This window comes from Gobius niger, assembly GCF_951799975.1.
Source record: "Gobius niger genome assembly, chromosome: 13".
NCBI lineage: Eukaryota > Metazoa > Chordata > Actinopteri > Gobiiformes > Gobiidae > Gobius > Gobius niger.
The window spans coordinates 4,509,345-4,581,433 of NC_136864.1; the positions used below are offsets into that span (position 1 = coordinate 4,509,345).

Consider the following 72,089-nt stretch of genomic DNA (forward strand, 5'->3'; position numbering starts at 1 on the left):
CCAGAGCCGAGCGTGCACAGAGCGCGCAGAGCCATGTGCGCCAACACACACTGAGCGCGCTGCGTAACAGCGCTTCAAAGTCTTTTCTCAAACCTTCCACAATCAGAATAGTTTTTGTTGCCATTGTTTGAGAACAGATTCACAAACTAGACATGTTTATGCAGCGCTTAAAACATATGGTTTATCAAAAATAAAACAAAACACTAGTTCAGTGTTGTAAGAGAGAGAGCAAATATAATGCATATAATGTCATGTGACTTGTATTTACTGTGTGTTTTTATGGGAAGCGCTTTGTGACCTTGGTCTGTGAAAGTCACTATATGAATACATTTGACTTACTTAACCCCCTATCTCCCGCCTGAACCGAGCACATTTTCTCCAGTTTGGCTTTACCCCAATCCAAAAGCTTCAGGAAAAAAGCTGTAAAAATAGCAACAAAACTGAGACGTAAACAATGATGGAAATGTGACAAAAAAGTGACGAAAACATTGACAAAAAATTGATGAAAAAGTGGCAAAAATGTCACAAAAATGTCACAAGAAATTGACAAAAAATTGAAGAAAAAAATGACAAAAATGTGACCAAAAAATGACCAAAAAAATGATTAAAAAAATGACAAAAAAATGACAAAAATGTGACAAAAAATGAAAAAAAAAATTATTAAAAAATGACAAAAAATGACAAAAATGTGACCAAAAAAAGACAAAAAATTGATAAAAAATTGACAAAAAAATGACAAAAATGTGACAAAAAAATGACAAAAATGTGACCAAAAAAAAGACAAAAAAATGGAAAAACATGACAAAAATGTGACAAAAAATGACAAAAAATGTGACAAAAAATCACAAAAATTTGATAAAACATTGACGAAAAAATGACAAAAATGTGACAAAAATGTGAAAAAAAAGCCCAAAAAATGACTAAAAAGTTACAAAAATGAGTTGAACACCGCATAAAAAAATGATGGAAAAAAAATCTGATGACGTGGAGGAAAAAGATCCTCTCGGTTCAGGCGGGAGTTAAGAGATTAAACATGGCTCTTTTTTTGCAGGTTAATATCGAGTTGGCGACACACACCTAGGACAGTTTACCAGAGTGGAGTTCTGATGCTGGTTTCTCTTTTTCCTCTGCTTCTCTCGTGACTCCCAACAAACTTTACTGCAGTCTCCCTGATTGTCCATAGACTCACCTTCGCCACTGAAGGTTAAAGGGCCGGTGTGCGTTGGCTTTCATGGCTTTTATCCAGAGCGCAGCGCACGGACAAAGGGAGGTTTAATAAGACAAGCATGAAGCAAGTTTAGACAAGTATTTCTTTCACCTGCGCCAGGAGGAATGCAGTTCAGCTGTAAGTATAGGTTGGTCAGTGCGGAGCAAAAACAGCCAGTGAAGATGCAAAACAAATTTAATCATGAAGTCAATCTTGTCTCGAAAGCGAGACAAGCCCCTCTCAAGAATCCTGCCTCCACTAGTCCCCATGTCCCACCTCCCTCCTCCCTCTGCTCCTTCCTTTTCTTAGTTTCGTTTTGAACGCGCTGCTCCAACTGCTCCATACTCCAACCACTAGTACAGAAGACGACTCAAATACCTTCATTGAAGTTAGCCACAAAGAAGAGTTAAGGTACATGTGTTTTTGATGTACAGTATAGTTTCCAATGAAAGTGATGCAACACGTGTTCTTATCATTGGGCCCTGCAGATGTTTAACCTTTCTCATTTCCTGGTTTGTTTCAGTTTGAGAAAAGATCACACACTAAACACAAAGGTAAGAAAGACTTTTGGAATACAATGCTTTTCAACAGGAGTGCTGTGGATAAAGTACTTCTTTATGTTTAGTGGTGAATATCAGTCAGACACAAGTGCTCAGGAAGGTGATGCCATGAAGTTTATGTTGATCTTTAGGGAAGGTGCTTTGTGGTGTTTGGGGAACAGAAACTTAACCCCTTAAAGGAATAGGCCACCGTTTTTATATACTAAGATATGTTCTTACCTCACTTTAGTCGAGTTAATATATCCCCGTCTGGTCATTGTCCGCGCGCTCTGTCACGCAAACGGAGCACATACGGAGCCTCTCCCATATGTGACATAGCTCCGAAAAAGCTCACGATAGAAGCTACCAAGCTCTTCCACGTGTTCCCTATTTAAATAAAGTTACGTGAAGTGTTTTCATGCGAAGTATATTTACACAGAAATGTAACGTGTCGATTTTATAAGCAAATAAAAAGGGGGACTATATTGTGAGGCGTAATGATACGAGGAGCACAGCGTCCGCGTAGTAACTCCTAAAGACTTCCCCCGCTCACTTCCGTCAATAACCTTTAGGAGTTACTGCGCGGACGTTTTACTCCTCGTATCATTACGCCTCACAATATAGTCCCCCTTTTTATTTGCTTATAAAATCGACACGTTACATTTCTGTGTAAATATACTTCGCATGAAAACACTTCACGTAACTTTATTTAAATAGGGAACACGTGGAAGAGCTTGGTAGCTTCTATCGTGAGCTTTTTCGGAGCTATGTCACATATGGGAGAGGCTGCGTATGTGCTCCGTTTGCGTGACAGAGCGCGCGGACAATGACCAGACGGGGATATATTAACTCGACTAAAGTGAGCTAAGAACATATCTTAGTATATAAAAACGGTGGCCTATTCCTTTAACTCCCACCTGAACCGAGAGGATTCTTTTCCTCACATCATCAGATTTTTTTCCATCATTTTTTTGTTTGGGATTCAACTCATTTTTGTAACTTTTTTTTGGTCACATTTTTGTCCTTTTTTTGTCCTTTTTTGTCGTTTTTTGTCACATTTTTGTCATTTTTTGTCATTTTTTGTCATTTTTTGTCATATTTTAGTCATTTTTTGTCACATTTTAGTCATTTTTTGTCACATTTTAGTCATTTTTTGGTCATTTTTTCATAAATTTTTTGTCATTTTTTGTCACATTTTAGTCATTTTTTGGTCATTTTTTCATAAATTTTTTGTCACATTTTTGTCATTTTTTTTTGTCATTTTTTGTCACATTTTTGTCATTTTTTGGGTCATTTTTTGTCACATTTTTATCATTTTTTTGGTCATTTTCTGTCACATTTTTGTAATTTTTTCGTCTTTTCTAAATCAAATTTTTGTCATTTTTTGTCAAATTTTTGTCATTTTTTTGTCTCCCCAAAGTAGAGACCTCTTTTCCTGCCAGAACAATAGACTTCCCTTCCTGCGTGATAAGATGTCATTCAACATAAACCTTAAGCATCTGTTGTACTGTGCACATTCACCAAAAACAAGTAGCTTCTTGTGTCTAAATTTAAACTTGCAGAACTTTTTTAGATTTAACTTTTAACTGCTCCCAGTATCTATTCCATTTCTTGGTCTTGTTTTGCATTGATGCGATAATGTCATTTTTTCATCAATTTTTTGTCATTTTTTGTCACATTTTTGTCATTTTTTGTCACATTTTTGTCATTTTTTGTCAATTTTTTATCATATTTTTGTCATTTTTTGTCACATTTTTATCACATTTTTGTCACATTTTTGTCTTTTTTTTGTCACATATTTGTAATTTTTTGTCAATTTTTTATCATATTTTTGTCATTTTTTTGGTCACATTTTTGTCATTTTTTTGTCACATTTTTGTCATTTTTTTGTCATTTTTTGTCACATTTTTGTCATTTTTTGGTCAAATTTTATCACATTTTTGTCACATTTTTATCACATTTTTGTCATTTTTCGTCACATTTTTATCACATTTTTGTCACATTTTTGTCTTTTTTTGGTCACATATTTGTAATTTTTCCGTCAATTTCTTGTCAATTTCTTGTGACATTATTGTGACATTTTTGCCACTTTTTCATCCATTTTTCGTCACTTTTTTTGTCAATGTTTTCTCACTTTTTTGTCACATTTCCATCATTGTTTTCGTCTCAGTTTTGTTGCTATTTTCACAGCTTTTTTCCAGAAGCTTTTGGACTGGGGTAAAGCCAAACTGGAGAAAATGTGCTCGGTTCAGGTGGGAGTTATGAGGTTAAGAGATAAACCAAGGCTCTCCTCCCACATCATGATTCTCTGTTTACATTTTCTAAAAAGCCTTTATTGTGCCGGGATAATAGAGGCAGTGGGAGGATAAAGTGAGTTCATCGTTTGGAATTTCTCCTGTTCCTACGTAAATTGTTTATGAAAATCATAATTATGACTAAACAGTGTCTGATTAAACTAATACCACCCGAACATTTACATTTTATCATATTCTTATTGACAATAACATGTAAACATTGACGAAAACAATGATGGAAAAGTGGCAAAAATGTCACAAGAAATTGACAAAAAATTGACGAAAAATGTGATAAAAAATTGACCAAAAAGCTTCAAGACAAACACACTGATCCTTACAAACGTCTCGTCTATGGAAATATTTCTACCAGAAACTCACTGGTCTAAGCTAATCTTAATGGAAATGAATACGAACAGGAAGTACTAGCGCCCACAGCTTCGGCTCAGAGGAACTAGCGTAGCCACATTGTGCAACAAGCCAATACACACCGTGCCTGTGCATGAGATCCGTTCATTAGAAATATGCAGTAGCAAAAAAAATCTCCACTGCGAAAGCGAAAGCTTCCTCTAGTTTCGTTTTGAACGCGCTGCTCCAACTGCTCCATACTCCAACGCTAGTACAGAAGACGACTCAAATACCTTCATTGAAGTTAGCCACAAAGAAGAGTCAAGGTACATGTGTTTTTGATGTACAGTATAGTTTCCAATGAAAGTGATGCAACATGTGTTCTTATCATTGGGCACTGCAGATGCTTAACCTTTCTCATTTCCTGGTTTGTTTCAGTTTGAGAAAAGATCACCCACTAAACACAAAGGTAAGAAAGACTTTTGGAATACAATGTTTTTCAACAGGAGTGCTGTGGATAAAGTACTTCTTTATGTTTAGTGGTGAATATCAGTTAGACACAAGTGCTCTGGAAGGTGATACCATGAAGTTTATTGATCTTTAGGGAAGGTGCTTTGTGGTGTTTGGGGAACAGAAACTTAACCCCTTAACTCCCACCTGAACCGAGAGGATTCTTTTCCTCACGTCATCAGATTTTTTTTCCATCATTTTTTTGTTGGGGATTCCACTCATTTTTGTAACTTTTTTGTCATTTTTTTGTCATTTTTTTGTCATTTTTTTTGTCATTTTTTAATCAAATTTTTGTCACATTTTTGTCACATTTTGTCATATTTTTGTCATTTTTTTGTCACATTTTTGTCATTTTTTTAATCAAATTTTTGTCATTTTTGTCGCATTTTGTCATATTTTTGTCATTTTTTTGTCACATTTTTGTCATTTTTTTATCACATTTTTATCACATATTTGTCACATTTTTGTCATTTCTTCGTCAATTTCTTGTGACATTTTGTGACATTTTTGCCACTTTTTCATCAATTTTTCGTCACTTTTTTGCCAATGTTTTCTCACTTTTTTTTGTCACATTTCCATCATTGTTTTTGTCTCAGTTTTGTTGCTTTTTTCCAGAAGCTTTTGGACTGGGGTAAAGCCAAACTGGAGAAAATGTGCTCGGTTCAGGTGGGAGTTATGAGGTTAAGAGATAAACCAAGGCTCTCCTCCCACATCATGATTCTCTGTTTACATTTTCTAAAAAGCCTTTATTGTGCCGGGCTAATAGAGGCAGTGGGAGGATAAAGTGAGTTCACCGTTTGGAATTTCTCCTGTTCCTACGTAAATTCTGCTTTTCTGAAATTCTGAAACTCTGCTTTTCCAAATTGTGAATTCATGTCCAGAATGATGAATAATCATTTTATATTAGCAATGAAGAATCACATTTATAACATTTTTGCTTGAAATGTGCATAGCACCATGTGGAGATTGCTCCAACATCTGAGAGAGGGACACATTCTACGATCTAAAGATAATATTTAAAGAATATCTGAACCCTATGTGTTTTCACAGGTTCAAATGTCTGATCCGGACAAAGACGAGGCCTCCATGTCCAAAACAGGTTTGGGTTCAGCCTCCAGATCTTTGCTATCTGTGTAAGTTTCATTCTATTTGAAGAAAAAAGTACAAGTAATAAGTACTTTTCATTCACAACATTTTAGAGCAGGCATCTGTACTTTCTACTCCACTTGTTTCCATTCCATTACCTCCTCCTTCAGCATAGGGACCTCTGGTGGTTCCTCACCGGCGATTAGGGGCGATGTGCCATCCCATAAGCCACCGCTCCGCCAATCCCCCCCTCGGCTCCACCCTCGAGTGATTCATGCAACCACTGCTGATTCACAGGCGCACATTTAATAACAATTAGTAAAAAAGATTCTACACAAGCCAAACTGTATAAAAGTGACAAAATATGAGTTAGGGTCACCACAGCTCAGTCACATGTCACTGTTTTAAAGAGCCGCCTCAGTAAAAGGCTTAAATAAATTTAGAAGAAACTTAAAGACCTTACTGTGCGTCAATGCAGTTGCTTCTCTCTGACAATGAACCGAAGGACACGATTTGGTGGAATGTTTGACCTAATGAGGCTGTTGCCGTGGACGGTGAATCTGAAACAGCTTTTCATCATTGTTTGTTTTCTGTGCGGCTTCATATCATTATTGTGGTTCATGTTTGAGTGTTTTGTTGTCCAATACAATGTGGGTGATGCAGTTTTTATGGAACAGCTGTTGGCGAGGTCACTTCCCCTGTTGGCTCTGCTGCTGGGTGAGAACGGTCGGATTGGGCAAACACAGCTGAAGCTCTAGTTCCTGACTGCGTAGGGATCTTTCAGTTGACCATATCACGTGACGAGGGGGGTAGCTAGGATCAGGACATAGGAGCTACGTATTTGAGGAAGTTGGATGGAGCCTTGGTTTAGGATCTGATGGTTTTGCCCATAGACCCATGATGTTCTTTTGATGTTTTCAGAATTTAACACAAAATAAACAAACTAAAAAATCTTCCCCATGTCATTCACAAAAGTGGCTGGATTTTGGCTTGGATTGTCTGATGAAGAGAGTGTGGTTCAGAGAAGAAAAGAACATGATGTGGTTTTAAAGATTTGAAGAATACACACAGAACAGATGTCTTACTTTGTTCACTTAAGCCGTTCTTAATATTTCATAATTTCAAATTGGACATTTTTTTCATTCTCCAGCAATGATCCACTAACACCATCACAGAAGCAAAGGTCCAAGGAATACCTTAAGGATTTTGGACTGACCGGCTCACCAGAAGGAGTGCTTCACATCGCCTACTGCAAATGGTGGGTCACGAGACCATTTTCAGTGGGTCGATCCCATCACAAAAACTGACCATCTATTGCTGGGTTGCAGGTTCTAGAATGTGATGATGTCATCGGGCCCAGCGGGGGGCAGGAGCCCGTTTTTCCTATTAACAGCATTACACTTTCACAAGTCGTAGCTCAAAAGAAAATATATGAATTAGAAAAATGATCATTAATATCAGTCACTGGGTCCATGATCTCTCTGTACAAGACCGAAAATTTCCTCAAAGACAAAATAATTTTTCCTCCATACAATAGCATTGGCCTTTAGAATGCTGTGATGTCACCTGCAACCCAGCAATTGTGTTGATAATTCACTCTATGATCAATGCAAGTATGCTAAAACAGGACCCACTGCTTAATCCAACAGCTGACTGGAAAAAAACATGTCCACCTAGACTTAACTAACTTAATGGATTTCTTCTTCCTGATGACACGGGCATATTCCAAGATGACGATGCCAGGATTCATTGGCTCACATGGTGAAAGAGTGGATCAGGGAGCGTTAGATGGATTTGCCTCCACAGAGTCCAGATCTGAACCTGATTGAGAATCTTTAGGATGTGCTGGAGAAGGCTTTGTACAGTGGTCACACTCCCCCATCATCATTACAAGATCTTAGTGAAAAATGAATGACACTGACATTGCAGAAGCTTCTTGAAACAAAACCAGAGCAAATGCTGTTGTAAACAAAGCCCTGTAAGGGAACGTAGTTTTTTGGTTGGACAGTTTATTTGTAGTATAGGTTTAAGTTAATATTTTTTATTTGGGTCACAGCTTCTTGTGATATATTGAAAGCGGGTCCAGAACTTTCATAGTATTTGAATTGTGGAAACAGCACTTTACCATCTGACACAACTTGTACAATGTATTTCTTTGTTCAGCCGGCTCTCCTTGGATGAAGTATGGAGGCTCTCATGCAAATCCTCGGATGAAGAAGAGGGGGGACTGAGTGAGGAGCCGAGAGTGACCTCTCCTCCTCCTGCTGCCTCCAGAGAACATGTGGTTTCACAGTAAGTTCACAGAAGTAGATCCTAAAATCCAGCTGAGCTGTGAGCACCAGGTGTAAATGTGTGAAGATCATGACAAGTTCAAAGTATCACCTGGAGTTCCTCTGCTGTTTCCAGGACTGAAGCAGAAACATCTGAAGCTGATCCAAAGTTAGAGACGGGACACTTAGAGGATTCTCCGTAAGTCTGACCCACACAGACACTTTATTTATTTATTTATTACATAAGGACAAAGCAATAACATTGTTTTATAGCATGAATGATCATTTTAACACTTGTCCTCAGGGGCTTTTAGGAAACAACAGGTAAAACAGAACAAGGCACATTTTACACATGGGAACAACTCTGGCCTGATGTTTGAGCTCTTTGTTAAAGATGTTGATACTGTATTACTCATCTGCAGTTTTAGTCCACAGTGTAGCAGACTGACTCCCAAAAGTGAAAATGGACATAGTAATGCGCTTACATTGTAAACATTCACAATACAGCGTGGAATATGTAAGTGAACGCTTGTATGCAATAACTGGTTGACCTTTGGCAGCAATAACTTCACATTTCCTGTAGTTCCAGATTAGACGTGCACAGCAATCAGGATGAATCCTGGACCATTCCTCTTAGCAAAACTGTTGTAGTTCAGTGAGGTTCCAGGGACGTCTGGTGTCAATGTCTTTCTCGAGGTCAGGCCACGGCATCTCAATAGGGTTTAGTTAAAGAACACATATTTTATTCTTCCGAAACTATTCAGAAGTGGATTTGCTTTTGTGCTTTGGGTCATTGTCTCTCTTGAGCTTCAGCTTTTGGACAGATGTCCTCAAGTTTTTTCTGCAAAGTATCTTGTTTAACACAACGTCATGTGTGAAGGAAAAATGGAACAGCACCAACATCAAAACCCTCTCCTCACTGTGAATAACATAACATCCTCTCTGCCAAATCATCTGTGTCGTAGTAATCTGTGTAGCAAGCAAAAATAATCTGATTATAAATGATAAATCTGAGGCAAATCCCCTCCTGGAACCGCCACCTTAATGTGGTGGAGGGGTTTGAGCTCCTGAATGATTCTAGGAGCTCTGTCGGGGGCTTCGTGTCCCTGGTAGGGTCTCCCATGGCAAACAGGTCCTCGGTGACGAGTCAGACGAAGAGCGGTTCAGAAGCCCCTTATGAGAGACCAACAGGCCGGTTAGAACCATGAGACCGTCCTTCTGTGGACCCACCACCTGCAGGAGGAGCCATAAGGGGCTGGTGCAATGTGATATGGGCAACTCCAACAGCTGCCCCCAAGACCCGGCAATGGACAAGTGCAAGAAAATGGATGGATGGATGGAAGTCTGAGGCAAATGTATTTATCTGCGCTTTTTCACAAGTTTTTTCGATATTTTTTTCACTTTCTTCAGTCTGTGAAATCCCGCCCCCAGATCAGTTTAAACAGCAGCATCACCAACACAACGATTTTTCAACAACAGATATTTTGTCACAGTTCGGAATTTCTGTGTTGCCAAAGCTTTATATTTTGTATAATCTTTTCCAGCATCTCTCCAAAGACAGTGGAATATCAAAATCAAACTTCACCGCCTTCACTTAAGAGGCAAGACGAGGTTTCAGAGTAAGTTTCTTTTCTCTCTCTTCTCCTGTCGGCTCCTCCAGCCTCTTCAGCTCTGTTTATAATGACTCTGTTTTTTTTTTTTTTTTTTTTTTTTAGCGAGCCTGACTGCAGACCGAGAAATTGTTGTAACCTTCAGTGAGTCGGCCTGGTAAAGAAGTAGTTTAGTATTAGAAAATGACAGTCCAAACACTTTTACTACAAATTCAGTTAAATGTCTTGAATGTTTGAATTAGCAAACCCTCAGTCACAAAGGTTTTCTAAAGACAGACACAGAGGGTAAAGTCTCTGACCGGGGGGACAAGTGTCAAAGCCTCTTGGAGAAACATGTCATTGTTCTGTGCATTGTTTTGTTTCTCAGGCTCAGGACTCACTTTTACATATCATCATACGCCTCAATGCAATTTTTATAATTATTATTATCCCAGCTCCCAAGACACTTCACCCACCTCTCCTCCAGTGTCTGCGTACACTGGTGTGTGACTGAGAGAGTGAATGGGTGACTGGTTCCTTTCCTGTAAAGCGCTTTGGGCCTGATAAAGGTAGAAAAGCGCTATATAAGTTGAGACAATTTACCTTGGACTGCAGACTCCATTTCCCGAGCATTACCAGTAATAAGAGTCGTTAATTTACTGTTTGTCAATGAGTAGATGATTCTATTTGTTTTCTTGTATTTATGCAACTGTGAAGCACTTTGAATTGCCTTGTGTATGAATTGTGCTCTACAAATAAACTTGCCCTGCCTTGCCATGCCTAGATTTGAGCAGGACCAAAGAATACGAGCCTCTGGACTCCACAAACCCAACTCTGTATTGTATTGTCTTTATGTTTGCACATCCTCAGTCATTTCTTATTGAACCACAAGATGGCAGCATGACCCTATTTTGTACAGCTATGGTTATGTGTACTTGTACTATGTACTTGGTTATGAAATAATTTCGTTTAGGCTATTTGTACCTCTTTGACATCATTAACCCCTTAACTCCCACCTGAACCAAGCACATTTTCTCCAGTTTGGCTTTACCCCAGTCCAAAAGCTTCTGGAAAAAAAGGTGTGAAAATAGCAACAAAACTGAGACGAAAACAATGATGGAAATGTGACAAAAAAGTGACGAAAACTTGATGAGAAAGTGGAAAAAATGTCACAAGAAATTGACAAAAAATTGACAAAAAAATGACAAAAAATTGATTAAAAAAAAATGTACGAAAAAAATGTACTCCCACAGCAGTGTTTCTCCTGAGGCAGCTTTACTTCAGGCTGTGGGTCAGAGCTTTACCGAACTGACCTGATCATAAGCTCATTCTCAGAGGTACGTTTTGAGCCTAGTCTTAAATGTAGGGACTGTGTCTGCTTCTTTAATGTGGGCTGGGACTTTATTCCATAAAACCGGAGCTTGGAGCTAAAGGCTCGGCCTCCTACAGTAATTTTGGAGACTCGAGGAATCACTAGTTGCCCTGAGTTTTGAGAGCGGAGTCTCTGGTTGGCTGATATGGAATGACAGCGTCTTGGAGATAAAGCGGAGCTAAACCCTTTATGGATTTAAATGTGAGGAGCAGGATTTTAAATTTTATTCTAAACTCAACAGGAAGCCAGTGGAGAGACTTTAGCACAGGTGTAATGTGTTCTCTTCTCTTTGTCCGCGTTAACAATCTTTCAGCTGCATTTTGAACTAATTGAAAACTTTTCAGGGAGCTTTTGGATTTAGGTAAAGCTGAACTGGAGAAAATGCACTTTGTTAAGGTGGGGGGTAAGAGGTTAAAATATGTCTTTTTAGTGCATTTAGAAGTGCGTATTTATGCAAATTTAGGCCAGGCTGGTCAGAGTCCAGGGCCGTTTTTCAGTCCCAGTCCGCCCCTGTAACATATAAGTGCTCCAGATACTGGAGGAGAGAAGCTACAAATACATCAAAATATTACTTTGAAATGTTATTTAACAAACATAACTTGTTTAACCTCTTAACTCCCGCCTGAACCGCATTTTCTCCAGTTCAGCTTTACCCAAATCCTGTAGGCCAGTGTAACGCCTCATTTGAAAGCTAAGATCTACAAAACTCATCTAAATGGATCTTTTTCCTCACGTCATCAAATTATTTTCCATCTTTTTTTTTGGGGGGGGGGGGTATTCAACTCATTTTGTAACTTTTTTGTCATTTTTTTTTATCATCAATTTTTTGTCATTTTTTAAAAACTTTTTTGTCACATTTTTTGTCATTTTTTTTGTCATTAAAAAAATAAAATAAAGAAAAGTCACATTTTTGTCATTTTTTTGTCACTTTTTTGTCAAAGTTTTCTCATTTTTTTGTCACATCTTCATCATTGTTTTCGTCTCAGTTCTGTCGCTATTTTCACTGCTTTTTTCCAGAAGCTTTTGGACTGGGGTAAAGCCAAACTGGAGAAAATGTGCTCGGTTCAGGTGGGAGTTAAGGGGTTAAACACATAGTTATCAACTCAAAAACATGAATGCCATCAGTTTTGAAAGAACTTTTTGAAAATATATTTTTAGACCTCCTTATAAAGCTACGTCATTGACCCAAATACAGTTTAACACTTCAAACTTGCTAAATAAATAAAATACAATAAATCCTCTTTCAGACATTAGTGTTGAATAAAGTAGTCTGCCCTGGATCCGGATCCTCTTCAGCCGGACTCTTTCAGTTTCGTTTTGACTGCGCAGCAACCGAGGTAAGATATTTTTAGCGCAGAACTTTATACTTGAACATTTAGCTCGGCTGAGGTTTGTGCGGGTGTTCAAACTCTGTCAGAGCATGGGGGGGTTAGTTTAACATGACCTTTTGATGACACTTAGGCTGCGGACTGACGTAAAAATGACGTTTTTTGTCCACATCCTGTATTGTGTAGCTCTGGATGCTAACGTAGCCTCGGGGCTCGGGGTGCATAAAAAAAAAGAGTCCAATTAAATGTGTTTTTGATGTAATTTGTTGCCAATAAAGGTGATGCGACACTTTTTCTACGGAAGCTGAAATGTTCTCGTTGGGCACTGTAGATGTTTAACCTCTAAAATTATTGCCATACTATGTAAAATTAAAACCTCTGTGAATCAAAATGCATTATATATACTGTACAATTCCCTCATCCTTCCATACCTTAGCTATTGTGTGGAAATATGGGGGAATACCTATAAAACTAACATACAACCTATCTTTTTATTGCAAAAGAAAGCAGTTAGAGTGATCAGCCATGCAGAATACTTGGCTCCAACAAATCACCTTTTTATCAGACTAAATATCTTAAAATTGCATGATCTTGTTGATGTTTACACAGCAGTTGTGATGTACAAAGCTCACAATCTCATGCTCCCTCAGTGTTTACAGGAGATGTTTCAAACTAGAGAATCCATAAACAACCTTAGAGGAACTGATCTGCTACAGAAACCTCTGGCGCTCAGTAATACTAAGAGGAGGTGTTTATCAGTTAAAGGCGTTGATCTATGGAACGGTTTATCTATTCAACTTAAGGGCTCCAAAACTATTAAAGCATTTAAGAAAATGTATAAGTCAAACATGATAGAGAAGTATAGAACACTTGAATGAAGACCATTAGAAGAGAAGTCGATCGAGGAAACATAGCATAATTTTTGAAGTTTAAGTTTTGTGCTTAAGTGTTACCATCGTTGGTATTAAAGAAAGTGTATAATGTGTCATCTTTGGACACAGAGTCACAGTTGTAAAAGGGGTTAGGCAAAATAAGTCTTGGCTTCAGCCTAAACCCCTTCGGTCAGGCATCATGTAGATTTAATTCTTAATGTATGTGTTTTCTTATTGTATAATGTCTTAGATCTTTGGAAAACATGTGACATGTGATTTAAATGTTCATAATGACCGAAGAAAATAAATTAACTAACTAACTAACCTTCATCTCATATGGTTTGTTTCAGTTTGAGATAAGATCACCCACTGAACATAAAGGTAAGAAATTGGCAGCAGATTTTTGTAATACGATGGATCAAAGTAATGGACTTCTTTTACGTTTAGTGGTGAATATCAATTACACATTTTAAGTTTGTTGATCTTTGGGGAAGGTGCTATTGAGACATGAACCAGGGCACTCCTCCCACGTCATCATTCTCTATTTACATTTTCTACAAAGCCTTTATAGTGCTGGGCTAATGGCTATTACAGTCTTTTAAAACATATTGCTGTTTTTTTTCCATGCGTGTCATGAAGTAACAAAGGCTTTTCTTGTGTCTTTGTAAGTATTGTTAGTGATTTTGTGATTGTCTTTTAACCCCTTAACTCCTACCTGAACCGAGGACATTTTCTCCAGTTTGGCTTTACCCCAGTCCAAAAGCTTCTGGAAAAAAGGCGTGAAAATAGCAACAAAACTGAGACGAAAACAATGATGGAAATGTGAGAAAAAAGTGAGAAAACATTGACAAAAAAGTGATGAAAAATTGATGAGAAAGTGGCAAAAATGTCACAAGAAATTGACAAAAATGTGACAAAAATGTAATAAAAATGTGACAAAAAAATTACAAAAATGTGACAAAAAAAATTGACAAAAAATACAAAAATGTGACAAAAATGTGACAAAAATGTGACAAACATTGACAAAAAAGTGACGAAAAATTGATGAAAAAGTGGCAAAAATGTCACAAGAAATTGACAAAACATTTGACCAAAAAATGACAAAAATGTGACAAAATGTGACAAAAAATTACAAAAATGTGATAAAAAATTGACGAAAAAATGTGACAAAAAACATACAAAAGTGTGACAAAAAATTACAAAAATGTGATAAAAATTTGTAAAAAAAATTACAAACATGTGATAAAAAATTGACGAAAAAATGTGACAAAAAATATGACAAAAAATTACAAAAAATGACGAAAAAATTACAAAAAAATTACAAAAATGTGACAAAAAATTCCCCAAAAAATGACAGACATGTGATAAAAAATTGACGAAAAAAATGACGAAAAAATGTGACAAAAAATGACAAAAAAATGACAAAAAATAACAAAAAAACAAAACAAAAATGTGACAAAAAATGACGAAAAAATTACAAAAATGTGACAAAAAATGACAAAAAAGTTACAAAAATGAGTTGAACACCCAACAAATAATTTGGAAAAAAAATCTGATGACGTGAGGAAAAAGATCCTCTCGGTTCAGGCGGGAGTTAAGCGGTTAAGGGAAGTTGTTGGTTCAATTCCCAGTCTATTCACCCTGATGTTCATCATTGTCTCATTCCGTTGCTATGAAAAAGTAGTCTATGCAGTACACTACACAGCGCTTATTCATCTGACTGGCTTTAACGCTCAGATGTATGCATGCATGAGAATTATTGAGGCATTACAGAAATCTGTTCATCTCAGCCCTGCCCAGATGAAGAGGAAACATGTCCGGTTCAGCAGAAGACAAAGAGCTCCCTTCAACCTCGGAGCAACCCGGATCCGACGCCCCAGCTCTGTCTGCGATCTCCCAAGAACCGGTTAAAGCAGAGGACTCTGTGATTTCATGCCAACACCCTCATAAAGGGTAAAGCTCTTTTACTTTCATTTATACTGAACACGCTATACTGTACTATACTCTTTAGTACATTTTGTTTCCTTGCTAATTGACTGTAACATTTGATTTTGCTTTTCAGGATCTCTATACTTATATAGAGGAAGCACTTTATATGTCTTCTATTTTATAAGCCTTGACACTGACCTCAATATAGGCTCTATTATTTCATACCATAATCACAGGGCAGGTCGAGCACACAGCCAAAACTCAGTGGAATAAGGAACAGCATTTTGGTTTTGGGCTGTAATTCTGGACAATATTTGAAGAAAGAGAAGAAAACTTGCACAGGGCAACTGCGACATGAGGTGCCAAACAGACTTTTTACTTTCTCTTTCAACAAGCAGCCATTTACCGGCCCCTTCCTCTGATTGTAGTTTCCAGCACTCTCATTCAGCCGTTCAGTGCTTATATCTTCTCGCTTCTGTACGACCTGCAGAAGCACATTTGTGATTCTGCGGCAGATGCCAGTGTAAATAATGGCACATCGTTCTCCTCCTGTTAGAAGGCCCTTACGCGAATCATTTATGGTCATGAACTAATTAGCTGTTGCTCCATGACTGTTTTGTTTATTAACACACCATAGGCACCGATCCCATGGGTGCTGCGGAGCTCGAGCACCCACTCAAATCTTTGGGCACCCCTGGCGAATTTGTCCTAATTACAAAATGATTCAATAGATATAACTTGTCAATCACGGGCCATCACTTCTGGTCCATTACAGGTCCATTACTAATTATTATTATATTATTTGAGATTTGAGATCTACAAACATCTTCTTCTGAGACACTGAACAGTGAAGAGGCACCAAGAGCCCCCACACCTGCAGCACAGAGGAGGCGTCACAAGAGGAGCTACAGGAAACAACAAGGAGATGGTGATAGACTGTGGAGGGAGCTGTGCAGGAGGAAGAGGAAGGACGAGGTGGAGCTGACCAGTGCAGGACACCACGCTCTGAGACAGGGACAAGCCCAGGAGGCGGTGCACCGTTTCAGATGATCAGAGGAGACAGAGGGCAGCTACAGTTTCTCCATCCTCCAAGGTCATGCGGGTGGAGTGGCTGAAGGACAACGAGATCATCGACCCGGCCGAGGACAGGAACTTCTACATCACCGTGGACCACAACCTGATCATCAAGCAGGCGCGTCTGTCCGACACGGCCAACTACACCTGTGTGGCCAAGAACATCGTGGCCAAGCACAAGAGCTCCACCGCCGTGGTCATCGTCTACGGATTTCCCATCAACCAGTGCTCCTCCTGTGACCAAAACAGTGAAGATGGCGGCCGCGACACAACGATCTTTCACCAAAGAAAGAAAAAAAGAGTGGTGCGCACTGAATGGGTGCTGCTGCCGGATGCTCTCTCATCGAATGCAATTTCTCCATCTGTGAGATCAATAAAGTATCACCTTATCTTATCTTATCTATTAATTATAGGTAGAGCGTCCATGAGTTGGTGAGATCAATTCTGGCCTTGTCATTTTTTTTACTTAGAGCAGCACTTCCAGAGCTGTTGTGTAGCCACGAATTACATTTAAATTGCGTTTTCACTGGGATATTTACTGAAAGAAGAAGTTGTTGAATCCATATTTGATCGGCACATTTTTCACTGATCGGACAAACTTTCCAGATCAAGTCAGGGCTCCACACTTACACTATTTAAAGCACATGCACCCAAAAGTTCCATGGGGCCAACTAAATATTGTTCATTGGTTTCACCGTTGCAACTACCCTGATCCTTGTCATTAAAGCAGTAGCGTAGGCCCCGACCGATATATCGGCCGGCCGATATTGTGACCGTTCGATTGGTGAACCCAAATAATAATCATATTTGTCTCATCAAGCCTCTGTAGAAATGAAAAAGTCTTTGCTAAGGAGCTTGGTAAATGCTGGAGAGCTTACAGTCGGAGAGCCCTGCTTTATGCTTTAAGATATTGAATGATTTCTTTCTGTAATCTTGTCACTTTCAGAATGGAATCAGACATTTCTGGTCCAACCGCAGTTTCTTTGAAGAGTGACTTCTCGAAGGACGTCCCCCTGCATTTTAAACAACAGTAAGTTTTGTTAAGAGTTCACTTAGATTTAGCCAAATGAATGTGCTTTGTTTCATTTGGCTTTTCTAGTTGTGAATGTGTTTTTGTAAATACATACATGGGGACACTGCACACACAAGTCCAGCATCCCAGATACATACCAAATCAAATCAAAACAACTTTATTCATCCCAATGGGCAATTCTGTTCACTGCTCTCTGGTCATAAAAACAGTAAATGGAGACACATACAACCATATACAGACGTCATGAACTTACAGCGTACTTAAAAATTTTCAGTCCCCCACCACATTAAACATGGCTCTTTTAAATGTCCGCTCTCTGCTGAACAAGTCTTTTATTGTGAATGATTTGATTTTAGACAAGAAGCTTGATTGTTTGTTTTTGACTGAGACCTGGCTGGGTGCAGCTGCGAACACTGTTCTCACGGAGGCCTCTCCACCTAATTTTAGCAGTGCATTTTCAGATAGACATGGTAAAAGGGGAGGTGGCACTGCATCAATAACTTCTAATACTCTTGCCACCAAACCTGTTTTATTTGAGCATTTTAACACTTTTGAATACCATGCTGTCGTTTTTAGTAATCCTCCAATTTTAGCCGTCACTATTTATAGACCACCAAAGAAATGCACAGCTTTTAACACTGAATTTGCAGTTTTTATCTATTATTCATAACTCATACGAGATGATTATTTTAACTGGTGATTTTAATCTACACATAGATAATCTTTTAGATCCGGTGGCAACCGAGTTTTTAAATGTTCTTAACTATATGGATTTTACCCAACACGTCACGCAGCCAACTCACGACAGAGGACACAGTCTGGACCTGGTCATCACGTATGGCCTGTCCACGGCTGTGTCCTCTGTCGTCGACTTGGCTGTCTCTGACCACTACTGTGTGTTTTTTAATGTCACCGGTTTTATTCAACGGGAGACCTCGGTGAGAACTGTCAGGAAACGTTATCTTACCCCTGAAGTGGCTGCAAATTTTATTGATGTTTTAGAGAAATGTCCTCCTCTTGTTTTACCTGCTCCCCCTGATTTTATTGTTGAAAATTTTAACAGCAAATTACAGTTCGCCCTGGACACAGTTGCTCCACTTAAAACAAAACACATTAACATAAAACACATTCCTCCATGGAGAAATGAAGAACTTAAAAAACTTAAACGTAAATGCAGGGTGGCGGAGAGGAGATGGAGGAAGGACAAAATAACTATACATTTTCAAATATTCTCTGAGCATCAAAAAATATACAACAACGCAATAAGAAACGCACGCAATAACTACTTTTCAAACCTAATCAGTATCCATAAAAATAACCCCAAAATTTTATTTTCCACCATCAACCATTTATTCAACCCGGAATTTAACAAAACCCATTTTAAAGTGTCTGACTCCCTTTGCGACGCGTTTGCAGACCACTTCGTGGGGAAGGTGGACACTATCAGATGTAATATTTTATCCTCCCAAAATAACATGGTTTTAATTGCATCTGGGTGTCTGCCTTCAGAGGAAACACTGGACAGTTTTGTCCTGGTTAATGCTGAGATGCTTGATAAAGTTTTCTCCTCAGTGAGGCCCACCACATGTCTTTTAGACCCGGTCCCAACGCCGTTTTTTAAAACATTTTATGGATCTTTTAGAGACGAGCTTTTAAACATGATGAATTGCTCTCTTCAGACAGGGGTCTTCCCTGCTGCCTTTAAAGGGGCGGTGGTGAGGCCCCTGCTGAAGAAGAGCAATTTGGATTTTAATGACCTGAACAATTTCAGGCCGGTATCCAACTTACCATTTTTAAGCAAAATTTTAGAAAAACTTGTTTTTAATCAACTTCGTGATTTTATTACCGCACAAAATGTCCTTGAAAAATTTCAGTCTGGCTTTAGGGTAAACCACAGCACCGAGACGGCCCTTTTAAAGATTTTAAACGATTTTAGATTAAATTATGATTCTAAAAAGTTGACCGTGCTGGTTCTTCTGGATTTGAGCGCTGCTTTTGATACAGTCGACCACACTATTCTTTTAACTCGTTTAAAACACATGGGCCTCTCCGGTGCTGTACACAAATGGTTTACTTCCTACCTCACAGACAGGACATTCATGGTAAGTGTGGATACCTGCTCCTCTAAAGTCCATAAAATCACATGTGGTGTGCCCCAGGGTTCGATTTTAGGCCCAGTGCTTTTTAACCTGTATATGCTCCCTCTTGGTGATGTCATCAGGAGACATGGAGTCAACTTTCACAGTTATGCTGATGATACACAGTTATACATCTCCATGTCTCCTGATGACACCAGGCCAATGGATGCACTTTTTAACTGCATTTTAGATATCAAATCCTGGATGGCAGAAAACTTTCTCCAGCTTAACCAGGACAAGACTGAAGTTTTAGTCATCGGTCCTGAGGCCCAGAGAGAGAAACTTTTACCCAAACTGCAGTCATTGTCTTTTAATCCTTCCTCACAGGTGAAAAACCTGGGCGTGATCTGACTTTTATTCCACACATTAAGAATATCACAAAGATAGGTTTTTACCATCTAAAGAACATAGCCAGAGTCCGCCCCATTCTCTCTCGGGCCAACACGGAGACGCTAATGCATGCTTTTATCACCAGTCGTATCGACTACTGTAATGCCCTGCTTTCTGGTCTTCCCAAAAAGAGTATCTCAGGTTTGCAACTTTTGCAAAACTCAGCAGCTCGTGTCCTGACGAAGACCAGGAGGCGGGACCACATTACACCGGTTTTAGAATCGCTGCATTGGCTCCCCGTGTGTTTCAGGATCGATTTTAAAATTCTTTTAATGGTTTTTAAATGTCTTAATGGTCTTGGTCCTTCTTATCTCTCAGAACTGCTTTTACCTTATGAACCTTCACGGCCCCTTCGCTCCTCTGGCAGAGGTCTCCTTGTTATTCCTAAAGTCAACAAAAAGACTTATGGCGAGGCGTCTTTCCAGTATTACGGCCCTCGCCTCTGGAATGACCTGCCGGAGGAGCTCAGGGCTGTAGAGAACGTTCATGTTATTAAGAGCAGGCTCAAGACCCACCTTTTTAGCTTAGCTTTTAGCTGATTTCTACTTACTTATTTTTTCAGTTATTTTTATTATTATTTATGTTTATAATTATCTTATTATACTAGTTTTTAGTTAGTTTTATATATATGTTTATTTTATTTTATTTATTATTATTATTATTTTTATTTATTTTATGTATATATTTGTATATTGCATTTTTGCATTTTTAGAATTTCCAGTGTTTCCTCTGAGGGAGCCCTCTGCCCCGGGAGCGGTGGTCGGCTGTGGCTGTGTGGGCACTGTCCTCTGGGTGCCCGGATGGAGGTGTGGTGCTTCTGCTGCACCTCCGCGGGGTGTCCAGTGGTGGTGCCCTGTGGCTGTGGCTGATGTACCGCTCCCGGTGCAGACGGCTCCTCTGATGGCATTTCCTTACCTGGTTCATCTGTACCCAGACTCAGCATTACGTCCATTATCTCATCGTGTATGTGTGTGTGTGTGGCTGCGTGTGTGCGTGTGGCTGTGTGTGTGTGCCTGCGTGTGTGTATGTGGCTATGGGGAGGGGGGTGGGGTGAGCAGTGTTGTTGTCTGTTTGGAAGAGTGGGTGGTTGGGTGGGCGGGAACTGCTTTTAATCTGTAAAGCACTTTGTGTTACAACTCTGTATGAAAAGCGCTTTATAAATAAAGTTTTGATTGATTGATTGATTGAAAAAGAACAATATACCAAAATATACTAATCTTTTAATGCTGTGATTTTCAGTATTGATGCTGACAGCTCCGATCCATCCTGTGTTTCGTTGAAGAGTGACTTCTCTAAAGACGTTCCTTTGCATTTCAAACAGCAGGATTTAATTTCAGAGTAAGTCTCCTGTTTGTCTTTGTGAGTCTGTCTCTTAAGGCTATTACAGAAATAAAAGCGAAAACAACTTTTCAGATCAGGGCTCCACACTTACACCCTAGAAGTACGTGCACCCAAAGGTTCGATGGGACCAAAAAGTAATTTTTCATTGGTTTCACCGGTGAAACTTCCTCGTCATTGAAGTAGTTCATAGCTTATTGTTCTTTTTGTATCTATGGAGAAGTCTTAAGACCAGCAAGTGTATTTGCCTAAAATATTTAACTTTCCAAGTACTACTAGGGTTAGACTAGAGTAAGCCATGTCTTAACGACTAACTTGTTTAGAACTGGTTTTCTGCTTCGTTTTATGATTATATGGTTCATTTCTACTTTAGTTTTTGATCTTGTTTTTCCTGGTTATGTGTACTTTAGCACATGTTATTGGTTTTACCACAAGGGTGCTTAACAAGGAACAAATACCAGGAAATGTATTGTTTTTTGGAAGGAACTTGGTTGACAGATGTTAGTAAAGTAAACTCTGTGAGGATTTATTAGGTAAAGTTTGTCTCCATAACCGGTTTGTATTCGTCACAGTGAACAGATGCCAAATGTACCGAATGACAATCAAACGGAAATGAAGTCTGTTTTTGAGGTAAGCATGTGATCACTTTCCCAACTATTCACCATGTGTGTCCTATCCAATCTATCCAGTCTATCCAATCTGTCCAATCTAAATGTAAGTCTTGTTTCAGGCTGTTGAGAAGTCCATTTTTGAGTTGGTGCACTCGGAGCTGCACAGGTTCTTGGCGGTTGTGAGCGCAGACTGTATGGAGTGTTTTAAGGCAAAAAATCAGGAACAGGATGAGTGGAGGAAGGCCAGAGAAGCTGTTCTCGACCTGACTCTAGAAGTCCTCAAAGACATGAAGAAAGACAGCATGGCAGACATTCTCAAAAACAGTAAGTCATGTTTATTGCTTTTGCAACTAGAGAAATATTTACGGGTCACTGTGATCATTTTAAAGAGACTCTTGTAGAAGTAATTGCTCAGCTGTAGAGCCAAGTACACAAATGTAAAATAACCAAAGCTACCTTTGCTATTTATTTTTAGGGTCTTGTACCTTATTTTTGCAACTGTGACAAAGATAAACTAGATACATTTGAAATAATAATCCAAATTAATGATTGGTTCATCACAGGAATGAGTATCTACCCAAATGAGCAAATTACAGCTGCACCACCACATTAATTCTTAAGAACTAGCCTGCTAACAGTGCAGCTTTGTTACTTTCAGGTTTGGGATCTATAAAAATAGTTCACAATATAATACTGACAGTACTCTGCAACGATTTATGATAGAAGACAAAGTTCAATCTACACATCAATAAACATTTGCAGTGCAGTCCGCAAGTTTATGTGTGGACATTCTTCATGTTGATAAAGTTGTTATGATGTGACTTTGTCTCCATTTAGGGCTGCTAGCTCCTGTGTGCCAATGTCAACTTAGGTCCACTTTCAAGTTGAAGTTTCAGAGCGTATTTGAGGGACTTCAAGAAACAGGAAAAACAACCCCATTGAATGAAATCTACACAGAGCTTTATGTCATTGAAGAAGGAGCAGGTGGGACTAAAGAGCATGAAGTTACACAAATTCAAATGAGGCCATCCAGAGCAATTACAACTGTGAAAAGCACAGATGTCTTCAGCCTTCCTGGGACACAGCAGAAGGTTCGAACTGTGCTGACGAAGGGTGTAGCTGGTATCGGGAAAACTCTCCTGACACAGAAGTTCAGTTTGGACTGGGCTGAAGGCATCACCAACCAGAACATCCACTTCATCTTCCCCTTCACCTTCAGAGAGCTTAACCTACTGCGAGGAGACTCCTTCAGTCTGTATGGACTCATTGGACACTTCTTCACAGAAACTAATGAAGGCATCTGCAGATTCGAAGAGTTTAAATGCTTGTTCATCTTTGACGGTTTAGACGAGTGTCGCCTTGAACTGGATTTCTCCAAAATTCATTCTGTCACAGACGTGAGGGAGAAGACCTCTGTGGAGGTTCTCCTGGTGAACATCATTAGAGGAACACTGCTGCCTTCTGCTCTTATATGGATAACCTCCCGCCCCGCAGCAGCCAATCAGATTCCAGCAAACTGTGTTGACATGGTAACAGAGGTGCGAGGGTTCACCGATCCACAGAAAGAGATTTACTTCAGGAAAAAGTTCAGAGATGAAGAGCAAGCCTCAAAGGTCCTTGCTCACGTCAGAGCTTCACCAAGCGTCTACAACATGTGCTCCATCCCAGCCTTCTGCTGGATCACAGCCAAAGTCATGGACAACGTCCTCCAAACTGAAGAGGGCAAGGTAAGAACGGTTTCATAATTCTGAGTGATTCATTATTATGTATGGAGACACTGGAGAGAGAAAAGATTTAGGGCTCCACTGTTTAATATTCACAGAAATAAAAACGGTAACATCCAGAAAGTTTCTTTTATACCGAGAACTGCAAGAACAAAAGTAATTTTTGTCTTGTGACCGAAGATATTTCCATGGTTTCACTCTGGAAGAAGCGAGCTACTGATAAGGCCAGACAAATCATGAGCCAACCAGAGCACTTTCTGTCCTCTGAGCTTCTGTTGATGGCCTCTCGGTGGCGCTATAGTGTGCCGTGAGCATCTGTTGTATTTTAAGTATTTTATCTGCACTCTTGCCTTTTACTGTAATTGATTAATTTTATATTGATGTCCAGAGGAGAAGGAGCGACAAAAACAGAGGTTAGGTAACTTACTTTTGAACGAGCAAGAAAAATAGTGCTCAAGACAGAGCGAAATAGTGCTCAAGACAGAGCGAAATAGTGCTCAAGACAGAGCGAGTCAAAACAAGACTTAAAAATGGTGCTCAAGACAGAGCGAGTCACACAAGAATTAAAAATAGAGCTCAAGACAGAGCGAAATAGTGCTCAAGACAGAGCGAGTCAAAACAAGACTTAAAAATAGTGCTCAAGACAGAGCGAAATAGTGCTCAAGACAGAGCGAGTCAAAACAAGACTTAAAAATAGTGCTCAAGACAGAGCGAATCAAAACAAGACTTAAAAATGCATATAACTGAAAGTATTTTATCTACACTCTTGCCTCTTACTGTAATTGATTAATTCTATGTTGATGTTTTATTGATTGTATTTGTTTTATGCAACTGTGAAGCACTTTGAATTGCCTTGTGTATAATTTGTGCTCTACAAATAAACTTGCCTTGCCTTGCCTTGCCTTGTTGTCTGAGGAATTCTCACCAGAACGTCCCTTTGGTCCTCATGGCACTGACATTGCTGATTGATCACCTCCTGATGGCCAGGGGCAACTCCAAAATAAATGTTTAAAAATAGATTCCAATGGAACCCCATGAACTGCTACCTTAACGTGGTGGGGTTGTTTGAGTGCCCGAATGATCCGAGGAGCTATGTTGTCTGGGGCTTTATGCCCCTGGTAGGGTCTCCCATGGCAAACAGGTCCGAGGTGACGGGTCAGACGAAGAGCAGTTCAGAAGATCTCTATGGGCGTACAATATTCAAGGACCGTGACGTCGCCCGGCATGGCGCAGCCGGGGCCCCACCCTGGAGCCAGACCTGGGGTTGGGGCCCGAACGCGAGCGTCTGGTGGCCGGGTCTCTGCCCACGGGGCCCGGCCGGGCCCAGCCCGAAGGGACGACGTGGGCCCGCCCTCCTGTGGACCCACCACCCGCAGAGGGATCCGTAGGGGTCGGGTGCGGAGAGGACTGGGTGGCAGTCAGAGGCAGGTGCCTCGACGACCTGGTCCGCATGCACAGCTTCTGGCGTTCGGGACATGGACCGTCACCTCACTGGGGGGGAAGGAGCCTGAGCTTGTGCGGGAGGTTGAGAGATACCGACTAGATATAGTCGGGCTCACCTCCACGCACAGCTTGGGTTCCGGATCCCAACTCCTGGAGAGAGGCTGGACTCTCCATTTTTCTGGAGTTGCCCGTGGGGAGAGGCGGCGGGCTGGGGTGGGTTTGCTCATATCCCCCCAGCTCAGCCGCCACGTGTTGGAGTTCACCCCGGTGGACGAGAGGGTCGCGTCCCTACGCCTTCGGGTCGGGGACAGGTCTCTCACCGTTGTTTCGGCCTACGGGCCCAACATCGGTGCAGAGTACCCGGCCTTCTTGGAGTCCCTGGGAGGGGTACTAGATGGTGCTCCGACTGGGGACTCCATTGTTCTGCTGGGGGACTTCAACGCCCACGTGGGTAACGACAGTGAGACCTGGGAGGGGGTGATTGGGAAGAACGGCCTCCCCGATCTGAACCCGAGTGGTGTTCTGTTATTGGACTTCTGTGCTAGTCACAGTTTGTCCATAACGAACACCATGTTCGAGCACAAGGGTGTCCATAAGTGCACGTGGCACCAGGACACCCTAGGCAGGAGGTCGATGATCGACTTTGTAGTTGTGTCGTCTGACCTCCGGCCGCGTGTCTCGGACACTCGGGTGAAGAGAGGGGCGGAGCTGTCAATTGATCACCACCTGGTGGTGAGCTGGATCCGCTGGCAGGGGAGGAAGCCGGTCAGACCTGGCAGGCCCAAGCGTGTTGTGAGGGTCTGCTGGGAACGTCTGGCGGATCCCTCTGTCAGTGGGGTCTTCAACTCCCACCTCCGGAAAAGCTTCACCCAGATTCCGGGGGAGGCGGGGGACATGGAGTCAGAGTGGACTCTGTTCTCCTCCTCCATTGTCGATGCGGCTGCTCGTAGTTGTGGCCGTAAGGTCTCTGGTGCCTGTCGCGGCGGCAATCCCCGAACCCGGTGGTGGCGCCCGGAAGTAAGGGATGCCGTCAAGCTGAAGAAGGAGTCCTACCTGGCCTTGTTGGCTTGTGGGACTCCTGAGGCAGCTGAGAGGTACCGGCAGGCCAAGCGTGCTGCAGCTCGTGCGGTCGCGGAGGCTAAAACTCGGGTCTGGGAGGAGTTCGGGGAGGCCATGGAGGAAGACTATCGGTCGCCCTCGAAGAGATTCTGGCAAACCATCCGGCGCCTCAGGACGGGGAAGCAGTGCTTCACCAGCACTGTGTACAGTGCGGGTGGGGGGCTGCTGACCTCGACTGGGGATGTCGTCGGGCGGTGGAAGGAGTACTTCGAGGACCTCCTCAATCCCGTCGTCACGTCTTCCAATGAGGAAGCAGAGGCTGAGGACCCGGAGGTGGGCTCGCCCATCACCGGGGCTGAAGTCACCAAGGTGGTGAGAAAGCTCCTTGGTGGCAAGGCTCCGGGGGTGGATGAGATTCGCCCTGAGTACCTTAAGTCTCTGGATGTTGTAGGACTGTCTTGGCTGACACGTCTCTGCAACATCGCGTGGCGGTCGGGGACAGTGCCCCTGGATTGGCAGACCGGGGTGGTGGTCCCTCTCTTTAAAAAGGGAGATCGGAGGGTGTGTTCCAATTACAGAGGAATCACCCTCCTTAGCCTCCCCGGTAAGGTCTATTCCGGGGTGCTGGAGAGGAGGATCCGGCCGATAGTTGAACCTCGGATCCAGGAGGAACAATGCGGTTTTCGTCCTGGTCGTGGCACACTGGACCAACTCTATACCCTTCATCGGGTACTCGAGGGTTCGTGGGAGTTCGCCCAACCAGTCCACATGTGTTTTGTGGATCTGGAGAAAGCGTTCGACCGCGTCCCTCGTGGTGCCCTGTGGGGGGTGCTCCGGGAGTATGGGGTCCGGGGCCCTCTGCTAAGGGCTGTCCGTTCCCTGTATGACCGCAGCAGGAGCTTGGTTCGCATTGCTGGCAGTAAGTCAGACCTGTTCCCGGTGCGTGTTGGTCTCCGCCAGGGCTGCCCTTTGTCACCGGTTCTGTTCATTACTTTTATGGACAGAATTTCTAGGCGCAGCCAGGGGCCGGAGGGTGTCCGGTTTGGGAGCCTCAGAGTCTCATCTCTACTGTTTGCGGACGATGTTGTTCTGATGGCTTCAACGAACCAGGACCTTCAGCACGCACTGGGGCGGTTTGCAGCCGAGTGTGTAGCGGCCGGGATGAGGATCAGCACCTCCAAATCCGAGGCCATGGTTCTCCACCGGAAAAAGGTGGTTTCCCCTCTCCAGGTCGGTGGGGAGTCCTTACCTCAAGTGGAGGAGTTCAAGTATCTCGGGGTCTTGTTCACGAGTGGGGGACGGATGGAGCGTGAGATCGATAGACGGATCGGTGCGGCGTCAGCAGTGATGTGGTCGCTGTATCGGTCTGTCGTGGTGAAGAGGGAACTGAGTCGGAGGGCAAAGCTCTCGATTTACCGATCGATCTACGTTCCCACCCTCACCTATGGTCATGAGATTTGGGTCATGACCGAAAGGACAAGATCGCGAATACAAGCGGCCGAAATGAGTTTCCTTCGCAGGATGGCTGGGCGCACCCTCCGAGACCGGGTGAGGAGCTCAGTTACCCGGGAGGAGCTCGGAGTAGAGTCGCTGCTCCTTCACGTCGAAAGGAGCCAGCTGAGGTGGCTCGGGCATCTGTTTCGGATGCCTCCTGGTCGCCTCCCGCGGGAGGTGTTCCAGGCATGTCCTAGTGGGACAAGGCCTCGTGGAAGGCCCAGGACACGGTGGTGGGACTATGTGTCCGAGCTGGCCTGGTGTCGCCTCGGGGTCCCCCCAGAACAGCTGGAGGAGGTGTGTGTGGATCGGGAAGTTTGGGCATCTCTGCTGAGACTGCTGCCCCCGCGACCCGGCCCCGGATAAAGCGGAAGAAAATGGATGGATGGATGGATAGATTCCAATGGAGACTTTACACCTCCCAAACACAGCTTAAAAGCCTGTTGTTTGTTTTTTCCGAAAATTTGCTGTGACCCACGTGTCAATGCAGGGAATCATATTTTTAACCACGCTGGTTTTTGTTCTGTGGAATTAAAAAGTTCAGCCTGAGGTTTTGATCGACTCACCCTGGAGGACTGTGGAGGCTTGTTGCTGCTCAGCCCACCTCGGGGGGTAGAATATCCAGCTTTTTGTCCTGTTTTGGAACATGATCTGTAGGAGACTGGGCTGCCATAATGGATTCTCTCTCTAATGGAATATTGTAAATTAATGTAAATTGGGAGGAGTGAGCAATGCTGAGTCTACTAACATAAGTCTATGACTGCGTGACAGCAGTTGCGAATTACATATTTGTTTTTGTCTAATGACTGAGCTGTATCTACGTCGGTTTTGTGCATGCGTTACAAAGACACACATTTCTAATATCAACATTCTTTGCCACAGCTGCCCCAGACTCTGACGGAGCTGTACATCCACTTCCTAGTTATCCAAGCCAAGGTGACTAATGTAAAATACAAAGGTAAACCTGGATCAGGCCTTCACTGGAGCACTGAGGGAAGGACCACCATCACTTTATTATCCAAACTGGCCTTTGAGGAGCTGCTGAAAGGAAACTTCATTTTCTATGAAACTGATTTAACTGACCATGACATCAACATTACAGAGGCTTCTGTTCAGTCTGGACTCTTCTCTCAGATGTTTAAAGAAGAGAGAGGTCTGTACCAGGACAAGGTCTTCTCCTTCGTCCATCTGAGCGTGCAGGAGTTTCTGGCAGCTCTTCATGTTCATGTCACTTTTATGGACTCTGGAGTCAACCTGCTCTCAGAGAAACAGTCTCTCTGGTATAAACTATTCGGCGACAGATCATCAGTAATCCAGTTTTATAAAACAGCAGTGGACAAAGCTTTAGAAAGTCAGAATGGACATCTGGACCTCTTCCTCAGATTTCTTCTTGGTCTGTCTCTTGAGTGTAACCAGAGTCTGCTCCGAGGGTTGGTGAGACAGACAGGAAGTCCACAGATAAACAAACAAACAAGTGAATATTTGAAGACCATGCTAGACTCAGGTCTGTCTGTAGAGAGGAACCTCACGCTGCTGCAGTGTCTGAATGAGCTGAAGGACAGTGGTCTCTGCGAGGAGGTCCAGACCTGGCTCAACTCTGAGAAGATCCCCTCAGACCTGTCTCCTGCTCAGTGGTCTGCACTGGTCTCCATCTTACTGTCATTAGAAGAGCCAGAGTTTGATCTGACCAAATACCAGCCCTCAGAGACTGCTCTGCTGATGCTGATGCCAGTCGTCAAACAATCCTCCAAAGCTCTGTAAGTTTATTTTCATAATCAGATTTGTATTGTTGTTGAGTCTACTGAAGACAAAAACAGTTCTTACAGTGTTTCTTGTGCTCTTCAGACTGAGTGGCTGTGGTCTTTCAGACAAAGCCTGTGAAGCTCTGTCCTTAGAACTCAGTTCTCGGTCCAGTCTTAAGGACTTGGACGTCAGCAACAACATCTTGAAGGACTCCGGTCTCCAACTGATCTGTGAGGGACTAAAGAGCTCCAGTTGTGCACTGCACACACTCAGGTCTGTAATAATGTTACATACCTATTGATATATTGACCAATATTAAACTTAACATGAGTCTGAAAGCTTGGATTCTCCACAATTTAGTGATCTTAGTTTTTGTAATTCTCAGTCTGAGGCAGTGCGGTCTCTCCTCTACATCCTGTGAAGCTCTGGTCTCAGTTCTGGTTTCAGACTCCAACAGTCTGACAGAGCTGGACCTCAGCAACAATAACCTGCTGGACTCCGGAGTCAAGATTCTGTGCAATGCTCTCAAGAACCCCCTCTGTAAACTGGAGACACTCAGGTCAGAGCTTCTTCACCTACTGAGTTAACACTTAACCTACTGAGATAATTCATCTACGTACATCCATGCTTCTATGTGTCTTCACCCTGATGGTGTTCTACAATCCGCAGGCTGTCTGGTTGTCAGGTGTCGAAGAGCGGCTGTGCGTTTCTGGTCTCTGCACTGAGCTCAGGAGCTTCATGTTTAACAGAGCTTGACCTCAGCTATAACCATCCAGGAGAAACTGAAGCTAAACAGCTGACTGCTCTGTTTCAGGATCCTCAGAAAAAACTCAGGTTTTTAGGTTTCTTGATTGTTTATTGCTAACCTGAGCCTTTCTTTTGAAATCATGCAACATAACTCAAAACTTGCCTCACCTTTTATCAATGTGTTTTCTTTATAATCTATTGATTCTTTCTTTTTTATTTATCTTGCATTACCTTTCTTCTGTGTCAGTATTCACCTTTTGCCTTATGCATTTGGGGATTGGCCATGTTTGCAGGCTGAATGGAGGAGCTACATAGCTCTTGGGCATTTTGTAATAATTGTTTTTATTTTACCATAGCTTGGAGCACGGGGGAGTGGAGCGATTAAGAGGTGGCTTCAACAAATGTAAGTGCTGAATGTAAGTTCAAGTTTAAGATCCATTGACAGTAGTACAATTCATGGATTATTGTCTTCTGCAGATGCATGTCATCTCACATTTGACCTAAACTCGGCAAACAAGAAAATCAAACTGTCTGATAACAACAGAAGGATCACAGTGGAGCAAGAGAAGCAGACGCACCCCGATCACTCTGAGCGGTTTGACTACTGGAAACAGGTCCTGTGCTCTGAGGGTCTGACAGGGAGGAAGTACTGGGAGGTGGAGGTTAAGGGCAATGTTTACATCGCCGTGACCTACAAAAGCATCAAACGCAGAGGAAAAGGAGAAGAGAGCTGCTTTGGGAAAAACGCTCAGTCCTGGAGTCTGGGCTCTTCTGCAGATCAGATGTTATCTGTGCTGCACCAGAACAGAAGGAGGTCTTTAAGAAAGAAAGAGTCTGATCGAATTGGAGTTTATCTGGATTGGGACAATGGGCTCCTCTCCTTTTATGAGGTTTCTTCCAAGCAGAAGACCCACCTGCACACGTTAAAGACCAGGTTCACTGAAGAGGTCTACCCTGCCTTTAGGATCAAGACCAAACCCGTCAACTCCTCTGTCACTCTGTGTAAAGTGTAATCTAGACAAGTGGCCACTTTATTATTAAACAAAGGGTTTAAATTGTACTTTTTTTTTTTTTAAACCATGTTATAATATCCTCATCAAGAACATGGTGTACGTAGTGTTTGTTTCAGTAATCCTGCACAATCTCTTGCAGAAATGCATGTGACAGATGTTGATCCTTTTGTCCATGGCTTCTCAATATGTACCTGCTAACTTGGGCCCAATCAATTGGAACTGGATACCAACAACCATAACAATCGCCAACTGGAGGGAACAAGGAAAGCGCAGCCTTTCATACTCCATAGTAAATAAACTGAAAACCTTTGACAGAAGATCATGCTAAACACACAAAGGGAGGAGAGGGGCATAAAGTGTCACAGATTTCAATCAGAATAAACACGAAGAAAGACTTGACACTTTATTGTCCCAAGAGGGAAATCCTTTTTACACAGTGCACGTTTGACAAAAGGGCTTACAAATGTTGAGAAATGTGATGGCTGAGGGGATCAGGCTTCTTATAAGACGAGCCTTCCCGGATTTGAGCGTCCTGTATCTCCGTCTTGAGGGCAGAGGGGATGAGGTGAACATGCAAGGGGTCTGTGGAGTCCTGTGCAATGTGTCCAAAGGCCCGATTGTGTAGATCTTTGTGGTTTGGTGTGGGGTGTCTTCTGATTTTTGCTGCAGTGTTTGTTACCTTGGTGAGTTTGGTTTGGTTCTTGACAGGTTGAATAATGGACTGATATAACCGTAGCAGCGGAGACGGGCTGACATAAAGTCCTTTTGACGGCGGTTGTCGACTTTTTTTCTGAATGTCCATGATGTGTTGATTGAATGCGAGTGCGTCGTCTACTGTTAGTCTAAGATATTTCAAGTTGTTCCCTGTTTCTACTTTTTGGTTTCTAATGACAGTGAGTGGTTGTGGTGATGTGGCGTTGTTTTATTGACATTGAGGTGCAGATGATTCTCTTCTCATCATTTGGTGAAGTGTGTAACAGTGTGTTATAGTCCAGGTCCATATTAGGGTTGCTATCTGTGAGGAGACCAGGAATGGCGGCATCATCTGAGTATAAGGAATCTGAAGTGTGGTGAGGGACTGATGCTGTCACTTGTGTACAGTGTGTAAAGGAAAGGACTGAGGACACACCCCTGTGGTGCCTCAGTGTTTATGGTAGATCCCAGCTGTACGACCTCTTGCCTGTTGCTCAGGAAGTTGTGGAGGAGCTGAATCATCTTGTTGGAGATGTTGAGGTGTTTCAACTTCCGGATCATCAGGTGCCTCTGAAAAGCAAAAGCTCACAGCGATTAGGAGGAGACCGAAAGACTTCCCCATGATTTGAATTTCCTCACTTCACGTTGAGGTAAGAACTACTACTACTACTACTCCACATGCACAGACACAAAAAAGTTGCTACCTTCCAGTGACTTTGTGTCTACTAGCACGCATAGATGCTGAACAAGTGGGCCACACTGAGAACAGTCCAGCCATGGATACCTGTTTTTTAAAACAAGCGCAACAGGTTTTTGTCCAAATTATGGGGATGGTTTAGCTTATTCAAGCAAAAGAAGCATAGAACTGGGGGACAGAGGTGTGGATGACACAGTTCCTAAGTTGGCTGGACCTGTCCCACAGACACCGTAGTCGTTGTGGTGCACGTGATGCAGGGAGGTATTCTGGCCCTTCTCAGTTTGCATTGAAAGTAGACCTGCTGTTGAAGTGTTTGTGAACCAGGATAGGTTCTGTGATGGAACTTTGGTTCTGGTGACCCTTTCCTCGCGCAGCAGCAGCGTTGATTGTCAGAGGAACATCATCTTCTTTTGTCATCCCCACATTTATAGAGAGGTTGTCCTGTGTTTATCAGGATGCTCAACTGCTTGAACAGAGAATTAAGAAGAAAGGAACTTGAATTTGATTAAGTTGTTGGGGCGGTGTATTAGCATGGATTACACCCATGTAATAATAATAATAATAATGAATTTTATTTATAATGCACTTAATATTTGGTGAACAAATCTCAAAGTGCTATATTAAACTGGCAGTAAAAGCCGTGAAAAAGGAATAAAAGCAGCCTATGGTTACAAAGTCAGCAATAAGATGGACTAACTAAAAACGTTTAAAGTTGTTTTTTTAAAAAGAGTCTAAAGACTGTGGTGCCCTCAGATGTTCTGGAAGGGCATTTCGGAGCCGCAGGGCTGTAGCCTGAAAGGTTGGTTTTAGGTGGGCGGAGGTGGTGACAACCAGTGCTGCGGAGTATTCTGGTGGTGGTGTGGGGGGTCAGAAGTTTGGTGAGATATGATGGTGCAGTTCCATGGAGGCATTGGTGGGTAAAGAGAAAGATTTTGAACAATATTCTATGCTGGATGGGGAGCCAGTGTGGTTGATGTGCTCATACTTATGCACCCTCATCAGGACCCTGGCAGTGCTGTTCTAAACTCTTAACAGGGATTGCGAAGTGATCCCTGGTAAGAGTAGTCTAACCTGGAGGAAACAAAGGCGTGGACCAGCTTTTCAGCGTCTGCAAGAGGAAGGGATGAACGGAGTTTCGAAATGTTGCGTAGATGAAAAAAATTAGATCTTACAGCTGTGTTGGACGTGGGCTTCAAATAGGTGGGGGTCAAATTTCACTCTGAAATGTGTAACAGTGGATGAGAGCTTTGTAGATTGACCAAGGAACGAAATGCTGGAAATGGTGGAGGTGCGAATTCGATTTTGAGTGCTAATAAGAATGGCCTCAGTTTTAGAGCTGTTTCGCTGGAGAAAGTTCTCAGTCATCCACACCTTTATCTCCTCCAGGCAGAGTGTGAGGGAGGGACGTCTTGCAGTGGGGGAGGTGGGGTCAGTCCGGATGTATAGTTGTGTGTCATCAGCGTTACTGTGGAAGGAGATGCCATGTTGTTCGGTGATGATTTCGCCAAACAAGGACGTAAATGCAAAACAGGGTCGGGCCAAGCACAGACCCTTGGGGCACTCCACAGGTGATTTGATGTTCTCGAGACCTGCAATGACTGAGGGCAACAAACTCAGTCCTGCCAGACAGATAGGAGTGAAACCACTTGAGATTGATTCCAGAAGAAGGAGGATGTGATGGTCAATGGTGTCAAATGCGGCTGTAAGATCCAATAGGATGAGCAGTGATGGAGAGCCCTGGTCAGAGGCCATCAGGAGGTCTTTGGTGACCCTGTAGACATTAATATGATCCAGTAGTTGAGCAGCAACAGCTTTCTCTACTTTAGAGAGGAACGGAAGATTTGAGATTGGCCTGTAGCTAGATGGCGTCTCAGGGTCCAACGTGGCTTTTTTCAGAATAGAATAGGTTTTGCGGACTGTTGCGTGGGTCATCCGTGAACCATGGGGCTGACCGTTTGAAGGTAACTGTCCTTGTTCTACGCGGGGCAGGTTCAGGATGTGGTTCAGGTTGTTATCGTAGTGATTAACAAGCAGATCAACTGAGGAGGAAGATGGAGGAACAGGAATGATCTTAATGGATGCACAAAGATTGTCTGAGTTTGTTTTCGGGTTCCTGAAGCAGATTTGCCGCTGTTTTGTCTCTGTGTGAAACTGTTTGCTGTGTGCATTATTATTTTGTTTCCTTTTTTGACACCTGCTTTGTTTAATATGTATTCATGATCAGCCATTCCCATAGTCAAGGATTTCTTCTCTAACAGTAGATTAGTCTGACAGTTATTTTACCTAATCCAATCCACTTTATCACATTTCATATACACTATCATAGCGATTCACAATATTGTTAATCATTCAAAAACAATAAAGCAAATGTTTGTCGATTGAGCTCCACCAAAATAAATAAGAAACACACACCTATATATGTGGCACCAAAACTTCCAAAGTAATAGAAAAATAAAAAAAATATATAAGTGAATAATTAGCAAAATATCACTGCAAATGCTGAAATAAAAAAGATTATATTTGGACTCAACATGCTATTTTTGGGTTAACATTAACAAATAAAGTCCTATAATTATTTTTTTGTTTGCCTAAATGCTGAAGTAAACGTACTAAGAGATCCACCAACACTCTCCTGATCATTTAACCATCATTTAAAGCGGCATAATCACTTCAGGCCTGCTTTATACACTAATATTAATGTAACTGTTACTTATAGTTGTTGTAGAGCTGTGTAGCGAGTAGAGATGCACAATTAATCAACCAAATCGTAATTAAGGAAATCTCATAGACCTCAGTTATGACAGTACTTTAGCCTTTGGTGCAAAATCATGCAGCCAAGTGAAGATTTTGTTATAAAATAAAACAATCATCTTGATAATCCGATTGTTGAAATCTGAAATTTTGATTTGTATGAGATTAGCCTTTTTATGCACTCCGCAGGTGTGAGTAGATATAAATCTTGTGTCACTGTCTTTTCTTGTGTATTGAAATAAACGTTGTAACCCTATCCAACTGCCTGCGTCGTGTTTCTAGATAAACACAAGTCAAACCTGTTTTTCAAGTGCAGTAATACGGGTCTCACGTGGACAAAGGTCCTTCAAATGGAAAATATTTGTTTAAAAAATAATGGTTACATAATTGACTTTGTGAGAAGTGCTTGAACTGAATCATCCTCTGATAGAAAGTAGTTTGCCTTTCCGAGTATATCAGCACTATTGGATCACTTAAGGAAAAGTAAAACTGATCTAATCTAAGACTAGGCCATGACCAAACTGGATCTAAACCAACTCCAAAGAGAGAAAGGAGCCCAATGTCCAGTACGTCGTGTGACCTGCAGAGGGCGACACAGACCACATCAAGGCAGTGTTTCTTATCGTGTTCAAGGCGCTATTCTACTGGTTCTTTTCTTTGGCTCAATTGAATTACCAGATTAAACGTGGTGAGAATTACACTTAAAATCAGAAAAGCTTCTTTTTTTTCTTCACATTTCAATGTTCCCCATCAGCAAATTAACGCACAAAAATAAAAATCATAATATATATTTTTTCTTTCCATTCACACAATCGGTGGAGCAGGCGCATGATCGGATTCTGGGGGGTTCAAATCCTGACTCCTGCAGGTGCGCTCTGTCGTTGTGTCCTTGGTCAAGACACTTTGCCTTCAGTGTTTGCATACATTGGTTTATGAATGAGCGAGTGATGGGTCAGTGGTTCCATGATATACAGCACTTTGGATAAAAGTGCTGTATAAATTGAGAACATTTACCATCTTCAGATTATGCAGTTTTGTCAAAAAAAAAACCCACATAAAACAAATAAACTAATGAAGTTTAGGCATAAATTCAACCCGGAAGACTAATTTTAGTGTCACCTACCTCCAGCTAATGACCGCATCACACCTCCACCTGTCAGCTCAGAGCCACACCCACATCACCCTCGGTCCTGTGTTTAAGGCTCGTCCTCCAGCCCTTCACCGCCTCTTCTACCCATGGCTTCACCCTGTTTTACAATGGCCGCTGGCTGCTCTGCTTTATGCCCACGACACTAGAGGTCGCCATTGCTCCGCCATTGCTGTAGTACCTCCATATCGCCGCTAGTTCCCCATTGAAAAGCATTGGAGTTTAAGTCTATGGTTACATCCCTCACCTGTATCCCATACCACCACCAGTGTCCGGGCTCCGGGGGAGACTTCGCTATCACTTACCTACACATCCATATAACCTTAATCCATACATCGACGTCTACTGCCGCCAATAAATCTTTCTAATCGTTGTTTGTTTGAACACACACCTCACACACACCTCCTCCAGCTGGCCTGGTGTCGTCTCGGCCCCGGATAAAGCGGAAGAAAATGGATGGATGGATGGATGTTTGAGTCTACACAGGTTGTAATTAAGTGTAATATTCAATTTATATTTGCTTGTCTTTGCCAAACCACCAAAAAGCAATCATTTTCTGTAGTTTGTGATTCATACAGTAGTTTCTTGTGGACCAGAGGCGGCTCATTTAAGGGAAAATAAGAGACAATCTGTATTTTTCTGCTTTCATACCTAACAAAATGGTCCTACATTTGAGATGTGATCTATCGCACATGTAAATTCAAATGTTTTATTTCCAAAATATAATGGTTGGGTTCGACTTCCCCCACTCACTCTCCCCTATGGATTATCGCCATTTCCCCCTCACACATCCAATGGAATAAAACATGAAACATTGTTTCTAATGCCTCTGTCAAATATTGTTCAAGACCAGATGTAATGTGTCTGTTGTTTAAATATGGTTATTGGGTTTAGATTGTGTTTGCCAGGAAATGTGGGCAGTGAGAGTCTGATCCAATATCCGCTGCAGAAAGTGGAGGCACATAAACCTGTAATAAAGTCAGCTGCTCAGTGGGACAGCGGCTCGTAAATGTCATTATGGAGCGGAGAGAAACCGTCAGGCTTTTCAAACTGGAGATGTGTAAAATGAACCTATGGGCTGGAGATTCAGGACTGACCCGGGCTCACACTCTAATCTCGGAGTATGGCTTTGCTGTATGTTCAAGGTGGTCTTGAGTCCATAAAACGGAAAGTTAAACAGATTTGAGGAGGGTCTGTTAATGTCTAACTGCAGCACAAATACGGGCCTCACAGACCATAATGCCCTCTCTGTGAAACACACTGTGTCGTACATAAGGGCCAGTGTTGGGGAGAACACTTAGAAATGCTATTTAGGTACAAAATACTGAATATGTGCTTTAAAATGTAGGGGCTGTTTGTCACACGGGTTGGTTGTCACAGTGCCCTTTATAGCCCCACTAGAGGGCGCTGTTGTTCTTGAACATCAAGCTGAACATCCTGATTCTGTGCTGTATGTTTTCATTCACTCAAAAAATATTGAAATGAGGAGAGGACTTGTCTTTTTGTGGGTTTTGCCAATTTTTCAACTGTCTGATGTTTTTTTTTGTTTTAATGCTTGAGGTGATTCTGAAAAATCTTGTACTTAAAGCAGGGGTGTCCAACTTTTTTCATGGGGGGCCGCATATTGAAGCGTACACGGGGTGAAGGGCCGTAAACCAGTAGTTAGTGCCGCAAAACCTTCGACTAGCAGAGGTTTAAACTGTGCCCCATACCTCTATTTAAGCCAGGGGTGCCCAAAGTGCGGCCCGGGGGCCAAATGTGGCCCTCAGACCAATTTTTGGTGGCCCTCTGCCTTCTTGCTGAATCGGGACACATCATCAGAGATGGACCTTTTTATTTGAAATGTAATAATTCTACACAATTCTAACCAAACAACTAACCTTTTACTGTGAGACAGAGCTGGCATGAAGGTTTTGAGCAGAAATAAAGGTGTGGGGCGCAATTTAAACCTCTGCTAGTCAAAGGTTTTGCGGCACTAACTACTGATCTATGGCCCTTCACCCTGTGTACGCTTCAGTATGCGGCCCCCATGAAAAAAGTTTGGACACCCCTGATTTAAGCTCAAAACCTTCATGCCCGCTCTGTCTCACAATAAAATGTTAGTTGTTCGGTTAGAATTGTATAGAATTATTACATTTCAAATAAAAAGGTCCATCTCTGGTGATGTGTACCGATACAGCAAGAGGCCGAGGGCCACCATAAATTGGTCTGAGGGCCGCATTTGGCCCCCGGGCCGCACTTTGGACACCCCTGACTTAAAGGAACATGCCACTGTTTTTACATACCGAGATATGTTCTTAACTAGGCTTAGACGAGTTCATGTGTACCTGTCTGGTCTTCACGAGTGCCCTCAGTCACATAAACACAGCACAGACGGCGTTAGCATTTAGGCTCTCCTCCTCTCCACTATATCTCCAAATGAGGTGAAGATAGAAGCTACCAAGGTCTTCCACTAAAGTATAGTTACACAAAATTAAGCAATGTGGATTTTCTAAGCGGATCCAAAGGAACTATATCGTAAGGCGTAATAATACCAGGAGTTCGAGTAGTTTGGGTCGCGGGGGCAGCAGTCTCAGCAGAGATGCCCAGACTTCCCGATCCACACACACCTCCTCCAGCTGCTCTGACCCCGAGGCGACACCAGGCCAGCTCGGAGACATAGTCCCACCAGCGTGTCCTGGGTCTTTCATGAGGCCTCCTCCCAATAGGACATGCCCGGAAAACCTCCTGAGGGAGGCGACCAGGAGGCTCCTTTCGACGTGAAGGAGCAGCAACTCTACTCCGAGCTCCTCCCGGGTAAAAGTAGTAGATAGGTAAAATATGTCAGCTGTTGCCTAAACTCATGTCTAGCTCTCACAGCCCCTCCACCACCTCCTGATTGTTCACTTGAGTAAATTAGAAGCTCATCTCAGCCGGAGTTCATAGCGAGACAGAGCTGAAACGTGAACAGAGCCGACCGCCAAAGCTTTAACTCTGTGCTGATTTAGCACTTCCTGGTTTGCGCTGGAGGAAAATGCGCTATATTTTGACACACAAAAAGCGTTCCCTCTCAACGCAACATGGACAAACCTTCTTCCTTATTGTAAGTCAGTGGCATTGACAGATAGTGACACAGCGCCGCCTACTGTTCATGGAGCGTACATTATGCTCACATATGACTTAGAGCCTTTATAGAAGTGTAGTGGAGTGTTTTTAGGCTTTCAAATTTTGTGCATTAAACGTAATATGTTCTCATCAAATATACTACTCAAGTAAAGAAACTACTTCAGTGCTGTAGTAACTTTACTTCATTTCTGCCCGGCTCTGGAGGGCAGTAACAGGACTGCGAGGTAAACATCTCGGTGCTGTGTTTGAACAGATCTGAGCTCATTACTCTCTCCACTGCACCTGTACCTCACGATAAGACAGTTTCACCTCAGATAAAGACTCAAGGAACAGGCCTGGTTCAGTCCCAGTTCAGTCCTGGTTTAGTCCTTTTTAAGCCACAGTTAAGTCCTGGTTAAATCTTGGTTTCGCCCTTGTTCAATCCTGGTTTTGCTCCTAGTGTAACCCTGGTTCAGTCCTAGTTTAGCCCTGGTTTAGGTTCAGTCCTGGCTTATCCTAGTTTTGTCCAAGTTTAGCACCAGTTTAGTCATTGTTTAGTCCTGGTTCAGTCCTGGTTCAGTCCTGGTTCAGTCCTGGTTCAGCCTTGTTTAGCCCTGGTTCAGCCCTGGTTCAGCCTTGTTTAGCCCTGGTTCAGCCCTGGTTCAGTCCTGGTTCAGTCCTGGTTCTGCGCTGTTTAATCCTGGTTCAGTCCTGTAGTTTAGCCCTAGTTCAGCCCTGGTTCAGCCTGGTTTAGCCCTGGTTCAGCCCTGGTTCAGTCCTGTAGTTTAGCCCTGGTTCAGCCCTGGTTCAGCCTTGTTTAGCCCTAGTTCAGTCCTGCTTCAGCCCTGGTTCAGCCCTGGTTCAGTCCTGGGGTCACCCGTGGGTGAAGGGGGTCAGTGAAGGGGAGCAGTGGCGCCACATTAGCCTCGTGTCAGTCACAGACAATGAGCACAGACTCAGATTCAGCCTGAAGCTATACACAGATTTAAAAGTATTTTCAAAATCTACTTTCTCAAACATACTTCAGTCCTGGTCATTTCTAGGGATGGGTAATTGATAACATTTGGAATCCGGACAGTATATGGTCTTGTAATTGCGGGTACGGTTCTCAATGTTTGGAGTTTGAAGCTGCAGAGCATAACATGATTTTGTTTTAGACCAGTTTATGACTTTTTACACACTTAGACTGAGCAAAGCCATGGTTTTATCTTGATCTCAGCCTGGTGGTAGTTGGAAGGTCAAATATTTTCTCACCTGATTTGCACAGACTCCCGATTCTCCACTGTTAGCATAACATTAGCCGCGTTAGCTTACCTTCAGAGCTCATCTTTTAGCAGCTCACTCTATACAGTGATATGCAGGCCCGCCTTAATGTACCCATAGGCCCCGGGGCTTGAACAGAATTGTAGGCCCCCCCTCAGCGCAGACCCTAACCCTAAATCCCATAAAAAACCCAACCTGCAACTCCTACATGTGTCAAAAATAAATGTTAAATGACATCTTGCAATGTGTATCAAAATCTCTATCTTTAATGCAAATTTAAAAAAAAACTACAACTCAAACAGAAAACATGCTTCAAAAATATGGCAGAAATAATAAAATGAGCATAGCTATACATCTTAAAAAGGTTTTTTTCTTGACTTTCTGGCTGAGAAGTCTTTAATTATGTCCGTAAAGTCCAAGTCACGAACGATGTCATTTTCAAGTGACATCAGTGAAAGATGGCTAAGTCTCTCTCGGTGCATCCCTGACCTCAGGCGAGATTTTACCAATGAAAGCTTTGAAAAGGACCGCTCCCCAGCCATCGAACAGGGTCTGAGTTAAACGGGTCCACAATGTTCGAGTCCTCTTCCACTCCTCCTGCTGCGGGAGGAGTGTCTGCTTCAGCGGCGCCTTTTTCCTTCTCTGCTCCTAACTGGTCCGCGCTCTCCCCCCCCCCGACTCGTCTGGGCGTAGCGGTGAAATGGCAGCTGCATAGCTACTGGTTGAAGGCTGGGTTGGCTATACGGGGAAGGCAGTGGCACCTCCTCTAGCCGCTCCTCCTCACCGGATTGAGAGCCAACAGTCTCCTCTTCGCTCTCGCTGTCAGCTGCGCGGCCTGCGCCTCCCGTGTCGGGGCGCTGGCTGCAGCGGCTGCGGGGCCAGTTCGCCGAGGCTTGTGGAGGTGCCTGTGTCCGCGGCGCTGGTTCCACCTCTGGGTGTTGATTTTAAAAAAGCCCGTTAGCTTCGGCATATGGCTCATCAGCTCTTTATCACGACGCTCCTTCTCCTTTTGCGTCTTTCTTTTCTGTGCACCGCTCTCAAACTTTTCCTTCCCTGACATTTCTGTCTCGCTACGAGTCGCCATCAAGAAGTGTGAAAGTGAATCGATGCGTTACGTACATAAGTTACGTCTTTCTATGCGCTTGGATTGGTTAGAATTTGTCATAGTATCAATGCGACGCTATGACAAATTCTAGCCAATTGGTCAGTTGACGCCGCAGTATGTGATTGACAGGTAAAACAAACAAATTACAATATTATGGAATTCGATTATATCTGATAGGCCCTCTGGGCCAAGAAGGGCGGGCCTACTCCAGGTACACAGCGTGAAGTGAAGTGATTGACATGGAAATCGACGAATCATCTTTTCTTTTTCCTTTTTTCTTTAATTCTGATAGGCCCTTGACAATAGTAGGCCCCTGGGCTCCAGCCCCTGCTAGCCCGTTGGATAAGGCGGGCCTGGTGATATGTTTGACTTATTAAGATTGCAAACAAAGTAACAAAAAGCAAACAATGTGGGCCAACTATTTAGATTTAAAGTTGTTTACACTTTAATTAATACAATAGGCTACACACACATTTCCTTTCAAACTTAAAGGGACTAAACAGAGACTAAAAATGTTAAAAGTATGTATTTTCCTCCCCCTACATGTTCCAGCCATGACCTAATGTGTAGAATGAGCTCAGACCTGTTCACCACAACTGCCGCTAAAAGGTCACTCAAAAAGGTGTTACTTCGGGTCCAAAGTGCCGTCATGCACAAGCTTAATATAGAACCTGCAGTTAGACGTATGACCTGAGGTGGCAGTAGTGAGCATAAAATGACCAACTTGCATCTCTCTAAAAAGAGAGTAAAAAATAGCGATGATAACGTAAAGTCACAATGACGCAACAAAAATGTGATGGAAAAAGTTACAAAGAAAATAACAAAAAGGAGACAACACAAGGAAAATTCTGAGCTAAGTTTTATAGGCTTTAGCTTTCAAATGAGGGGGCAACACTGAGCCCGAACTGAAGAAAATGTCCTTGGTTAAAGTGAGGGTTAAGAGGTTCATGTTCAAATCAGTTTCAAGCAAAAATACATTAAATACAATGTTATGTCAATAAAATAAAAGTCTCTAAATCACCCCCTCTTCAGTGTCCAGACACCAACTTTAGGAACCCCTGGCAAATACTAGATAAACCTTTACTGATCTCACAATGACTACAAGTGGGCATCTTATGTACAAAGTGAGTATTTTGCTTTTTGCATCTAATGTGTGGTGTGGAAACCCCCTCCACCTGTTGATATCTGTATTAAACTCATCAAGCCTGACCCCGGACGCTCCTCTCTGATTGGCCAAAGACGAGTGCAAGCCCCGCCCCCTGACCTGACCTCAGCCTCGGAGGGTCAGGAGGGAAGGGTCAAGGCTGGGCCGCAGTAATGACTTCCTCCTTCCACAAATAAAACTGATGTATGAGCCTGGTTCAGTTCTGGTTTAGACCTGGTTTTGGTAAAGGGTTAGTCCTGGTTCAGTTCTGGTTTAGACCTGGTTTTGGTAAAGGGTTAGTCCTGGTTTAGACCTGGTTTTGGTAAAGGGTTAGTCCTGGTTCAGTCCTGGTTTAGACCTGGTTTTGGTAAAGGGTTAGTCCTGGTTTAGACCTGGTTTAGACCTGGTTTTGGTAAAGGTTCAGTCCTTGTTTAGACCTGGTTATAGGTATGGTCTTTGTTTGTTCCCAGTGTTGTGTCCTGTTATGCTTAAACTCTTGAACCGAGTTTGACTTTACCCAAATCTAAAAGCTTCTTGAAAAAAAAAGAGTCAAAACAGCGACGAAAACGAGGACGAAATAACGCAATAAACAAGTGACAAAAACGCGATTAAAAAGTGATGAAAAAGCAAAAAAATGAGCCACAAAAGAACAACAAAACATACCAGAAAATCAACAATAACACAATTAAAAAAGAGACTAAAACACGACTAAAAAGCGTGAAAAAGCGACTAAACATGACGACAAAAAACTTTGAAAACAGGACAAAATGTAACACAAACGGCGACGACACAACAATAAAGTCAGTTTCGCAGGTCTTAGCTTTCAAATGAGGCGTTACTCTGTCCTATAGGCTAATGTTGTACAGTTGTTTTATAATGACAAATAAAGATGAGAAAAAAGTGTCCGCACAACTGTATAACTGTAGCTCCCACAAGTATTTATTACTTGTGTCCTTGGGCAAGACACTTCACCCCCATGTGTGAGTTGTTGGTGGTGGTCGGAGGGACCGTTGGCACATGTGAGCAGCCTCGCTTCTGCCAGTCTGCCCCAGGGGAATCTGTGGCTGTTTCTCAATTGCGAGGATCCATCCTCCGCTTGTCCACTTCATTGACATCTTTGGTGGAGAGTGTCCTGTCACCGCTGCAGGTCACGTGTCCGATCATATAACAAAACATGAAATCATACTTACAAAAACTGCTGTTTAATGACTAAAAGATGTTTATAAACTGGTTTTGATTGGGTGTTTTACTGTTTGAACATTAAATATATTTAGCAGGTCTAGTTTATCGCTAATCGCCTACAATTGCAGACTTACGTTAGCAACCGTAGGCCTAATTTCTCATTAAATAGGCTCATTTATTAGGCCTTTCATTAACTTTATATCAACCTCATTTTTACATCTTCACAAAACGTCTACCAATGATTTTCTTATTACAACAACCGTGGAACTCAACCTTTTATAGTGAGTGCAAACAAATAAAGTTTTGGGAGAAAAGGGAAGAAAAAAACAAACTGTATTGCAGTGCGTCATGGGTAATTTTAGCTCTCCGAGGTAACGGAGGATCCACAGGTGTAGCCTTCGTAAATGAGTCAAGCGGAGGAGTCGAGCTGCGAGGGGGCGAGTGGTCCAGGTGAATTGGAACATCACTTGGCGGCGCCGTGGTGAGGTTTAGTCTGTCCGAAGTGGTCGAGACGCCGAGGATCAGGCAATTGGGAAATTTTCCTCAGACATGGAATGGCATGTCTGAGGAAGGGCCAGTGCCCGAAACATTACATCTGGTGTAAGCAATAAGTACCTTTTGGGAGCTATGCAGTTGTGAGGACACTTTTTTCTTGTGTTCTACTTTGATCCTGCACACTATTAAGCCGAATGCTCATCTCGGGTCGCCCGTTGCATTATGGGTAATGGAATTTCTTTCGGCTACCAAACAGTATTGATAGTTAGCGTAAAGCAACGAAGAAAGCTCTGATTTGGACCGTTTTAACCGCTGGAAAGTCGATGATATTAAGTGTTTCTGTCGTTGCTGTGGAGCTTGTTACGATATTAGAATGAAGTCTATTTTTTACAACCAGGGCTGTGGACGGAGATGAACAGAAACTGAAAGAACTGAACGGCCGTTCATATGTGAGCTGCTGTCAAACTATGTTCACATAGTTGGAAAAAGTATGTGAGAAAAACATTTCTGACCCTTGAAGGCGACTGTTGGACAAAGTGCAGGGTCTGAAACTGTTGCCTCAAGTCACCGATATTCATTACATTTAAACTGGAGTGAGAAATAAACACATAGAGTTCTTTTTTTGTTTTTTTGGTCAATAAGGAGGTGGACAGTAAATGAAATCTTTTTTTTTATTATTATGGTGACCAAAGAGATCCACTTACACATACAGTGGGGAAAAAAAATATTTGGTCAGTTTCACATAGACATTCTATTGGGTTTTGGCCAAATACTTTTTTTCCCCACTGTATAGGCTAGGTCATCTACATTGACTTTATGTGTATTTTTTACGAGTGATCTGATGGAACAACATGGCTAATCGATCGCTAATTTGACAGACGGAAATGTACCCACTGTATTTAACATCAACACTATTTTCAAACTTTTCCCTGCAATTTCAAGACGAATTTAAATTATTTAAAAAGTGGCTGTGTCTGTGTCAGTCTGATCTCAGGTCCTGTCGCTATGGTCCACTATGGTCCACTATGGTCCACTATGGTCCACTATGGTCCACTATGGTCCACTATGGTCCGTTATGGTCCGCTATGGTCGTCTATAGTCGTCTATAGTCTTATTGTTACAATGGAAATAAGACAACTCCAATAAGTTGCCTAAAAACATATTTTTTCATGTTTTCCAAAAACAGTGGAAAAATTATGCTATGTGGCTAAGGAAATGTAGCTTTACCACCATCAGCATGGAGTGAATGAACCCCCTCCCTTTCATGTGTGAAGCTCTTTGGGTGTGACTTGTGAAAAGCGCTATGCAAATAAGATTCCCCTTCACCAGATGTAACGCTTCCTCAGACATGGAAGTGAAGTAATAAATACTTTTTTGTGCAGACACTTTTTTCTTGTGTTCTACTTTGATCCTGCCCACTCATTCAGACTGGATGTGCCTGTTTTTTTGTTTTTCTAAAGATAAAGCACCTAAACCTTTAACCTTGGAGCGCCGGCCAGGGCAAAACTGCTGCTTCCTGGTCAAACTGCTCTTCACTGAGTCAGAAAACTGCGTCATGCATTTGTTTCCCTCCTCTCCGGCTCCGATCGTGGACAATGCTGCTCTGTCTGATTTACTGAGGTACGAACTTCAATAAAACAAGGCAGATTTCTTCTGTTTATTAGATCCCTCTCTCCAGCTAAAGTGATTCCTCTTGATGAACCTGCAGTGTCTGGCCTCAGAGACGGTTCAAACACAGAGCCGTCTGTCCCGGGGCAGACTGTTCTGTTGTCCGTGCGTCTTGTCGTGTCTCTGTGGTTAAAACTCCTGCTCCAGTAAAACAGTGGACCAGTCTCCTCCGTCTGAGTGAATCACTGTTTACAGGAAGGACCCCCAACATCTCCCCCTGGGGCTGATGGGAAGTGTAGTCTAGTCCCATGTTTACTCCGCCATTCCCCTGCTGTAATCCTAATTAAGTCCTGGTTTTAGTTCTGGTTTAGCCCTTGTTCCTCTTCTGTTGTGTCTGACTGAATCACTGTTTCCAGGCACGATCCCCCAGGGGCTGATGGGAAGTGTAGTCCAGGGGTCTGGTCTCTCACCACTGTCTTCCTCCTGTCCAAGGGGACTTTTATGAGGGGGATTTTTCATATGTTTATAATGAAAGCCAAAAACATGCTCACTTGGCTAATCGTCCAGCAATGCCTGACCGCAATGGAGCCATTGGATCGGATTTACATTTATCAAATGTTTTTCTTGTAATTGTGAATAAATCAACATAATCTCGATTCTATTCGTATAACTCGTTGCCAAAAGAATTTAACTCACATCAATCAATCAAGTTAGTCGAGTTAGTCTTGAAGCTAAAGGCTAACATTCATTTCATGCATTATAACATTTTAAATAGTGCAGCAAATAAATCCTAATCCACATAAAAACAATAATCTTTTGTAGATATTAATTTTCATTTCTTTTTGTTTAAAGCATGTTAGCCTTTAGCTTAAAAAACAACTATCCTTTATGAACACAGATGTCTCTGAACTCCTTACATCATACATTAAGTTTTGAACGCAGTAAGTGATCAGGAACTCACTGTCCACCAGGTAATCTTCATAAAATATGATTCTTATCCCAGCGGGTCTGAGCTAATCTCCATCGGAAATGAATGCAGACAGGAAGTACTGGCGCTCACAGCTTCAGGTCAGAGGAGCTAGCGTAGCCACATCGTGCAACAAGCTAACTTCAGAGCTAAAACTGGCACATTTACAGAGATGTTGATTAATGTGCATTGTCCCTGTTCAAGTAAATTAATAAAATTAATTAAGCGAGGCTTTAAAAAGATCAAAGCCAGTGATGGTGCTGATGTCGGGGGCGGCTTTTTCCAGAGTCTTTGCTGAGCGACTGAAAAGGCCTGATCAGCCAGTATTTGCAGTCGGCTCTGGGGACTTCCTGCAGGAGCTGGTTTATGGACCTGAACCCTGTGAGAGTTTTGGACAAACAGAACGTCTGACAAATAAGGAGGAGCAAGACCGTTAAAGGAACAGGTCACCGTTTTTACTTACTGAGATATGTGTACTTACTTGTGTCACGCAAAAAGACCAAAGATGTTGTGTTGTTGCGTTTGGCGTCTCCCAGTATATTCCTATAGCTCCAAACGGGCACACAGACCAGACAGGTACGTATCAACTTGTCTAAGCTCAGGTAAGGCCATATCTCAGTATGGAAAAACGGTGGCCTGTTCCTTTAAGAGCTTTAAAAATAAAAGTTTTTATTGGACTTTAAAATATTCACTTCTAGGGTGAAGTCTTGGCTAAAAACAAAGCAAAGAAGTGTCCATTTGTAAACAGCACTGAGTCTGTGTGAACGAAAGAATATACCGTTAACTGTGTAGTAGTGCTGTCACTTTAGCAAATTTGAAGTTTGATATATTCGGGGAGGAAAATATCACGATAAAGATTATTGACTCTAAATGTACTACTGTAAAGCAGTGGTTCTCAACCTTTTGGAGTCGCGACCCCCATTATAACAGTTAAATGGATTTGTGACCCCTGCTATGCTTAGCCTACATAATTCTTAAAAAACAAAGACAAAATAAAATAAAATGAATCAAATTAAGAACAAATAATGGCTCTCTGGTAAAATAGGGCACATGTGCTACAGTAAAATATGATTTCATATGCTAATAAAATAGTTTTTTTTTTTTATCTACAAGATCTGGCGACCCCCCAAATTTGTCTTGCGACCCGGCCCCCAGGTTGAGAACCACTGCTCTAAAGTATGACTAAAAATGACAATGACTTAATTTAATAAAGAAAAAATAAGGGATAATGCAAATAAATGTACAGATGATAAACATTGAGCCCAAAAATGTATAGTTTATCTGTTATTTATTGAAGGATAAGTTGATATGGTTCTGTTTTACTATAAACTGTAAATTGTGTAAAAATACTCAACCAGCAACAAGAGTTGAAAATGAGCAAAAGCTACAAACTCTTTATACGTCGCTTCAACTGTTAACTGCATCGTTCCTGATAAACTAACTCTGAAATTCTACCTCTTTGTTTGTCACTTATGCCCACGGACCAGCAATAAACATCACAGAAAATGTCACGGAAAACTAGTAAAGTAACATAAATATATCTTATGTATGATTATGTTAAAACGAAAATCTAACGTGTCGTATTGCACATCCCCAATGATCACACCAAAGTCTTTAATCATAAGTTTTATGATCTTCCACTAGGGGGCGATACTAGACCAATAAAAGTCTTCTGAAACATTGACAAACAGTCGCTCTGAGGCAGGAGGATGTTATGGTGAAACCAAATGAGCACATGCTGTTTTGTGGTCGCCCCGTCTCCTGCCTCGCTGTGTGGAGGAGGTTGTGGGTTAGACTCCTGATCTCTCTGGCAGCTAATTGACTATTGTTTGGCGTAATGTGAGTTCACCAGAGGAACATGGCGTCCCTCCCTCAGACGGAGCAGGAGTCAGTATTCTGCTTATCCGTGGTCTATTATCCGCTAATTTAAAATGGAGTTGGTGCAGCTAATAATTGTATTGTGGTAGCCATGGTAACTGTGAAAAAGCTGAATATTCAACCTGGTTTATGGTTAATATCTCTTAAACAACTGGACCTATCCACATGAAACAAACACTGTCACAAAGTTCAACATCTTCTCTCTCAGCACATTGATGTTGGTCGGAAGAAAGGATTTTCAGCCCTAAGATGTGGGAGGTTTGTGAATCCAATCACTTCCAAATAATGATCATTTTCCGTTTGGAGATTTCTTTCCAAAACTGTGTCTCTCCCATTGAGTTGTATCGGCCTCTGCTCCAACCAAAACTATCACATGACAATCTCGACCAGTGTTTCCCAATCAGGGGTACGAGAACCTTGAGGAATTATCAGGAGGTACTTGGATTAAAAAGGAAGATGAAAATACTGAAACTAGATGAAACTACTATTATTATTTTGAAAGGAAAGGCTATTTCAATGTCGCTTTACAGTCAAATGTTTTTTAACTTTACCTTTATGAACACACAGCACTGTCTTCATACTTCAGCTGCAAGAAGACAAGGTAAAAGTGACTTCATTTTGTTCTTGCAGCTCAGAGTGCAAGACCAAATGAATAAGTCTTTAGTCCCACTTTAGAGTGATTTAACCTCTTAACTCCCGCCTGAACCGAGAGATCTTTTTCCCCACGTCATCAGATTTTTTTTCCATCATTTTTTTGTTGGGTATTCAACAAATTTTTTGGGGTATTTTTTTTGTCAATTTTTTGGTCCATTTTTTATCACATTTTTGTAATTTTGTTGTTATTTTTTCCGTCACATTTTTGTCAATTTCTTGTGACATTTTTGTGACATTTTCATCATCGTTTTCGCCTCAGTTTTGTCGCTATTTTCACAGCTTTTTTCCAGAAGCTTTTGGACTGGGGTAAAGCCAAACTGGAGAAAATGTGCTCGGTTCAGGTGGGAGTTAAGGGGTTAAATAAGTAAGTAGATACTTTAAAAACTGCATCCTGATAAATGACGTCATTACTATGGATACTTTTGTAAACGCTGTATAAACAGAGAGGTGTGGACAGAATCTGTGGATAATTATTTCTCCAAGCTGCGTGTATCCATGACAACGGTAATAGTTTGACCAATAAATGAGCCGATGGAGATACATACAGACGGCATCGCATCATAGAAGGGGGCGTGGCTTCGCCGAGGGGGAAAACAGAACGGGAAACACAATTTTCCATTCTTTTTAGCCATTTTCTGGTGGAATATGAACTTATTTATCACATAAATAAAATCATGTGTAAATCGGGCAAATATGGATATTTTCTCACAGCAGATTGCTCAGTAGAAGTGAAAAAACAACAGTTGTAGCTAGTGCTAGCTAACAGTTAGCATTAGCCCGATGCTGGCATATATTTCCCCCCCCCCCCTTGATTGTTTTCAAACATGACCATATATGGGTGTTTCTAGAGATGCCGTCTGTAGCTATGGAACGATCTATGTTGTGGACAGAGACAGTCCTCCACCTCTTGAGTTTGTTTCAGAGCGTGGTGTCCTGCACTGGTCAGCTCCTCCACCTCCCTCCACAGCTCCCTCCGCTCCACAACAGTCTTCCACCATCTCCTGAATAGTGTAGCAGACAAATATAATCCGTCTTATTCTCCAATGAGGGAAAATTGTGTGGCTCAGCTGTGAGTCTTGCCCGGATACCTCCTTGTTAGTGTCTCTTTTGTTTCCTGTAGCTCCTCTTGTGACGCCTCCACTGAGCTGCAGCTGTGGGGGCTCTTGGTGCCTCTTCAGTGTTTCAGAAGAAGACATTTGTAAGTCTCAAATATCTTTAACTCAGAAGCTAGCTGTTTGTCTGCTTAAAAAAAACAAAAACGGTTACTTCATGGCTGCAGTAAAAAAAAGAAAATCCACTGAACCTCACAAAAACATAGCAAAGGTGTACAAAAGTATCTAGTAAATATAATGTGGAATCTTCATCTAGGCCTGATCATATACCTGGTGTGTTTCCAAAAATAACAAATGTGCACCGTGATTGTTTACTTTAAAGCAAAAAAAAATGCAAATGTAATCACAATATCACACAAAAAAACCCGCACAATTTGGCATCTTTCCAAACCCGCTCCGTTCCACATGAGACTCTGCCGGTGCGGAGGAGAAAGGAGGAGGAGGGAGCAGCTGTTTCCTGAAACCTGCAGCTGGACTCAAACAAAAGACAAAAGCACCGAAGAAGAGGAGAACAAAGGGCCGGAGGAAACATGGCCGCCGCAGCCTGACGCTGGGCCGCGGTGAGAGCGGAGAGGAAGTCTGAGCACTTCCTGATCGGTTTCACACACTTTTCTTCCGGATCCGTCACAGCTGCTTTCAGACTTCCTGTTCCCTTCTATTCTCAGACGCTCGCTGACGTACAGGGGGATTCGACATGACATGGGGAATCAGAAATCATTTTTAATAGTCAGCAAAGGAGTCAGCAAATTCTAGGTTCAAATCTTAAAGCAACACTGCGAAGAATTTTACCCAATAAATAAAACTGCAAAACAAGCATTTATTTTAGGACAGATATTTTCATCATTGAAAAATTCCTCATAAATGTACAAACTAACGTGTGCTTTTGCTGTGAGCGGCTCAGCTCTGCTAAGACAGGACTGTAACTTTACCGGGAGTGGGGACGTCTCCTGCCCGTCTCCATGGAGATGTGACTAAAGGCAGAAGAATTTGGGATTTAAACAGATAAGTTCTCATCCAAATCCATTCTTCGATTGGTTCAACAGCCTATAAATACATAAATAACGGAGATCTTGATGCTTCATGTTAGCATCGGGCTAATGCTAACGGTTAGCTAGTGCTAGTTACAACTGCTGCTTCTACGGAACAATCTGCTGGGAGAAAATATCCATATGGGCCTGATTTACACTTGACTTTATTTATGTGATAAATAAGTTCATTTTCCACCAGAAAATGTCTAAAAAGAGTGGAAAATTGTGTCTCTCTAAACTAAAGATTCTATTTTCCTCCTCGGCAAAGCCACGCCCCCTTCTATGACGAGATCTTTATCTATGGCATTTTCGGTCATTGAGGTGGTCATTAGGAGCATGTTTTGTACTGATGGCAACCGCATAGTCCAAAATATTGCACAGTGTACCTTTAACATTACTGAGAATCTTTGGGATGTGCTGGAGATGGCTTTGCAAAGTGGTCACACTCTCCAATCATCAATAAATGATCTTGAATGCAACATTGCAGAAGCTTATTGAAACTATGCCACAGCGGATGTGTGCTGTTATCAAAGCTGAAGGCGGTCCAGTATGTGACCTTTTTGTGGCATCCTTTGGGTCAGGCAGTAAGACCTATATTGTTAGAGGATAACATTAAATCTGTAATTGTCACACTGGGTCAAGCTGTACAGGCGTACGATCTCTGCGCCTACTCTCAGCTACTGAATGTTTGCTTCCATATCAGTCTGACGCTCTGAGGGTGTTTATCCCTCTTCTGTGGAGGCATAGACAGACTTGAATACTAGGACTAGCGCAATGTCTCGAGTTCATGTCTCCGGGTCCCATAACGATGGTAAATAAATTTATCCTGTATAACACATCCAGACTTCTGGCTTTTCTTCATCCATCCTCTCGAACACCATTGTTATTTCTCTAACATATATAATCTCCATGACAGACCTTTAAAAAAAGGTCAATAAAGAAAAGTTTGAAACTTCCCAGAGAGTCTGATCTTTTGGTGAGGATGAATATGACATCCATGTTTGATGATGCACTTGTGAGCCTCCCCTGCACATTTGTCTGACTCACTTAGTTTATGATTTATTCCCATCCATCCACCCACATAAAGAGACTGTGATTGTGTAATAGACAATAGAGTTACTTCAGTTCATAAATACGCCTGTCCCGGGCTGTTGAGCTTCATCAAACACATTGATTAACACCAAAATCTTAGCAGAAACTCTCAATGTCTGAAGCCTGAAGGGAAATAGAGATTAATTGCGATTAATTTAGGGACATAAGCACTTCTCTGTGATACTGTTCATGATGTGACTCTTTTGAACAGCTCTTTAAGGAGTTCAAACTGGATCTCAATTTTGAAAGGAGACAGATCTTTTTTTTCCAGTCTTTTATGCCCAGAACTAATGCAGGCGACACAAAGGTCAAAATTCACAAAAAATGATTTGTCCGACAGTTGCAGCCTCTTTATAATAGTTGTGTGGCGCAAGATTTGATTCACAATCAGCATAAAAATATGGGTAACACTTTATAATAATGGTACATGAGTTCATGTATGATTTTCATGAACTAATGCATGAATTAATGCAGGATTTCATGATACATTCATGCATTAGTAAATCATGACTTCTCAGGAACAAACACGATCACATGTTGGTTCATGGACGACTTCATCCCTGAAAACGTGTAACTACTGTAATGAATGTACATGAAAATCTTAAAGAGGGGGTATTATGCTTTTTTCAATCACATAGCACCAGTCTATATCACACTACAATGACGACCAAACCTTCTGTTGGTCTGTAAATGCAGTAAATTAGAATAACTGCCTTGTATAAAATTGCTCTCTCAAAATGGCTGTAGTGAATGTCTTGAAATAGGCCTCTGTCTCTTTAAGAACCTCTGACCCTTTAAGACACGCCCCCTCCACACGCTGTCTGTGGCATCAGTGGGGAGGGGGTTCTGCTGAGGAGCAGTGGTTGGTTACTCGGCTGGTGACAAAAGCTCGGAGGCGTCTCCAGGAGGTGGGGGCGTTCCTAGGAGGACTCAGGCAAACCTATCCCTAAAATGGCTGCCATCAGAGTTTTTACAGATTACTCAAAAATATGTGAATGTGCCAAGGCAACACTTCAGGCATGTTTTTAATGAGGGAGTGACATAATAACATGATGTAAAGCTTGAAAAAGTCGATTTTGCATAATACCCCCCCTTTAATAATTCATCATGATCACGAGGATCACATAAGAAATGATAATAAAATAATCAACCAATCATGATCATGAGGATCATGTATGAACATCATGATTCATATGGAGAAATCATGATTTAGTAATGCATGAATGTATCATGAAATCATACATTAATTAATGCATTAGTTCATGAAAATCATACATGAACTCATGTACCATTATTTTAAAGTGTTGCCAAAATATGTCCCATATTTCTTTGAACTGACTCGGCTCCTAGTGTTCCTGTCCTCTGTGACCATTTGTCTGCAAGTATGTAACTAAAAAGTAATAAAAACTGAACAAATTTTATTTGCGAACACAGAAACTTTGCAGCGCCTTAACGCCAGGAACAATTGTTTTTTGGGTTTTCACGGCTGATTGAACCGTTTCCATGGTTACGTATACATTCCATTACGAAAACCTAAAAAAACCTGAAAAAAATTTCAAAGGAGCCATCGGGATGGAAAGCGAAGGTGCCTCATACAGCCTGAAAGGTCAAATACATATTAATATGAACTTTTTTTTTTTTCCCCAAAACGTTGCATAGTGCACATTTTAAAGACTTTGGAAAACTCAAGAAATAAAGATCAGGGTGAAGAAATATAGTTTCAACGGGATTACATAAACTCACAAAAAAAAGTCAAGTTTGCAAAACAAGTCCCCTTTAATATGTTCTCAAACCAGCAGATCCACCCAAATACACCTTTTTTTTGCAACAATATTTTGCCTCATAGCCTAAACTATTGTTATACAATAAAGAGGAGAATGTTTGTTTTGAGTTTCTCTAGTGACCCACTCGGAGACTCCACATGGACCCGTCATCCGCCCACGACACTGAGAAGCAGAAGAAGAACCCATTACTGTCACTCTTAAAAACCAACACAACAGAAAACAATCACTGACCTTTCTGAAGTAATTCCCGAATATTTGTCATATTTACGTTGCTTTTTGTAAATGACGAGATGTGATGCAGTGATGCAGTGTGACTTTGCTGATAAAAAGCCACAAATGTCACTCCTGACGCGGACGCAGCTGAAGGAGGAAGTTTGGAGCAATAATCGGATTACAACACTTCTTTATGACTGTGACGTTTTCATGTGAGACTCCAGAACAGCAGGTGGCGCTGTGCAGGTGTACCGTCAATGCAACCGATTCACAACCAGGAAGAAGATTTGTTCCCGACGTTTTGTCGACATGATCCCAATTTATTAATGTAATGGTTGTGTTTTGTCCGTGATTATTGATCGTTTTCTTTGTAACCTGCTCCTTTTTTTGAGCAACTAGTCACTGCATATTATAATAGTAGTGTCGCCTGTAGATTTTGCTCAGACGTATAAATGAGAGGATGTGAGAGTGGGGCAGGTGTCTCTTATCGTCCCGGCGACAAACTGCTCCGTTTCTGTTTCCTGTTTTGGTCCTTTTTTTAACCTGAGCCTCTTCCATTATTTTGGACTTCATTTGTGACATCACTTCCTGTTGTCAGCGCTTCAGTCCAGTTTACTCTGATTTTGGGAGAGAAACTTTCATATCTTTATCCAAAGCTAAAACGAGAAATATTTCGAGTTATTTGATTGATTCTGTGAAAGCATTCAATTAATAAATAAATAAGTAAAAGTATAACAGTATATCCACTTTCAAATGTACTTACAGCAAAAAAGTAAAAGTATTTCACACAGACATGCAAACATGACTGCAAAAACAAAAGTATGCAGACCAAAACTCAAAATACTTTTACGTACTTGCGACAGAGGCCCAGATGGTAGAGCCGTTTGAATCCCAGCTTCCTAAGAGGGGCCGATGGCTCAGACTACTAGCCTTGACTCTATCAGTCTACCCCAGGGCGGAATGAATGCATAATGATCATCATCACTTAGCACTAAACTGAACCGAACAGTGAGACAGCTGAACAGCCCTACTTTCTAAAACACTTTATCTGTCTTATTTACAACGCTTAACTTTTTTCTTCTATTGCAGTGTTTCCCAACCAGGGGTACAGGGACACCTGGGGGTACTCGAGGACCTAGCAGGGGGTACTTGGAACTATTTCAGACTGAAAAAAGGGGGGAGTGTAAACATAATTTTTTATAGGAAAAGCCATATTTTTCAGTAAAATGTGTTGCATGGGAGAATTGTAGGTTTATTTTGACTGCAACATTGTCCCTTTTCCTACAAATACAACTTTGAAGTAATTACTTTTTAAACAAACTGTAACACCCTTGAGGTAGGGGTTACACGGTTGACCACTGAAAGGCCAAAGGGGTACGAAAGACAAAAAACGTTGGGAACCACTTCCCCATTGGACCGTCTTTAGCTTTAATTACAGCACATTCGCTGTGGCATTGCTTCAAAAAGTTTCTGTGACGCCAAAAGATCCATTTATTGCATTCATTTTTCACCAAGATCATGTATTGATGATGGGAGAGTGTGACCACCGCGCAAGGCCTTCTCCAGCACATCCTAAAGATTCTCAATGGGGTTAAAGATCTGGACTCTGTGGTGGACAGTCCATCTCATGCTCCTTGAACCGCTCTTGCAAAACGTGAGCCCCATGAATCCTGGCATCTTGAATACTCTGGTGCCATCAGGGAAGAAGAATCCACTGATGGAATAACCTGGTCATTCATGATGTTCAGCTGATCTCATTTTTTGGTGTTACAGCACCTAGACCAGATCAGAACAGTTATATAAATCCAGGTGGGACTTTTGTTTTGGTCAGTCAGTGTAGTTTATGCTGAAGATATTTATGTTATTATGTCTCGTGTTGATGATTGTTTTTCTCATGTTGAAGGACGTATTATTCTAGTCCTTCAAAAGAAATGAGAACAAACTTCATCTCATCCTCCTACGCTCCTTTATGTTAGACAATACTGAACCCCTCGTCTGACAAGGGGCGGGACCTGGGACCACCACCTCCTCCTCCTGTGATTGGCCGAGGCGCGCCCCGTCGCCCGTCACTCATCGTTGCCGGGGGAAACAGTCATTATCAGGAGGATGTTTTGAGTCTGGCCCTCGCCACAACAGAAGCGTCGCGTTATTTACGACTCTGTTTATTAGACGGCGAGCAGCGTGCACGTGCGGCGGCTCTCGTGCACGCCCCCCTCCGTGTGCGTCCCCGTTTGATGATGCGTCACCGGGACAGCTGCGTGTCTCTGAAGTGGCAGGAAACTCTTCTTCGTCTTCTCCTTCTGTGATCCAGATTTAGACTCGGGTCAGAAATAGACGCGGGGGAAGTGACAGACACTTGTTTTTATGTGAGGACAGACAGACACCAAAAATAAGACTTTTCATGTTCAGACTTTATTCATGAAAGGATCTGGTATTTGCTAAACAGGTGATTCAAATTCAGACATGAAGGATCTGACCCTTTTCTGGAAGTGGAATAAAAGTGAAGGCCTAATCTTTAAAGTTGAGCTAAATAATATGCATACAGTCCCGGTCAAAAGTTTGGAAGCCCTTTTTTATGTTTTCTTTTTTCTTCATTTCCAACACTATTTGCATTGTGTGATTCTCATTGAAAGGCAATGAAAAACTATGAATGAACCCATGGGATTATAGAAAACAAAAAAGGGTGAGGACTCATGTGTTTAGTTGTAAATTAATACTCACTAAATAGTCTAGAAATAAAAGAAACCACTCTGGACCCACTGATGCACTCAACTCTATCTTGATTTACATAAAGAAAGTGTTTCCAAACCTTTAGAGACCAGTAGAGTATTTGTTTTTGTATTAAAATAAAACCTAATTTTGGCTGCAGGTCAGGTCTTTGTGCCCTTGGAAGAGCTTGGTGGCTTCCAACTTCATCCCCGTTTGGAGCTATAGGAATATGCTGGGAGCATGGCCGGATTTAAATAAAATGGGCCCCGGGGCTAAAGTTTTTTCAGGACCCCCCAAAATAAATCAATATTTATTTATATAGCGCCTTAACACGATCTGTACATATACAGTATGTCTGTATGTGTGATTTCTCTCTCTACAATTAAAGGATAAATGAATGAATTTAAAAAAAAATTAACATGCAGAAGTAACTTCTGAAACATCGCACTAGTTTTAAAAAAATAAGACAAATTTGTGGAAAAAAATTGAGCTCGGTGACCCTCGTGGAAGGACCTTTGCTACTGCTAGACTGGTGCAGACTCCCTCACATGTAAGGCTTAACCAGATGACTTTCTACCCGAGACTAACAAGGTCTAAACCAGTTCTAAACAAGGTTTGCGCCATTTTCATTCAGTTGACTCTGGAAAAAAATATGTACTGGTCTGTTAAAATGCATGACAATGCACCAAATTGAACCATTAAAATACAAAAAAAATCTTTGTAGGAGGACCCCCAGACCCCCCTTTTAAATATGTCTCCCCATCAGTCTGGCAGTAGCAACGGTTCTTCCATGAGGGCTCATTATGTTTAACTGTTTCTTCACAAATGTGTCATTTTTTAAACAAGCACTATGTTTAAAAAAAAAACATTCATGTATCTTTTCATTGTAGCGAGAGAGAGAGAAATCCGACAGTTATACAGTATATGGGGGCCTGAAAAAAACTTTTGCCCTGGGTTCCATTTTACTTAAAGCAGTACTAAGTAACTCTTCCCCCTAGAGGCCATAAGTGCAACTGCAGGTGTAGTAGCAAGTTACGATTTTTTAGCTTATTACGGTAATTGTCTTGGAGAGTAAATACTACGCTGACAGGAAAGGCGAAGGGAGAGAGGGAAATTGTACATCCAATTATACAATGGAAATCATTTTTTTTCACTCAAACTTGGCTGTAAATACTGTTTAAAGTGACGTTAGCCCGCAGTTAGCTTTGCCCGTTAGCATGTTAGCTTCTTCTCCGTGATTCCATTAGTGTGTATTGGTGACTCCGGACCGGTGGCAGTCAAGTTGCAAACATGGTTTTCTGGCCAGAGACACCAGGGGGAGATGAAAGACCCTCCAATCATCCCATAAACACTTGCATTACCCCCACAGGGACTACGGAAAGTATTTATTTAGGTAAACACGTTACCTAGTACTGCTTTAAATCCGACCCTGGGAACAGCCCTGTTAGCTGACGGATCACTATCGCAGTGTCCCCGTGTGTTTATGTGAACGATAACTCCAGGATTTAACATTTAGAAGTCCCATTGCCTTGTCACACCAATACTTATCGTTTCTTTTCCTCTCTGTTCCACTTTAATTCATGTTCTCGGTGCTAAAAGCGTCCCACACTTCATTACCCGTGACGAATCCGCGAGCTCCTGCCCGTACATCCACGTTACTCACCTCGTCTTTCACCCAGAGCCACAGAAATGTCCGTCTAATCCTCCCCAGTGACGACACCTGCTGCGCTGCTTTAGCACTAGCATTAGCATTAGCATTAGTGCCATTGTGTGGGCTCCGGCAGGAATGCAGTGACGCGGAGAGAGAGCGGCGGTTTGTTTACCTGTTTTTTAGGTGAGACGCGGTGAATCACGCGGTTATTTCGAGAGCCGAGTCACCGCGCTGATGTTTGGAGATAAACAGAGATTAGCGTGATTCAGCGCAGACCAGACTTTGATTGAGACACGCCGCAGGATCACTCAGGAATGTTCCGGAGGATTTACAGATGAGCCGTGTTGTTGTGACTTTTCCTGACGCAAAATCGAGGGTTAACCAATAATTAGTGCGGAGCTGGAAGCAGGTCGTTTTTCATAAGAGGTTTCGGAGTTTACTGAGCGGCTTTGTCATTTGTTTCAGATTAAGATATGATATTATATTTGATACTTACTGTGGGATGACCAGAGTTTCCACATTAAAAACCCTGACAAAATCAGAATATGTGTGGGGGAGTTGTTTTCCAAATCTTGAGCGGCAAGTCTAATGTTAATTTAATGGACCAATCAGTGTTGATGTGATAGACTTTTGAGCTTTTTAGAGCTTTTTTGAGCTGCTCTAGGCATTGCATTGAAAAACTCGTGATAAAAAAACATAAAAACACCACACCACAATAGTTTTGACAAACTTGATTTTAAACTGTCATATATTGCTGAAAAAAACTAATCCAAACCTTAGTTGTGTTCTTGTTTCTAAATTTAGAGACTTGATGCAAGTTGGACATTTTATGCTCACTACTGCCACCTCAGGTCTTATGCGTAACTGCAGGTTCTATATTAAAGGGATATTTCAGGATTTTTGACATAGGGTCTGATTTCCTAGTTATCCAGAGTGTTTCTGATTTCTGGAGATATTTTTTTTTGTAATTCATGCAGTTCTTATATTTTAAGAGTTTCGTGGTGCTAGGCTAGTGTAAGGCTAGTGCATTTCTATGGTATCAGCTAGCCTGCATTAAAAACAGTCTGACCCGCTCCACAGTGCACCTGAGGCAAATCACTTATAACGCCAGACTAACCATATAAATGTCTGTGTCGATAGATTAATTTTTGGAAGAAAACTGACTGATGATCGCATTTTGAGGGACTATTTTCTAGCAGATCACTCCGCCGCTGCGTAGCTTATACAACCTCGAAGCTGATGCTGCTCAAATATAAGTTATTTTAAATACAAAATGGTTAAAATTATTCTATCGACACAGACATTTATATGGTTAGTCTGGTGTTTTTAATGCAGGCTAGCTGATACCATAGAAATGCATTAGCCTAGCACCACGAAACTCTTCAAATATAAGAACTACATGAGTTACAAAAAAATATCTCCAGAAATCAGCAACACTCTGGATAACTAGGAAATCAGACCCTATGTCAAAAATCCTGAAATATCCCTTTAAGCTCTTGTATGACGGCACTTCAGACCCAAAGTAACATATATTTTAAGTGCAGGATTTTAGAGGCAGTTGTGGTGAACAGGTCTGGGCTCATTCTACACCAGGGGTCTCCAAGTAAATTTCACAAGGGGCCAAAATATATCGGGAGTCTATTGTCGGGGTCCATAAACAAAAGCTCCAGGGCTCATTACTGGGACTGTCCCGGGTAAACTGAGATGTCTTGTCGGCCATGTTTGTTGGCAGCAGCGTTTCTAAATTTACACACTGCAGAGTCCGTTTAATGTGAATGATTAGTTACTATCATTGTTTAGGAGAAAATAATTATGGAATATGCAATTATTCCCAGAATCCCACCGTCACAGTGTTACTCTCGTTTCTCTTTGCCTAATTCTCTTTGGGCAATGCTTTAATCAAATGGCCATGCTGCAATAAAGGCCTTTTACCATTCTTTTTCTTGTGCCTCAGCTTTTTATCTTTTTAAAGTCATAAACTGAAAAGTGTTTCACAAGTCACATTGTTTAGACCTGGTTTGGTTCTGGTTTGATCTAGGCCCAGTCGCACTTGTATGGTCAAATCACAATATAAAAACATATATTCAACTTCTCCCAGGATTGGAGCATGGACTGGTGGTGACTTACCTGTTCATTTATAAATGCAAAACCCATCATTATCTTCTAACGGCACAATGACAAACTCACCCACTCACTGCTGCACAGGGCTCACTATAAATAAAGCCAGTTATATTGTTCTTTTAACCCCAGTTTTTGTGGAGAGTATCGGTCGGAGTGGGAAAACACCTCCCGCAGGTGAACTTGAGTAACCATCCTCGTGTTTGTGTGACTCAGTTGTGGCGGTGAACACTTCACTTTTGACATATTGCTCTCATATTACCCGGATTAGTCCTGGATTACAGAGGGATCTTAGGTGTCAGCGAGGTGCTTTCAGTTTGGGCTGTGTCTGATTCTGAGGAAGAGTTAAGCAACTGTTCTGACCCAAAATATTAATCACCGTCTCAAATTGTGCAAAGGTATTTTAATGTGCGCTGTGTCTATATCATATCCTGTAATTCAGAACCAGTGTTTCCGTCTTTCACTGTTAGACCAAAGATAAACTAGACTAAACGAGGTCTAGCACAAATATTGACCTTTGCAAAGTGGTAAACACAGGACACCAGGTCAGCACTCAAAAGTGTAACATGGAAACATTTTTATTAGATCAGGAACAGTGGAGGCGTTTGAAGAGGAGCTACAGGAAACAAAAAAGGGACAAATGAGGCGGTATCCGGGCAAGACTCACAGCTAAGCCACACAAATCTTCACTACTAAGACACATTGTATTCGCCTTCTACGCTCTTCCCAATAGATGGCAAAAGACTGTTAAGGAATGGAGGGAGCTGCTCAGGAAGAGGAAGGAGGTGGAGGCGGAGCTAACCAGTGTGGGACACCACGCTCTGAAACGGGGACAAACCCAGGAGGCGCAGCACCGTTTCACAGGATCAGGACTAACCCAATACCTGAACCCAATTTTGTTTTACAATTGTACAATGCCAAATAAAGCACTTACTTATTAATTACTTTCTCAGGGAATATTTATCTACTTGAAAAAAGCGAAACAAGAAAAAACTCCTCCCGAGTCTGTGCTGAGTTGTTTTGATCATAATTTCACCTTAAGGCTCAATAGAGTGACCAGATTTTCCAATTTAAAGGAACAGGCCACCGTTTTTCCATCCTGTGATATATTCTTACCTGAGCTTAGACGAGTTGATGCGTAACTGGTCTTTGTGCCCGTGGAAAAGCGTGGTCACTTCCAACTTCACACCCGTTCGGAGCTATAGGAATATGTTGGGAGAGGCCAAATGTTTCATCTTTGGCTTTTTTGCATGACTCACAAAGACCAGACAGGTACACATGAACTCGTCTAAGCTCAGGTAAGAACATATCTCAGTATGAAAAAATGGCGGCCTGTTCCTTTAAAAAACTCTTCTTTCCACATGCAGGCGCGTATCAGCCAATTGCCTGGTCAACCCGGTTTGTCGATCTTTTTCCATAACAAAGGCCAGGGCCAAACCGGTCTGACCAGGTATAGGTTTTGGGACCTACCTCTGGCTGTGGCTAAAGCGTGCTAGCCCATGTCTGATGTGACGTGAACGAGAGAGTGAACAGCCCTCACTATTAACACACAGGTGATATGGATTTAATATTTCACTAAAAGAGGATTTTACCGATATTAGCATTTAGCCACTGTTAGCACAGCTTTAGCTGGTGTTAGCATTTCATTTGCAAGTTGGTACTCCTAAATGATTCCATAACCACAACCAGAAGGCAGCATTTCCCCACATTTGTTCTCATCGCGGCTTACAAAACTTTTAATGTCGATCTGTACAACGTGCTCCTCTGTGGGGGCGCCACCCACAACAAAAGCGAGTCGCACTATGTGGAATAGAGACTAAACTGGGACATTATTTGAGAATATTCCGCAGGGGTCTTTTCCTAAGCTGAATGGTATAAGTGTTAATGTCTCATGTCATGCATCAATCCGAATGGAGGAGGTGCTAGAGGATGATGGTGGGTCCTGAGGTCCTACCAGTGGAGAATCACTAGCCTTTACCTTTGTTTGCACAATGATACACGATTCCACGCATTTCTAGTGACACATGTGAGAATCTGAGCCAGTTGTCTGAACGCAATGGATCCAACTTGATGACCATTTTTTCCAGCTTCTAATACAATATTTTGTGACTAATATCTCAGTGACAGGAACCAGAGCTCATTTTGATACATTTCTTAAAACCAAAAGTCCCCAAATCACAAACAATGTCCTTGCTGTGGTGCATTTGTCTTTGGAAAATCCGTCCGCGCTGGTTCCCATTATTGTGACTGCTCTAAATGAAAGTGCGATGTCTCCGTACAATGCTCCATTCTTCAGAAGGCACCGCTCCACATCCTTCCTGCTGTTTGTACACAGGGTTTATGAACGATTCCTGTTGTTTTTATGAATGAAGCGAACACCTGCAGGGTCCGGAGAGGCGCAGGTGTCTCTGGAACAGCTGAAGGAAGCGCAGCCCGTTTCACACATAACAGTTTAGAGCTGTAGTATCATTTTAGAGGTCAAGGTCAAGCAAATCAAGGGGATTTAAGCATCACGACAAAGACTTAATATTCAATGACATTAGTATCATGCTTTTTTCGGGTATTTGGTGAACATTTCAAACACTATTTCCCCTTGATTCCTTCCAAACATCACCATTTACTCACAGACTCGCATCCGAATTCTGGCTCTGACAAGACATTTCACTGGCTCTGATCCTTGGATTGATCAATGAACACTTTTAACAATTGATCCACTATCGCTCCACTATTTTAAAGAGATTTTAAAGAGCACATGTCCAACTTTTTTACCAACCAAATGTGACCAATATCGATCGATTCATCCATTTGTTCCTGCTTTATCCAGGCCCATGTTCTGGTAGGCCGTCAAACAGTGATGAACAGTGGCTAATGAAGTGCGTTAATGCTGGCAATTGAAGTTTTCTTAGAGCCAACCCCATTACATTGAATAGGGCAAAGGAAAAATAGCTAAAGGATCATATGTTTTATGGGACAATGTTGCGCATATTCATACGTCGAGGTCTGAATGACATCAAAATGACTAAAGCCGTAGTTGGACACTTGTGCTTATGGAAGTCAGACGAAGTCTGAAGCTTGAAATTTCAAAATGGGATCTCTAGATGCTGCTATATTCCGGAAAGTCATGTCATGTCGCTATGCATTGTGGGATTAGCAGCAATTGTAAACTAATGGAGATTTTAAAGCTTATAATACTGGAGTTACACCACAGTGAGTTAAAATATTTACCAGCAGTAACTCAGCAGCTAATGGAGTTGTTCCACTGCTTTTTTCTCCATATTTCTACAGTTTTTAGCTAATGTTAGTCAATGGAAATGTATGCTAACAGCTGCAAAGATGGCGGATCTCCATGGTAACTGTGGAATTTCCCAAACTCTATAGGTCTACACGGGTCCACCATAGACTTGAGACGTGTCATGTCTGAATGAGCGTTTAAATGAGCGTTTTATCCCTCAGTTTTAGAAGCATTACAGTGTATTGTAATGGGAGAACCTCTGTTTGCACGCTTTTAGTTTAGCTTATTTATTTATTTATTTGAACAGGGACAGTGTACAATATGCATTCACCTCGAAAAGGAGTTTTGAAACTCTGATGCACCCTCAGGAATGAAAATCCCAAGGGACTTCCGGGCCGTGTCCTCACTTCCTTATGGTTTCCGGAAGAATGAGGCTGTATTTAGCATTTTTGACGCTCTATGTGTCCAGGAGGGAGCAGTCTGAGCAGTGATACTCCTTTATCCCTGCACACTTCCTCCAGCTCTTCTGGGGGGGCCCTGACGTGTTCCAAGGCCTTGTTCCTGGGAGCCATGTTCCCTCCGGTGTGTCCTTACTAAATAGTTTATCATTCTTAATCCTAACAAGCACTTTAATGCTGCGCCTGAATAATCAGTTTATTATTTCCTCCTACACCTGATTGACCTGCTCCTGTCTCTTTAAGATAATAAATTAGCATGTTTGTTTGTCTGTTGTATGTTTTCACTGCACCTGATGCGCCGTATGAGGAAACCATTATAAAACCACAGGAATCCGCACCTGAGTTTCCTCACGCGGTGTCTGGGCTGGAGCAGGGCGCGGCCGGGATTCGAACCCGCAACCTCCGCGTTAAGTGTGTTTACATTCCAGCGTGTCGCTCAGACGCTGACGCACTCTCTCTGTTTTTCACCGCCGCTGTCCGACACATGTCGACATGAGAGGAATGTTTTCAGCAGCAGACACGGCACACGGAGACTTTTACCTGCCGCAGATCCACTCTGGGTCGGTGTGTTTCTGAACTCCTTTCACAGTTACACAAAGGTCAAATAAACATGAAATAAAGGGGGATCATAAGCTGTAATCTATACTGGTTTATTAAAACTGATGTATAGCAACTGATCTCCATGGTAACGCAGGACAGTCAGCGCCATATTGGAGGGTTATCAGCTTTCCATGGACTTAAAGTCGACAGAAATTGATGAATATCTTTCTCTATAAGTTTGAAATTACAAAATTAAATCACATTTTTGTCCAGCAGCTCTTGCACACACACAAGGAAAGTTTCCTATTGCACGCAAGTTTCCTTGTGTGTGTGCAATATTTGCATATCATCTTTCAGTCGCATTATGTTACACCTATAAGCTAATCATTTGGTATATTTTAGGCAAAATACTTTGCAATATAGATAGTTTTTATTTTATTTTATTATTATTTTTTTGTGTGTGTATTTAGCTGGAGCTCTGTTGTCGGGGGCTTCGTGCCCCTGGTAGGTTCTCCCAGGGCAAACAGGTCCGAGGTGACGGGTCAGACAAAGAGCGGTTCTTATGAGAGACCAACAGGCCGGACAACGGACAAGTGGAAGAAAATGAATGGATGGATGGATCCTGTGGTTGTAGTAAGTAGTGTTGTTGCCTCACTCTTACAGTAAAAAAGTGAGAAATGCAGGATAAACGAGCAGTTCGTAGACTTTCAGGTTCAGTTTGACATGGTTGACATTAGAAACATTATCCAATGTGGCGGCGGGTGATGTATTTGTCAAGTGACTCACAAACAACAATTGGATGATTAGCTTTGAGAAAGGTTTCAGAGAGATTTTCATTAAGGAGAACATATCATGCAAAAACAAAACCTTTTTAACCATATATATTGTTATTTGTTACTCATCAAAATCATATGAGAAGTATTATTCTTAGTATTTCTTCTACAGCTGCTGAAATGTGAAACAGTTCTTGGCATTTTTAAAGTCTATAATCCAGCATTGAATGAGTCTCTCCCATTGTTTCCTGCACTAAACCTGCCCCCTGTCAGTGTCAAATATTTACTCAAGTAAGAGTAAAAAAAGTACTATGAGGAAAAGTCTGATTTATGGTCCAGTAGTGACATAAATAATGCAAAAATATACATGTATTTCAAGGAAAACACTATAAACATATAATAAGTAATCATTATGAAGAATGAAGTTAACCAAACACACCCGTAAAAATGAAGATTTGTCACTTAAAGATGTACTCAGTGTCATGGGTTACTTTCATTTATGCAAGTAAGAGTACAGATATATTTAACCCCACCTGAGCTTAGCACATTTTCTCCAGTTTGGCTTTACCCAAATCTAAAAGCTTCTTGAGAAACGCATCAAAATAAGCGACAAAAACGAGACGAAAACGAGGATGAAGAGGTCACAAAAACTCAACAAAAAAGCGTTGAAATGCAACAAATACAGCCACAAACGAGCAACAGAAAATTAACAAAAAAGTGAAAACAGGGACAAAAATGTGATGAAAATGTGAGGGAAACGTGGCAACAATGGGGTAAAAGATCAGTTTTGTAAACCTTGGATTTCTTTTATATTTGGGGAAAGCTGAACTGGAGAAAATGCACTTGGTTAAGGCAGGGGTTAAAAGGTTAATATTACTCAAGTAGAAGTAAAAAGTACAGTTACTTCATGCTTTCACATATGTATTCGAGTACTACCCTCCTCTGATCCTTATAGATATTATTTAACACAAAACATCTACACTCATGTACTCAAAAGAAAGTCATCAAGCCTTAATATGTAGGACTTGTCCACTTTAAAAGGAATTTTGTGGCAACATTGTCCTTTAATCAGTTGGTAAAAATACTTCTTTACATTTATTAAAACTTATTTCTGTAGACACTTTAATCTGGTCTTAACAGATAAATCCTCCCGTTTCAGACATGATTTGAGCTTAAGTCCCTCTCACTGCCAGACAGCGGCTCTACTTTCTGTTTCTGCGCCCGAGTGCGCGTGGGCGTGTAGGTGTTAGCCGTCAGCGTTAGCCTGTGGCATTAGCGTGGTGTTGTGTTAGCCTGTGGCATTAGCGTGGTGTTGTGTTAGCCTGTTGCATTAGCGCATTGTTGCTAGCTTGTCTCCGGGCGTGGTCGCGTCTTAGGGAAAGCCCTGTTTAATCTTTCACTGGTCTGACTCAGTGACTCTGTCTGGATATGAACCATCCAAAACAAAGATCGTAAAAATAATGAGACGCTAATCACCGCGGAGCGTAAACACGCGCCGTGGCTAATGGGACAAATACTCAACATAGCTCCGACTGCGGTTTCATCAGGAGGAATTTAAAGGTGAAACCGTACAGTCATCAATGAGACTGTGGGTGGGAAAGACACGGAGACATGTTTATGTTGAGGAACTGGCTTTTTCCATCATGAGCACATTAAGGGGAGAGATTTTTGCCTAGATTTCTCTCTCAAATATGTCCTCTCACGTGAAACAAAGACAAATCTACCCAATTATACTTTTTAAAATTATTATTATTTTACTCAATCAACTTTCTAATCAATTTATATGGGAAATTGTAACTTCTAAGATTACAAATATTCTCACACGCACATTGAAAGTTATAGTTTACTGTGATGCACACTATGCTGAAGGGCACGAGACTTCCACTATCAACACAACACAGTCAAAACCTCTTTAATATCTTTAAAACATAATTTTAAGACGTCCACCTGCAGACAAACACTAAACACATTGAAACTGAAAGAGTTGACTAATGTATAGCTTTAGCTAAAAGCTAAAAAAAAGATTGATTTCTTATGATATAGGACCTTTAATACTTGCATCTACATTTTCATTGAAACTGAAAGAGTTGACTAATTTAGATCACGTTTGTGCCGTGGATAAGCAATCGAAAAGCCCATTCCATCTGTGCCACATACTACAGCCACGATGTCATAAAACAAATAAACACTGTGCACATAACATTAAACTAGTCCAAACTTACTCTTAAAGGATCTGTATCCTACTATTTTAGCCATCCCAAAGTAAAGTATAGGCATTTATATGATATGTTGTACCTCTTCCGCTATGGAGCCCTATTTTTTTGTAATAAATATAAGTATTTTCTAGAGGTATTTTGCAAACCCGGGAGAGACAGGATGCTTCGATTTACTTAACTCTGCCCCCTCTCTCCGAGCTAATCTGCCCATGAAACATTAGCAGTAAGAGAAATATAAATATCACAGCAATAAGTGAAGTTACTTCACAATACAGTTATAAGGAGTTGACATCTGCAACACAGCTTCATACACACACAAGCTAACACACACAAGCTAACACACACAAGCCAGCACACACGCTAACACACACGCTAACAAACGTTTTGATTGACTCAAGTTGGTTATAGAAGTTATTCCACTTTGATTCTGGCGAAGATTCACCAAACATCAGAGACAGTCACAGAAAAACACTATTTTGGTGAAAGTCGCCGAATCCCGGAGAGAAATTCCAACTTCTGGCGAGTGGCCTCTTCTTTAGGAAGGTTGTATAAAGTCTGTCCTCTCGCAGCCAAATGTGCTTTTCTCCGTGACATTATCGTTAGGTAAGAAAAAAGATCAGGTGTCTAGAGTAGGTTAGAAAGAGCTCCTTCTTCACAACTTTCAAACTGCGTTAATGAAGTCAAAAAACACTCTGGGGGTGTTTTTGATAAGGAAATAGCATAACAACATGGCTAACAGCTCCAAAAAATAAATATAAACAGTTTAACAATCATATCATCATAATCAGCACTGAAATATTAGCCCTATTAAAGCCTTATCTGTGGCCTGTCCTCCTCATACATCCCACTTATTCAGCATGGGAAGATCTGCTCCACAAGGATTATCAGGCATGGTGTAGGCGGCGTACCCCACTTGATGGTAGTACCTCTTTTGTGTCTCTGCATGTGGAGCAGATATTTATTTTCCTACTTCTAATAACGTGAAGTAAGCAAATTCCATTATCTCAGTGAATCCTCTGCTCCGTCCGACCCGCTCCTCTGCACCCTCTCCCTCCTCTGCTCCAGCTGACGTCTCATTTTCCCCCCAATAATTCACGTTTTAACCCTAGGACGAGATTGCTGCCCCTCTCTCTCCTTCAAACGCCACATTCATCACCATAAATACGTGCAGTTTAATCAGTCACCTGTAGGGGCAGTGTGCGGCTTCACCCTGACCCCGGGGTCACGTGATTTAAGGCCCGGGTCACCGAGGATTGGGTCAAACTAAATTTCATCTTTTCTCGGACACAACTCATGTTTCCCAAGGTCTGCCCTGACACAGAGGGAGAGAGAGGGAGGGAGGGAGAGAGAGAGGGAGGGAGAGAGGGAGAGAGGGAGAGAGAGGGAGAGAGAGAGGGAGAGAGAGAGAGAGAGAGAGGGAGAGAGAGAGAGGGAGAGAGAGAGGGAGAGAGAGGGGTGAGCGGGAATTAAGACTTTCCAAATGACCACATGTGAGGAGGCAGGAAAAGTAGTATTGAGAAAAATATACATGAAATATTTAAACAGTGCGTATTATATTTTTTTGCAGATATGAAGTCGAAGTCAAAAATCGGGCCGATTTGGAGGAACTTTTTCAGCTCCTGCCCTGGGAGAAGTCCTGTCAGACCTGGACTGTGTCCGAATGTCCACACTATTCCCTATATAGTGACTATATAGTGGTCACGCCATTTTGTAGGGGTGTCCGAATATCCAGAGAGAAAAAAGTAGGGCACTCAAAATTTGCCACAATGCATTCTGAAAAGTAGTGAGCATTGATGGTTACTAGACGGGTCAATATAGACCACAATGCATTGCGAGAATCGGAGAAGAGCCTGACAATGACAGGTCTTTGAACTAAACAACACGACTGAGTGAAATCAGCTGTTTCAGTCGTGTGTTTGTATTTATCACAAATAAACCACTTGAATAGAAACGGTTGCGGTGAAAAAATGCTAACGTTAGCTGCTAGCCTTTAGCTGGAGCTGTTAAAAGACCGATAGCTTCCTCTCGAATAATCCAAGCCAAGTATCTGACTCGTATTTATCCATAAATATTCCACTGTCTCTGAGATTGGTCTTTATCGCAAAATACTTTATTCCAGGAGTTTAGTGAACTTATAGCAGACGGAGTCACTCATCCTACTGACGCTTCGGACACCGGGCTCTGACCTACTTTCTGCACATCTTTGAGCTAACGCTGGAGTGATTTTTTTTTTTTGTGATGATAGTTTTGATGTCACGCAGCTCGGAGAAAGTGTGGCTTCAGTCCGAATCGCCAACAGAATCAGTAAACTATATAGGCTACTATACAGTTCGGGCCTATGTAGTGAATGAGGGGTCAGGGACTAGGGTGGACATTCGGACACAGCCCTGGAACTCTCTTATGCCAGGGTGCTGTAGCAAAAATATATGGAGCTCCTCTTTGGGTTGTTTGCAACATAAAATTAAGCGATATAACTCAGTGAATCCTTGGTTTTCTGGACACTACCAAATCCGCTCATTGCACACCGTATTTTTTGCTCAAAAGTGCGATCTGGAGCCTTTGAACACGCTACAGAGGTCACATGGCCTTCGTCGAGCCCCCATCCTGCGGTTGTTGTTCAGTGTGACCATGAGCAGAGGGGACGGGGGTTCCCCAAGACTGAAGAGGGACTGTGGGGTTTCAGGGACAGTCCCCATGAATGCCTACAGGTGCACAAGTGGTTCGAAACACAGCCCCAGGAATGTAACATGGTAAAAACCTCTACAAAGTATATTTAGCATAATAGCCCCCTTTAAAAAGTGAGTTTTCATACAAGGAACGACGTCACCAAAAAGATCCATGTTTGGAGCAGAGCCAGTTTCTGTTGTGACTCACTAAAAACAAACCGTCAAAGTCAAACAGTGAAAGTCCCAACGAAAGCCTCCCTGTCGCCGTGGCATCGTGCTGATCCAGTTCCGGGGACGTCCCACAGGTGGCGCTCTGCCCTCTGATATGCGCGGCTGAAATGGAGAGCTTTGTCATCACTGTTGTTGTTGTCGCTGCGGTTCGTCGCGGCTGCTCCCTGTAATCCACCTGAGGGGGCGGGGCTAATGACACAGGTGAGAGGTGATTGACAGGTGCGCGGGCAGACTGCGCGGCTCCCGGCGACAGATGACATCACCGCCCTGCTATGGCTCCGAGGATCAGAGTCACAGAGTAAAGGTTAAAAAGAGGAAGGACTAAACCAGGACTGAAGCTTTAACCAAGTCAAACCTGGACCTGACCAACTGCAGAAACCCCAGGTCAGAACAGCTAGATCCTGGTGCAGATTTGTTTTTATTTGGTCAGGCAGTGAATCAAACTGCTTT

The 72,089-nt window shown here is 42.0% G+C and overlaps 2 protein-coding genes across 2 annotated transcripts; both read left to right on the plus strand.

Moving 5' to 3' along the window:
- Positions 1 to 4,706: 4,706 nt before the first annotated feature.
- Positions 4,707 to 9,874, plus strand: LOC306972852 (uncharacterized protein; the record flags this gene model as incomplete). The annotated part of the gene is made up of 7 exons (XM_079569559.1): positions 4,707 to 4,711; positions 4,824 to 4,854; positions 5,946 to 6,028; positions 7,132 to 7,239; positions 8,145 to 8,273; positions 8,388 to 8,450; positions 9,796 to 9,874. The coding sequence occupies exons 3-7, from the start codon at positions 5,952 to 5,954 to the stop codon at positions 9,872 to 9,874; spliced, it is 456 nt and encodes a 151-aa protein (XP_079425685.1). The 5' UTR covers positions 4,707 to 4,711; positions 4,824 to 4,854; positions 5,946 to 5,951.
- A 5,332-nt stretch (positions 9,875 to 15,206) lies between these two features.
- On the plus strand, positions 15,207 to 31,173 carry LOC306972950 (protein NLRC3-like). Its single transcript, XM_079569689.1, has 12 exons — positions 15,207 to 15,365; positions 17,362 to 17,445; positions 21,216 to 21,314; positions 21,887 to 21,944; positions 22,045 to 22,249; positions 22,763 to 23,652; positions 28,528 to 29,402; positions 29,491 to 29,661; positions 29,774 to 29,947; positions 30,058 to 30,222; positions 30,492 to 30,538; positions 30,613 to 31,173. Exons 1-12 carry the CDS (start codon positions 15,226 to 15,228, stop codon positions 31,146 to 31,148), a joined length of 3,444 nt encoding a protein of 1,147 aa, XP_079425815.1. The 5' UTR covers positions 15,207 to 15,225; the 3' UTR covers positions 31,149 to 31,173.
- Positions 31,174 to 72,089: the final 40,916 nt, after the last annotated feature.

Coding starts and splice junctions, on each gene's coding strand:
- LOC306972950 (XM_079569689.1), top strand. CDS start 15,226: ATGTCCGGTTCAGCAGAAGACAAAGAGCTCCCTTCAACCTCGGAGCAA. Junction 21,315..21,886: donor CAGCAGGATTTAATTTCAGA/GTAAGTCTCCTG, acceptor TATTCGTCACAG/TGAACAGATGCCAAATGTAC. Junction 29,403..29,490: donor AAACAATCCTCCAAAGCTCT/GTAAGTTTATTT, acceptor TGTGCTCTTCAG/ACTGAGTGGCTGTGGTCTTT.